This window comes from Vigna umbellata, chromosome 4, assembly GCF_029865625.1.
Source record: "Vigna umbellata cultivar VRB3 chromosome 4, Vumbellata_1.0, whole genome shotgun sequence".
NCBI lineage: Eukaryota > Viridiplantae > Streptophyta > Magnoliopsida > Fabales > Fabaceae > Vigna > Vigna umbellata.
Genome location: NC_142168.1, coordinates 5,707,389 through 5,759,078, shown reverse-complemented (window position 1 = coordinate 5,759,078; position 51,690 = coordinate 5,707,389). Strand labels below are relative to the sequence as shown.

Below are 51,690 nucleotides of genomic sequence, written 5' to 3'. Positions count from 1 at the left end.
TGTATCCACACCTAGAAGATTATATCAAGCCTACATTGTTGTTCATCTTGTTTCCCTAAGTTCTTGGAAAATTGTTCCAAAAGTCTATAAGCAATATCTTCTCTAAGATGACTACAATTCGTGAGATGTCTACAAACTTTCACAAATGGGACAAGTTTGAAGGCATTGGTTTTTTACGATGGCAAAAGAAGATGCATTTAATATTGCAATGGATGAGACATTCATTGTTTCTTCTATAATTGACAAACTACCACCAAATTGGAAAGATGTTAGAAATTCTCCAAAACATAATAAAGATTATATGAATGTTGAACAAATGGTTGCTCATCTTCGGATAGAAGAAGGGATCCGTCTACAAGATGGTCAAAAGGATTCCAATCATCCTAATTCTTCTAGTGTTAATATGGTGGAAGATGAAAAAACAAAAACAATACCAAATAACAAGAAAATGCCTCGTAATTTCTATAAAGGAAATATGAACAATAGGCCAAAATTTGGTGAAGAAAGTCAACAAGCCAATTAATGGGAATGTGGCAAGCCTGGTCATTTAAAAAGGGATTGCACAATCTGGAAAAAGGAAGAATGACAGTAAACAAGGTCAAGGTGAGTCTAGCAAAGGCCAACCAAAAAAAGGTATTTGTACACAAATTGCACATAATCCTATTTTGAATTTTGTGGAGATGGTTTCTGAAATCTTCTATGTACAGACTGATGATTCATGATGGACCGATTTAAGGGGATGAAGACATGTTTGTAAAGATCGTTGTCTATTCAAAACTTTTAAAGAAGATGACAATGGAGAAGTTCTTTACATGGAAAAGGATTATATGGCTAAAGTCCTCTGTGACAAGTAGAATTATTACTTAGTTCTGGAAAATCACTTGTTTTAAGAGATGTATTGTATGCTCCAGAATTAAGAAGAAATTTAGTGTCTAGAGTAATCTTGAATCAATTGGGATTTAAATTGGTATTTTTTTCATATTATCTAAGGGTGGTGTATTTATTGGACTAGGATATCTTTGTAATAATATGTTCAAACTAAGTGTAATAAATGATGTGAAAGACTCTGTTTATGTTGTCAATCATGATTCTTCTTTATGGCATTTTTGTCTTGGGCATGTTAATTATAGAAACTTATATTCAATGTCTAAATTTGATTTAATTCCTCCTTTTGATTTGAACATAGAAAAATGCAGAACATGTATGTTGACAAAGATAACAACAAATCATTTTCCTAATATTGAACGAAATTCAACAATTATGAATCACTAGTGTAGTCAGGGGAAACGACAGCGGTTATTTTCGCCCATAGGCAACAATTCCTGAATTGAGGCATGTATAGGCGAGGCAAAAAGTCTACCCTTTTATGCCTCGGTTCTGAATCGAGGCATAAAAGGGTAAGATTTTGCCTCTATTCAAAGTTAACTGGAGTAGTAGGGCTTTTTTTTCGTAGGACTTTATGCCTCGGTTCCCTCTTAACCGAGGCATTATGGTCTTCCTTGTGGTTTCGCCATCAGGACGTCGCCGACCACCACGAGATCGCCATATTTGCACCTTCGTTCAGTTTGAATTATCTTCCATTCCACACGCCGCCAACACGACCATGCACTACCATGATCTACCATTGCAAGTTCGTCTTTCTTGCATCGGACCACCCAAAACATCACCGTAGACCACCTTCGTCCTTCCCTGCCACCCAATTTGTGAACCACCATATTCTTCATCCGTCATCAGAAATATCATATTTAACTGAAGGTTGACCGAGGTTAGAACGAGGTGGAAGAATATATGGAACAGTAGTAGACTCAGTGTTTGGTGTGTTGGTGGTCTCACGCATACAAGAATCAATTCCATGATCAATTTCATCTAAATTAGTATTATCAGAGATAGGATCAGAAGGTACCTCTGAAGAGTCAAGCTGAACCCATGGAGAAGATTGAGCCAATTGGTTATGATCAGAAGATACTGTATTATCCAGAAAAGAATGGTCCATATTTAGGATTGGCTCACTTCTTGCAGAATGATCCTCACACAATAATTTATCTTCACAATCAAACATACCAACATCATGATTATGCACTTCACTTTCATTGCCTTCCTGAAGTGGAGAATCAATATAAAAAAATTCATGCTCATTAAATGCCACATCCATAGAAATATAAAATTTCTTTGATGGTGGATGGTAAGCACGATAACCTTTTTGAGTTGATCCATACCCAACAAAAACACATTTGATCGCTCGTTCTTCAAGCTTTGTACGTTGATGTGGGTGTAAGTGAACATATATAACACATCCAAAAATATGAGGTGGTAAATAAACTATGGGAGGAAGGATACAATGATCAAACAACACATCAAAAGGTCTTCGAAAGTTAAGCACACTAGAAGGGGTTCGATTAATTAAATAAACGACAGAGCTCACAGCTTCACCCCATAAATGAGATGGGACATTACCATCTATCAAAAGTGATCTTGTCACCTCTAATATATGTCTATTTTTCCTCTCAGCCACTCCATTTTGTTGTGGTGAATAAGGACATGTAGTTTGATGCAAGATGCCTTTAGAGTTCATGAACTCTATTAATTCAGTCTTAAAATATTCCTCTCCATTGTCTGATCGAATGGCCTTAATAGATGTGTTAAATTGTGTAACAATCAGATGATAAAAGGAACAAACCACATCACACACATCACTTTTATATTTAAGCAAATATACCCAGGTTACTCGAGTACAATCATCAACAAAATTGATAAACCATTTTTCCATTATGTGTAGATTGCGGGCAGGGCTCCAAACATCTATGTGAATTAATGAAAAAGGAAAATCAGTTTTGTTATTGCTTAAAGGAAACACAACACGGTGATTTTTTGCCAAAACACAAGTTTCACAAAAAAAATCAGAAATATTGCATTTATGAAATAGTGATGGAAATAATATTTTTAAATAACCAAAAGAGGGATGTCCCAACCATCTATGCCACAACCAAATTTCCTTTTTGTTTTTATCTTGTATGTGATCGTTCGCAAGACAAGCCAATCCTTTTTTATGGTTTGATTGTGAGACATTTTCAAGATAATACAGTCTTTCACTCTCTCTACCACTAGCAATCTTCTCCTTCGAATGGATGTTCTGAAAAAGACAATGGGTTGGGTAAAACAAGGCAACACAAGAATGTGATTTGGTTAACTTGCTGACGGAGATAAGATTACAGTTTAATGTAGAAACAAATAAAACATCAGGAATCGATAAGGAAGGTGAGAGAGATATAGTACCTATACCTTCAATAGGAGATGAGACCCCATTGGCATTAATAATAACAGTTTTAGAACAATTAGAGGAAAAATTAGTAAATATATGAGGATCACAAGTCATATGATCAGTAGTACCCGAATCAATTATCCAATCAGTACCTTTAGTAACAACAGAAAGATTAAGGGCAGAGTTAGATATACCTGACTTGGTCACGAATCCGGCAACACTAGAAATATAACTCTTGGAAGCAGCGGAAGTTCCAGAATCATGTTTCTCCGATTGATTGTCATCGGAAGAAGCCATCAGAAATATTCAATGAAAAAAAGCAGTGATTCCTATATTGTAGAGGATATCAGTGTTTGGCTCTTGATACCATAATAAAATGTTTAAAGAATAATTCTGATGTATTATTTCAAAGAGTAGAGTACCATATATATACATTCAAGGATCTTATAATTCTTCATCAATTAAAGGAATGACATGTGCACAAATTATAATAATATTTAAATTATAACTAACAGAATATTGTCTAATATCCTTTAATAGAATATTTGACATATCTTAACAACTGTTAGCACCCACATAAAGTTTGGCAAACTTTTACCTTCAACATATTTTTAACCACTTTTAAAATGCTTCTATTTTTCCTCTATCCAGTTCCGTTGTGCTTCTCTTCAAATTCTTTTAACATTATTCTTGGGAGAAGGTATCCTCAGGAGGAGTTACTAACAAAATCCTTGTATTTTAAAACATAACAAATTTATAGATTCTCTCTTTAAAGGGAAAATCAAACCTTTTGGGATCATTAAAGTCGAAGGTGTACTCAAAGAATGACGTGGAACTTTTTGTGGTGTAATTCCTTCCTTCAAATCATAATAAAACTGGAAATTATAATGACATGATTTAGCTTCCCTCCATATCAAGAGTATACTTTCCTTCAAAACTATCTTTAACTATATGAGGCTGTATTTGAATTGTTTAAAGCATCTTACCTATTAGAGATTGTTCTATCACAAGAGGATTATCTTCCACAATATTTTGTTAATGTTTTCCTTCTCTTGAAATTCCTTCCTTCTGGTGCTTGGTGAAATGTACCTTGAGTTCACTTTTGTTGCTTTTATATATATATATATATATATATATATATATAATATATATATATATGTTTACGTGTATATGTGATTGTGTTTCTTTTCCTGAAATTGATTATTATATTTGTTAACGTCCAATTTTGAATAATGTACTACTTCGATTGCGCTATTTCTTATAATTATATTTTTTTGTCAATAGCAGGGTGTAACTTAAAAAGTTGGACGAGGTTACCTAGCACACTGAGTACATTCCTACATCTATCTTCTTTTGTCCCAATTATTTCAATGATTCGACACCATTTTGTTATTATTATTAATTATAGAAATAATAAACTTTTATATGATGCTTCAAATGATGGTTATAACTCCATAGAAATCTACTGTTAGATCCTCACTGAGTTCAAACTTTCTACCATGTTTCATATCCTTTGAATTAAATAACTTTGAGCTTATAATTTATGTTGTTTTATTGGTAGAGAAAGTTTGAGCTGAATACATGTTAGCTTATTTATATTATGTATTCATATATTCACCGAGAAATGTATTATATTAAGTAATGACATGATTATTTATTCTTGATGATTGTCATTATAAGTTTGATCTTATATATCTTACTAAATAACTAAAAGTTTCCTAAGTGCTCAGTGAAAGCTATTGTTCGTTCATGCATGATGTTTTCCGCTCATGCACGCTTTTTCTTTCATTTGACATCATTCTAAAGAGTCTAGCATAATTTCCAGAACGTATTTTATATTGTAATTGTTGTTTTATATTTTTTCTTTCATTCCTGTCTTCCCCTCTAAAGGTAGGTGCGAGTGTATCGATACAGAGGCAAAAAAAGAATTTGTGAAGTAGGAAAAATTGAGTGACATTGTATATTTGTTTGTTGACATTAAAATGTGAATTCGAACAAACAAAATGAAAGCAGAAGGTGTGTTGATGAAGGAGTTGACGACATCAAGGAGAAAATTTCATGAAAGAGGAAGAGATGAATCGTTTGATGGGAAGTTGGAGAAGCTCACTAATATGCAAATACTCAAGGGATTTTTAATAACTACTCCTGAAAAGACTCCTTGCACAATATCAGATCTTATTAATAATTTGAGAAAGCTAAGGCGACTCAGTATATGTATAGGAAGTGAGGCCGTGATCTGGAATTGAGAGTTTGAAGTTTTGGGAAGATTTTCAGAACTGAAGCATCTGAAAATATCTTGGAGTGTGTCTGACCCAAGGTATGCTAAATTTCCTATCTATTTTGAAGCATTTGAAAAAATTCCATTGGCTGAAATATGTAGAAATTAAACAAATCAAATAAGGAATCTATCTATCACTCTATATTGAAAATGAAATGAAATAACATAATAGAATTAAATTAGTTAAAAAAACAGGTTAAATAATTAAAATAAAATAAAATTGACAGTTAATAGTAATCAGTAAAGTTTGGTATACAGTATCAAAATTCAAATAATTAAATAAAATAAATCATTTTACGTTATTATTAAAAAGAAAAAATATAAAAATTATAAGATACATAAGAAAATTAAATGATTGAATAAAAAATAGGTGGTTTTATTTTTCATGACAGTTTTAATGTTGAAAATTACTGCTTTTGATTTAATTCATATTAGAGGTAATCATTTTAAATTATTCAATAAAAAAAATTAGAATATACATCACTTAAATGCTTATAACACATGCAACAACTAATACAATAAAATTATATCATAATACTCATTTTTCAAACATCTTACAAAATGGAAGTATATAATCAAATACATCACATATTACATTTAAAATAGATACAAACATAAATATAAAAAAATAACACCACGTTAATTTGCAAATTTCATTGCTCATTTCTCAATTTTCTTTCAATGTCTTTAACTGAAAATTTATATTTGTTGGCGGAGAATGTAACACTCATCTTTTCACATTTCTATATTTAAAAAAATATCACTACTTTATTAAAACAAATAAATAATATAAGCAACGTCTTACCTTAAAAATTTATTGATAAATTGATAAAATTAACAATGAAATTAAATTATAAAAGTTTCTTATTACTTTTTTATTTTATCCAATTTTGATTCTTCAGTATTATGCATCTTCATCTGAATCATCTCATGTTTTCCCATGTAATATAAAAATAAACCACATGGTCATAATAGTACAAATAGAAAAATAGAAAAATATTTAATAATTTTAAACCAATTTAAGAAGTAAAGTACTAACAAATAGGTATTAGTTTTGATGTTTTAAAATACATTAAGAACTTTTAATACACCAAAATTACCTGTATACGTGTCTATTTGCCGAGTTTAGCTTTGTCAATTCACACCCCAATAAGAACGCGTGTAACACACTTTACAATCACAAGATTTTGTATAATATTAATTTTTATTACTATTTTAACTATTTTTTATTAAGAAAATCAATTCTTTTCTAATTTTTAACCGTTTTAATTCTCAATTTTATTTGGTTTTTGTAAATAATAACATTTTGAGTTACACTGGTATAATTTTACCACCAATTTTCATTCTTGTGCATAAATTTTTGTGTTAGCTAAGAAGCTTTTTGTCTTATGTCAAACAAGTTTACAATCCCGAGAAGCATCAAGAAGCAATCAAGAATCTTAATTCAGAGAAATGCAATTTTAATTACATGCAAGGATTCTTGTTTCTTTACTCAATAGTTGCTTTGGTTTGTATACTTTCTTTCAAAACTATCTTTGATTGTTATAGGTTATATTTCATTGTTTAAAGCATGTAAACAATATGATTGTTCTAATAACAACAGGATTATCTCTTCAACAATATTTGGTAGATGTTTTCCCAAATTTCTATGCCAAATTTCTCCCGGTGTTTGTGAAAGGTACCTCAACTTGTTTTATGTAGCTTTATTATTGGTTATTATAATTTGTTAATCTCCATTTTTCAATCATATGACTAGCTTTCGATTGCACTATTTCTAAAGCTAGATTTTGTTGTTGTCATGATAAGTAGCAGGGTGTAACAGAAAAGTGTTGGACGAAGACGAGGTTATTTGGACTGAATAGATTCCTCTATTGAGTTTTTCTCTGGTCCCAAATCTTTCAAAGGTTCAACAATTCCATTTTGTTATTGAAATTAATTAGAAATAATAGTTTTGTGTGATGATGTTTCTAAAAATTGTTATATCATTTGTTAATGAAAGTCCATATATGTCAGAACCTTGAGTTCGAACTTTATCCTCTGAATTAAATAATCACGTGCTTACAATTTATGTTGTTTTATTTGTAGTGAAAGTTTGATATGAGTTTTTGTTACCTTATTTTTTACATTATGTTTCACAATGTTAACCAAGCATGATAATTCTTGACGATAGTCCTTATCCGCTTGATCTTAAATAGCTTACCAAATAACTAAATTTTTCCTAATTACTCAATGAAAAAGTGTATAATGTATCATCTACCATCAAGGTTTTTACTTATGCACACTTTTATTTTGTTGACATCATTATAAAGAATCTACCCTCCTTTCCAATAACATAGTTGCTAATGTAAGGAAAATGTTCTTTTAACAACTTTTTTGACAACTTTTTTGCAATAGTCTATGTGATAACTTGTGATTGATTCATTTCAAATATACAAACCAATAAAATAGCGACACGTAGTCTATTGTCAAAAGGTTGTTAACATATCATGGTCCCTATTGTAATTGTATTCATAACTAATCTCAACAATTTAGTATTATGTAGTGTTGTCAAAATGGGTTGTAACCCGTGAACCAACTCGACCCACCACAGGTTTGAGCCGGTTTGGGTTTGAAAAAAAATATAAATTTTATATGCGGGTTACTTTTCAACTCGACTCACTTAGAACCCTGCTCATTCGGGTTGAACCTGTGGTGAGCTAGGTTGGCTCACCAACCCACCTAATTTAATTTAATTATTTATTATTTTTGTTTCAATATTATTAGTTAGCATTTTTTTTATTATATTGTAGATAGAGATAAAAAATGATGTTTCAAGAGAGAAAGATATTATAGATTTATCTATTCAAGACTCTAATATTATAAATAGACGAATGATACAAAAATTATCAATATTCAAAACTTATTTATTCACCTTTTGTGCTCGTTTTTTTAATTATACTTGGGTTATATGATATTTTTTTATTTATTTTGAATTATCTTTGGAGTTTATCATTATTTTAGAATGAAATTTATTTAGATTTGAATTAAAAAAAATTATAATTTTTTTTATTTAAAAAAAACTTATAAATGAGTGAGGTAGTGAGCCAACTCGTTTAACTCACCAACCCGTGGTGGACCGAACTAGGTCGAGTCGTGTTACCCGTTTTGACAGCTCTAGTATTATGGTTATTATTTATGTTGAGGTATTATTTTGTTAATATTAACTATTATATTATTATATACTAATGTAGTATTATTCCAATGATAACATACATCCACGTGCTCTTCTTATAAATACAACTAGTATTCTCCAATAAATACTTATTTAATAATAACTCAGCTCATAAATATTTCACTATATTCTTAAAAATAAAAACGCTCTTATTAATTTGAATGTCGAAAATCTTTTATAAATGGATACTCCCCTGTAAGGAACATGAAACTCAATTATAACTGATAAGAGCTTTCAAGTCCTGTTAGGATTTTGTCTTGCAAATCCACACTCAAGATCCTAGTAAGATCAACTTTTTTTTTTCAATTTTTTAAGATTATCCATTAAAAACTTACCCCAAATTAAGTTATTCAATACGTTAATTAAATTATTCAAGAGTTTTGGTTTATTGCTTCAGTAATTTTTTAAAATTTAAATAAATGTTAATAGTTGACCAGATTTAGGAGTTTCACAACGTATTATTCTTTTTTGTCCGTTCATTCTTTTTTATTTTTTGAAAATATATAATTATTATTATGCGTCTAGATATAGATTCCTCTAATATTTTGTAAGATCTTATTGTTCATAGCAAAATATATTAGTATTATTATCAAATTTATGTTAAAATGTTTTTTATTCCAATTCTGTGGGATATTTGGTTTTGTGGGCTATTTTATTATGATCGAAGTTGTAACATCCCAATATCTCACAGTGGATAATTCATAATTTATATATTGTAACATTACATTTACGGTAACATTTCGTAATCTCACACTTAAAGATTTACAGCTAATATATATTTATACATATTTTAAACTCAGATTTCAACTATAAACTTCTAAATATACTCGAATTCTTCTAACTTATTCTTCAATCTCTTTTTTCATTGGTACTGGATCATACGATATTCCTTCATCTACTCCCGTATAACGAATTATACGATCATCGTACATACCCAAACACAAACAACACAAACAAGTAGGGTGAGCTAACATGCAACAACTCATTTATAAAACATGCATAATTGCTTTGATACTAACATCATATAATAATTATGTCATACACCCTCAAACCATCATACCATAATTCCTATCAGACACTCGTTCCACAATACCCAAAAGACACTCATTCCACAATACCCAAAAAGACACTCATCCGGATGATACGTTGATGAGCGGTCACGGGAGGTTATGCACTTGTGATGAATTCTACTTCTTCTTACAAATACACTTCCAACATACTTCATACCATTCACAAGGTTAGTCCCCTCACTATGCCCAAAACCGGCACATAGACCAGGACCTCCTGCTCCTCTCACCACATAATTCATCCTTCTCTACTTGAGACTGGATGATTATTAGAGTATCAGGATAACCTCCAACTACAGGACCCTCAACATCAACATATACACAATTACCACATCATTACAGAATCTCTCCACGAGATTCATACAATACTCACATTCCTCAACTCATTACGAAATCTCTCCATAATACTCATATCATGTTCAGACGCATAAATTCAAATCCAATATAAGAGATTACAATCATCACAATTAAAATTCATAAATTTCGTATCTACCACAATAACATGAATTCATTCCAACGAGATATATTGCACAATAGTTTAACAGTACATAATCTGTTCAACAAGAATTAAGTTAAAAGTTTGTCGAGTAGACTTCCAGGAAAGAGAGGTGCGTCACAATGGACAACTTAAGTACCAAGTCTTTCCTTAGCCAAAGTGTTCCTCAACTAGTTTTAACAAATTTCTTATTTACAGATTCAAAATAACAGCATATAATATTGACACAGAAATTCAATATAAATAGTAAGCATTAACAGTATTCACACATAATTTCAAGACATGAATAGAAATAAAACAGTACTATATCATAACATAAAAGCTTAGAAAGGTTAGCTCCCCTACCTCTATTCCAGACTTCTCTTGGTCTGAATTTGTTTCCCGAAAACTCTTCAGAACCTCTACTCTAAAATTTCTTCCTACTCCAAAAACTTCCTAATTTCTTCTCTTCTCCTAATTTCTCTCTACTTCTTGGTGCAAAAACTCCATTCCTCTGATCTCTATTTATAGGTAAAATTTTTTACTATTCATTAATTTTTTAATATTATTTATTATTTTAATATTATTTTAAAAATAGTATTTTAATGAACAACTTGATAAATCTTATCCCATCTCCTTCCATGCTACGTAGGAATTCTTATCCTTCCAAATTTTTATATATAATATATATATATATATATTTTATTTTTTTTTTTTTTACTATTCACTTTTTACTATTCACTATTCACTATTCACTTTTCTTAAAAATTCTGAATAAGTAAAAATTTTGAACCTCTAAAATTATAATAATTTTATATCCAAAAATTTAATTTTTTTCTATCCATAAAATTATTATTACAAATAAAATGCTAAAATTTACTATTATAAATATTTTTCACGAGTCTTACATTCTCCCCAACAACAAAAATTTTCGACCTCGAAAATTCTATACATCAAGAAAATAGTTGAGGATATAATTGTTTCATTTCTTCTTCTAACTCCCATGTAGAGTCACCTGTTCTCCTATCCCAAACTACCCTGACTAAATTGATAGTTTTTCCTCTAAGTTCCTTTGCTTTAGTATCTTCTATAGAAACAGGTTGTACTTCTACTGAGAGGTCCTCTCGGATTTGAATCTCCTCTATTTCTATAATGTGAGATGGATCAGGTACATACTTTCTTAGTTGGGAGACATGAAAAACTGAATGAAGGTTGGCCAACTGAGGGGGTAGCGCAATCTCGTAAGCAACTGGCCCAATTCGTCTCAAAATTTGGTATGGACCAATGAACTTAGGAGAAAGTTTTCTGGAGCGAAGGGCTCTTCCAACACCCGTGGTTGAAGTTACTCGCAGAAAAACATGGTCTCCAGCCACAAACTCTAACGGTCTCCTCCTTTGATCTGCATACGATTTTGGTCTACTCTGAGAAGCCTTCATTCTTTCTCGTATCAACTTTACTTTGTTGGTGGTTTGTTGTAGTAGCTCAGGTCCTATTAAAACTGATTCACCATCTTGATACCAGCACAACGGAGTTTGACATCGTCTACCATACAGAGCCTCATAAGGTGCCATACCTATGCTTGCTTGGAAACTGTTGTTATAGGTAAATTCCACAAGAGGAAGTATTTCATCCCAACTACCAAGATGATCTAATACACAAGTTCTCAACAGATCTTCTAATGACTGGATAGTCCTTTCAGATTGTCCATCAGTTTGGGGATGATATGCGGAACTCATTCGTAATTTGCTGCCCATAGCTTCCTGTAGGGTTTGCCAGAATCTAGAAGTAAATCTTGGGTCTCTGTTTGACACAATGCTAGAAGGTATACCGTGCAATCTCACTATTTCTTTTATGTACAATTGTGCCAGTTTAGTCATTGACATTCTCAGATTTATTGCCAAGAAGTGAGCACTTTTTGTCAATCGATCAATGATGACCCAGATGGCATCATTACCCCTCGTTGTTCGTGGTAAATGGGTAACAAAATCCATATCAATGCTATCCCATTTCCACTCTGGTATGTCTAATTGTTGTAGCATTCCTCCAGGCCTTTGGTGTTCCACCTTTGCCTTTTGGCAAGTCAAACAAGCTGCTACAAATTGCGCTACTTCCTTCTTCATTCCTGGCCACCAAAAGGACTCCTTAAGATCTTGATACATTTTAGTCATGCCGGGATACATGCTAAAACGACTCTTGTGTCCTTCTTCAAGGATTAATCTTTTTATCTCAGCATTGTCTGGTACACACACTCTACTTCTAAATTTTAATACTCCATCAGGTCCTAACCTAAACTCTTTAATTGATTCTGTTTTTATCAGTTCTGCTATCTCTTTCAGGTTAGGGTCCACCAATTGTTTCTCCTTGATTAAACTTAAAAAGTCGCTAGATATAGTCAAACTACTACATCTAATTAAATCTACTTCATACTCCATCTGTAGCTTCAGATCTCTGAATTTCTCCACCAATTCCAATTCTTTGATCATCATATGCGAAACATGTACCATCTTCCTACTCAAAGCATCAGCTACTACATTCGCCTTTTCCGGATGGTACAAAAGTTCGAAGTCATAATCCTTTAAAAACTCCATCCACCGCCTTTGCCTCATATTTAGCTCTTTTTGGTCAAATAAGTACTTCAAACTTTTGTGATCGCTGAATACTTGGAATTGAACACCATAAAGATAGTGTCTCCAAATCTTCAGAGAGAATACCACTGCTGCCAATTCTAGATCATGAGTAGGATAGTTCTTCTCATGAACCTTTAATTGTCTTGAAGCATAAGCCACTACCTTCCTTTCTTGCATGAGCACACATCCTAACCCCTGGTGTGAAGCATCACAGTAAATCTCAAAAGACTTACTTGGATTTGGGATAATCAATATTGGTGCACTTGTCAACCTGTGCTTCAATTCCAGGAAGCTTTTCTCACACTTGTCCGTCCAAACAAACGGTTGATCTTTGCGAGTTAGCTGTGTTAAAGGCGCTACTATTTTAGAAAAACCATCTATAAATTTTCTATAGTATCCAGCTAAACCCACAAAGCTTCGTATTTCCGTCGTAGTCTTTGGTCTCTCCCACCGTAGCACTGCTTCCACCTTGGTTGGATCCACTGCTATACCTTGAGCTGATATAACATGTCCCAAGAATTGCACCTTCTGTATCTAGAATTCACACTTTGACAACTTTGCATATAGTTTCTTTTCTCTCAAGATCTCAAGCACAATTCTTAGATGCCCCTCATGTTCTTCTCAACTTTTGGAATAAATAAGTATGTCATCTATAAAGACTACGACAAACTTATCTAAGAAGGGTTGAAAGATTCTGTTCATGTAATCCATGAACAAAGTTGGAGCATTAGTTACCCCGAATGGCATAACTACATACTCGTAATGCCCGTATCTTGATCTAAAAGCAGTCTTCTGTACATCTTCAGCTTTAACCAAAATTTGATGATATCCAGACCTGAGATCTATCTTTGAAAACACTTGAGCTCCATGCAACTGGTCCAGCAGATCATCAATCCTAGGTAGAGGATATTTGTTCTTGATGGTTAGCTTGTTCAACTGCCTGTAGTCGACACACAATCTAGAGCTACCATCTTTCTTCTTCACCAGCAGTACCGGGGCCCCCCATGGTGATACGCTTGGTCGGATGAATTGTTTTTGCAATTGCTCTTCAATTTGCTTCTTTAGCTCTGCCAACTCTGCTGGGGCCATTCGATATGGAGATATCGATACGGGTCCAGCTCCAGGTATTAAATCGATGGAAAATTCTACTTCTCGTTGAGGTGGTAATCCTGGTATTTCTTCTGGGAATACATCCCTAAACTCATTAACTATGAGAATATCAAGATTTTGTTCATCTTTCTCGACTTCCACATGAGTCAAGATAACGAAACACAGAGATCCTTCTTTGACTTCCTTTAACACTTGCTGTACTGACAACAACTCCACTTCTTCAGGATTAGGGAAAATCAACTCCTTTTTGCTACAATCTATAAGGATACGATTGGCAGATAACCAATCCATTCCTAAGATTACATCTAAACCTTGTAGAGGTAAAGATATAAGATGTACTTTGAACCTACGTCCTTCTACAATGATTGGACATTGAGGACACATCCTCGATGTTTTTATCAATTTAGAGGCCGGTGTAGATACTATAAGATCACATTGCAGCTCTTTTACGGGTAGGTTCAACTCTTGAATAAGAGTTTCAGACAAAAAGGAGTGTGTCGCTCCAGAATCAAACAACACATTCAAGTCTCTACCAGCTATATTACAACATCCAATGATGAGAGTACCTGATTTGGCAGCTTCTGCTCCCGTTAAGGCATAGACTCTTCCAGTCGCTTGTGGTCTATTGTCAGTCCTTCCCTGTTGAGGCGGTTGTTGAGGTTGAGTTGTTCCTCTTCTGTTAGAGGGACAATCTTTAGCAAAATGTCCTTCAGCTCCGCAAAGAAAACATTTATTGTGCAGATTAACTTGTGGACAAACGCTCTTCAGATGAGGTCCTCCGCAGACGAAACATCGGATTATTCTCTGTTGGTGTTGTTGCTGATGAGGATTCCTCTGAGGCTGCGGTCTGTCATAAGGTCGATTCCTTACATGTTGTCCAACTCGTGACCCAGATGGTCCTCCTACCCTTGGTAACTTCTGAACTTCAATCTCACTTATTAACCTTTCCACAGCTTTGGCATGTTTCACTAAAGCAGCAAACTCCTTAATAGCTAAAGGATTCACAGCTAGTTGAATGTTTGCTCTCAATCCATTTTTGAATTTCCTACACCTCCATTCTTCATTTGACGGTTGGGTGTAGAAACGAACCAAGTGTTTGAACCTGTCTGCATATTCAGCTACAGATTTGTTGCCTTGCACCAGCTGCAAGAACTCCACCTCTTTCAAATGTCTCACACTATCTGGAAAGTACTCAGCATAAAATTTACTCTTAAAAATTTCCCAAGTCATAATCTCACCACTTTCCTCTAATACTAGCTTTGTGTTGTTCCACCAGTGTACTGCTTCCCCAGATAGTTGATACTCAGAGTATGCCAACCTAGTTTCGGGTGGACACCTCTTTGCTTCAAAAATCTTTTCCATGTTCCTTATCCAGAGATCAGCCTCATCTGGACTTGTTTTCCCATTAAAAATAGCTGGACGATGTTGCAGAAAATTTTCTAAGGTCCATTCCTGAACTCTCTGAGGTTGAGTTTCCCCATGGTTGCCATTCTCGGCTAGTTGTCTTAAGGTTTCCACATGTTGTCTTTGGCTTGCTTCATAATTTAGTCTGGCCGCTTCAAACTGTTGTAGGGCCGTTGCGTGCTGTTGCATTAAAGCAGCTCCCTGTTGTTGAAGAGCAGATGCGATAGATTCTAAAGCCCTTGCAAGGCTGGGTACCTCAGGGGTTTCACGGTTGGGTTGTCTACGAGCCATTTTTCTCTGTTCACACAGAGAATTATTGTTATTATGATTTATAATATGAGTTTGTAGGACTAATCCACAACTCTTAGGTCGTCATAAGGACGAACCGCTCTGATACCATTAATGTAACATCTCAATATCTCACACTGGATAATTCATAATTTATATATTGTAACATTACATTTACGGTAACATTCCGTAATCTCACACTTAAAGATTTACAGCTGATATATATTTATACATATTTTAAACTCAGATTTCAACTATAAACTTCTAAATATACTCGAATTCTTCTAACTTATTCTTCAATCTCTTTCTTCATTGGTACTGGATCATACGATATTCCTTCATCTACTCCCGTATAACGAATTATACGATCATCGTACATACCCAAACACAAACAACACAAACAAGTAGGGTGAGCTAACATGCAACAACTCATTTATAAAACATGCATAATTGCTTTGATACTAACATCATATAATAATTATGTCATACACCCTCAAACCATCATACCATAATTCCTATCAGACACTCGTTCCACAATACCCAAAAGACACTCATTCCACAATACCCAAAAAGACACTCATTCGGATGATACGTTGATGAGCGGTCACGGGAGGTTATGCACTTGTGATGAATTCTACTTCTTCTTACAAATACACTTCCAACATACTTCATACCATTCACAAGGTTAGTCCCCTCACTATGCCCAAAACTGGCACATAGACCAGGACCTCCTGCTCCTCTCACCACATAATTCATCCTTCTCTACTTGAGACTGGATGATTATTAGAGTATCAGGATAACCTCCAACTACAGGACCCTCAACATCAACATATACACAATTACCACATCATTACAGAATCTCTCCACGAGATTCATACAATACTCACATTCCTCAACTCATTACGAAATCTCTCCATAATACTCATATCATGTTCAGACGCATAAATTCAAATCCAATATAAGAGATTACAATCATCACAATTAAAATTCATAAATTTCGTATCTACCACAATAACATGAATTCATTCCAACGAGATATATTGCACAATAGTTTAACAGTACATAATCTGTTCAACAAGAATTAAGTTAAAAGTTTGTCGAGTAGACTTCCAGGAAAGAGAGGTGCGTCACAATGGACAACTTAAGTACCAAGTCTTTCCTTAGCCAAAGTGTTCCTCAACTAGTTTTAACAAATTTCTTATTTACAGATTCAAAATAACAGCATATAATATTGACACAGAAATTCAATATAAATAGTAAGCATTAACAGTATTCACACATAATTTCAAGACATGAATAGAAATAAAACAGTACTATATCATAACATAAAAGCTTAGAAAGGTTAGCTCCCCTACCTCTATTCCAGACTTCTCTTGGTCTGAATTTGTTTCCCGAAAACTCTTCAGAACCTCTACTCTAAAATTTCTTCCTACTCCAAAAACTTCCTAATTTCTTCTCTTCTCCTAATTTCTCTCTACTTCTTGGTGCAAAAACTCCATTCCTCTGATCTCTATTTATAGGTAAAATTTTTTACTATTCATTAATTTTTTAATATTATTTATTATTTTAATATTATTTTAAAAATAGTATTTTAATGAACAACTTGATAAATCTTATCCCATCTCCTTCCATGCTACGTAGGAATTCTTATCCTTCCAAATTTATATATATATATAATATATATATATATATATATATATATTTTATTTTTTATTTTTTTTACTATTCACTTTTTACTATTCACTATTCACTATTCACTTTTCTTAAAAATTCTGAATAAGTAAAAATTTTGAACCTCTAAAATTATAATAATTTTATATCCAAAAATTTAATGTATTTCTATCCATAAAATTATTATTACAAATAAAATGTTAAAATTTATTATTATAGATATTTTTCACGAGTCTTAGAAAGTGATCTAGAGTCATTAGGATGCATCCCTGAAATCATATAAAGGGCTTTTGCATGCATAATTTTAATTCACTGTGGAGAGACTCACTTAATATAAGCGTGGTCTTAAGAAATTCAAATTGAAAATTGTAAATAGACATAAAAACTTGGGTTTGCTCGCGTCTTTTACAAGCATGTTTCCAAATATAAAAGTAAAATTGAGAGGCATGTTGGATAATTATGACTTCAGTAAAATAATATATTATCTCTTTAAAGGAAATAAACCCAAGCATGAAGAATCCAACTTTGGTTTTGGGATCATTAAATACTCAAAGAATGAAGTGAAACTTTTGTAAAACTGGAAACTGATGCCATGATTTAACTTGTTCAATTTTAGTATCAATTCTTTAAAATGTATCAAATATATTTTCAATTAGACTAGGTGGAGGCAATTGGTATTTTGGTAACCCTACTTTATGTAATATTTCCATACTTGTTATATACATAATGTTTTTCTCAAATATGTTAGGAAAATATTTCAATTTCGTTTTATAATGTTTAAGTTTGACAGGGGATTACAATTCTACTGCAATCATTTGCCATCTATAGAAATTTAAGCTGCTGATACTGCTAACATGTTCATTCATAATAATAATATGCCATTAACCTCCTTCAATTAACTTAACATATTATAATGCAATTAAAGCCACTAAAGATAACCCTCTCTCTCTAATGGTGTTTTAGCTTTTAATTGAAAGTTCTCAAATCATAATATGGATAAAAATAATGGACATGCTTTTTGTCAAAATCATTATGTGAAGTTGTTCAAACAAAATGCCAAATATGTGGTGTTCTTTCAAAACCAATCTTATCAACAATCACTATTCAAAAGCACCCTTCATTTCTCTCAAATATCTATTACTTTTCTTTACAATAACTTAATAGCTACCCAATAATACAAAGACTTTTACTACTAAAATCATTAATACCCAAAACTATTACTCCTTTTTTTATTTAACTGTCTTATGAAATTAAAAGGAATGAAAATAATTTTACTTATTTGGCCCAATAAAAATAAAACAAGACTAATGATTATTTTCTACTTTTATTTACTTTTTAACTTACTTCGTCTAAATATTTTTAATTATTTTTAGTCACTTTTTTAATTTTTACTTATTTTATTATACCAATGAATCCGAATTGTGTCTTTGGTAAGTAGTTTTATTAATATACTAAAGGAAGAATTCTTGAGAAAAAGAAAAAAAAAAGAAAAATCATTACCAAACACACGTCATCAGATTTGAAAACATCACTTGGGATTGCAACATGGTAAGTGTTTTCGTTTACTTTTGGGATTGGGCCCCACCCTTCACATAAAGAAAGTGCAAAATAAGAAGATTAAATATTATAAAGAACTTTAACTAGAAATTTAAATTTATTTTATCTTAAGATTTTACATTAAACATGTTATTTGGATATGCTATTATTTAATCTTACAAATAAAAATTGAATAAAGAATTTTGGGTCAAAAGTTTCGCTTTTTAAATAAGTTCTACATAATCCAATTAGAAAAAGAAAAAAAAACAAAAAGAAAAATAAACAGTGCATTTATAATGATTTTGTCGAATAAATTATTGAATTATGGACTTATCAAAATTCAAATTATAAGAGTAGCGGACAAAGTACAAATATAAATCTTCATATTCCAATCATATGCCAACGAAGTTCACATAGATGACCGATTCAAGCATATTAATTAAACGATTTAGTTATTGATATATATATATATATATATATATATATATATATATATACTATGGACAAAATTAGAATAATTGAATTAAAAAAATTAATCTTGAATTATCTTTTAAATTTTAAACACGAGAGAGAATATTCGGACAATATATATCAATAACAAAACGTTGCATAAAAGTAAGCAATGAACTAAAAATAGGGATATCATATATATTTTTTCAACATACATTTTTTGTTATTAAATTTAAGATTTATTCGGAGAGCTTTACAAGTTCTCCCAAATTATTATTTAGAATTAGTGTAACTTTGTAAATTGATACGTTATGCCTCTTACAAAATTAATCTTAGAGACAGACAGGGTAAGATGATTTAGATTGTATGTTTGTTTTTGTTAAATACAAGTGCGTTAATCAACCTTATTATAGTGTATCCACATGTTTAATATTTAAAATGTTTATTTATTGCAAAATATCCAAACCATAGTATTTTTTTTAATATGATCAAATAAATCATCTTATTTTTTGATCAGATACTTTTTATACCAAGAAAATATATCAAAGTGTCTAAATTTTTAATTTTGAAATTATTTATAAAGATGTTGTCTTCTCTTGACAATATATAAATGTCTATGATAACAGCAAAAAATATATATAAAAAAAAAGTCTTTTTAGAAGGATAAACTAATGTCCTTAACCCTTTATGATGTATCCCTCTCAACCCATTATTTGAAATGAGAGAGAGAAGATTGGAGAAGATGGGTTGGAGTGGTCTATTTTGTCATCCATGAAAAAACCAATGATGTTCTTCTTTCTATTTTAGAGAAATAAACAACATACTCATGCACATTTTTTACGCATATTTCCCATTTTGAAGACCACAAAAACATGTAACCACACTTCTAATAACTATCATGTCATCGAAGAAATAGGTTAAAGACTAAAATATGTAAAAAAAGAAATATGAGTATGAGATCCAAACTTTTATTTACTAATATTATTCAATGGTTAATTTCTTTAGACATTTAGTTTTTATTAGATTTGAATACAATATATTTTATTGATATTTTCTGTGTTTGTGGCCATTTTCTCATTTTCGGGGCTGAAGAGGTGAGAAAATTTTCTCTTACAAAAATCTCCATATTGCTAGTTATTTGATTAAACGTATTTGGATTAACTTTTTTTCTTGTATCTTGTGCTCAAAATGAATTTTCCAGTCAACTTAAAATATTTTTCATCATTATATTATTTAATATTAGGGTTTAGGGTTTAAGATTAACTTTTTTTTTCTTGTATCATTGAATAAATTTAAAGTTTAACATAATTATTGATAATCAATTAAATAGCATTTATAATTATTGAGTAATTTTTACAGTCAAACTTTAATAATTAATAAAAAATATTATAGACAGCAACAACAATTTCATTCTAAAATTACACAAATATTACCTTAATGATGAGAAAAACACCTAAAAACAATAGTGTGAAACCATGTATTTTTATGTTATTTTTTTAAAAGGTATATCTCTTACAAGAGAAGAATGATCCATGATTCCATAATCCTTAATTTATTGAAGAAAGAAGATGAAGAAAATCCAAAGTGAGAAAGTGAAATGCTTACACTTAATAAATGGAGACGAAGAGGGGCCATGAAGTAATTACCTGCAATCCCATTTTGACGCCCTAATTTCACCAATCAAATTTCATTGAATTCACAAGGCAAAAGAAATTCAAAGAAAGCCACACTGCTTCTTCCTCCATTTCCTCTCCACCTTCATCAAATCTCTGCCTCCAATCCAATCAACCCCTCTAACTGCTGTAGATCTGTACAAATTCTTGCTCCAAATTTCAACCCGACCCTACCCAATTTTTTTTTGGGTCTTTGTATGATACCCTGAGAAATTCCCGATTTTCCCCCTCGGATTTTGTTAGTCTAGGCCCCAATCGCAACCCCATTTCGAGAATTCGCCAACGGGTTCCGAATCCAGCGACCCTCAGGAAACCCTAGCTTCGTGCCGTGTAGAGTTTAGCAGCGTCTTGTACATTGTTTTTGCATAGAAATTTTTTGTTTTTAGATCGGAGGGATGAACAATAGAGATAGAGAGAGGTACCCACCTGGGATGGGGTTAGGAAGAGGGTTGAACTCGAACCCTGGGTTTCAACCGAGGCCACATCAGCAACATCAATATGTGCAGAGGCACATGGTGCAGCACCATCATCCGCAGCAGTATCAACAGAACCACCACCACCATCAGCAGCAGCAACAACAGCATCATCAACACCATCAACATCAGCAGCAACAACAACAACAGCAACAGTGGTTGAGAAGGAACCAGTTAGGTGGTGGGACCGACACCAACGTTGTCGAGGAGGTTGAGAAGACTGTACAGTCTGAAGCCGTTGACTCAAGGTCTTTTTTGACCTTATTGTTTTTGTTCTTTGTGTCTCGGTGTCTGTTTATTTAAATTGGGACTTGATCGATTTCTTGAAATTACGAAGGTTTTTAAAAATGGTTCGTCGCTTCCATTTAGGCTGCAATGTCAAGGTTTTTGATCTCTCTTGTGGCCGAACTGTGACTGCAATTGCGACTGCATTTGTCTGCAATTTCTCGGTGTTGCTACTGTAATCGCTTTAAAAAAATTGGAAATTACGTTGCGAGTTGGACAGACGTGTGTTGTGATGGGATTAACGAAGGATGTTGGATTTGTTGAGTTTTTTGGAGTTGGAATGGATAAAGTTTTTTGTCTTGAGACATTTTCAATGGTTAGTTAGTTGTGTGGGTGAGAGGTTGCCTGTCTATTGTGGTGTCTAAGAAGATGTGTAACTATTGGAGGAAAGCGTATCTTCTCACGTGGGAGATATGTAGTTATTGTGGTCTCTCTGTAGTTCAGAGAGTTTTAGAGATTTCGGTTTTCTTTTTTGTTTTTTTTTATTGTAATGGTGAAAATTGTCTGTCAACCAACAACTTGGTTTTGATAATATGGGTTGCTAAAGGGTAGCATTTGTTGGAATTCTTCTTTTGTTTTCTTTTATGAATGGAGATCCTGTTGTTTTATGCTAGGGGATGGGGATTTTTTGTGTAATCATGGATTTTGGAAGATAATGTAATTTATATTGTAAATGTTGTTGACACTCAAATTTGAGCTGTAAAACTAAATCTCTGTTTGTGGTTTTCTGAGGTTCTAGGTTCTGATTCTTTTCTTAATAAAGTCTGTCTAGCATGATCATTAATATTTACATTAATTTCTGTTGTGTATTTATGTGTAAATTCAAAGTGAGTTGATAATGTATAATTGTTCACCATTGAGGTTTAGTTCCTTGGTGTTGCAAATGTATTATGGAACTACAAATGTTTGCTGAATTTTGAGTATGTGAAAGTGAAAAGTTCGAAAATTACGTGTTAAGTTCAAATATATTTACCTGTAGGCAAAGCTATTTGCCTAAGGAAATAATTGTTCTAATTTTATCCTCAATTCTTTTTGTTTGTTAGTTTACAAGATTGGAAGGCGAGACTAAATATCCCTGCACCTGATACACGCTACAAGACAGAGGTATGGTTTTGAAAATTGAGAACTGTGGAACTTGTGTTTGAAGTTTATGATTATATGAGATATGCATCATGCTTTAGTCTTGTGTTTTGTTTGAGGGATCCTTGGGGGATGTACACATTATTTCTGATGTTTCTAATTCCATACTATTTTATTTTCATTTATTTTTGAGCTATAATTTTAGTTAATATAATAGAATGTTTTTGTTGAGCTGATTCTCTACATGGGTGATAGCTGGCATTTTGTTGATCAATGCCTTGCCTTACTTAGTACAATATGTATATACCTGTTATTTAGGCATTTGCGATTGACATTTTTCAGTAATTTGGACAATTAAATTTAAGAATCTCTCGTAATCACACTTTGTTGCAATTCTAGAGATATAGGAAATGTACTTAGATTCTACTGATTGTAAGTCGTAACCAGTTCAGTATCATTTCTTTTGTTTGATGAAATTGAATTTTATGCTAAATTGAAGGCTAGATGAACCTTTATCTTATAACTTTATATCGATTTGAAGGTCTAATTAGATGCTTTCGTCCATGAGTTATTTGTTTTAAACCTTTTATTTTATGTGATTCAATACTGTTAACTATATATTATATATTATTTTGTCAGTCTTGAGCGTTATTCATTGTCTTTCTCAGGATGTGACAGCAACTAAAGGCAATGAATTTGAGGATTACTTTTTGAAGCGTGAGCTGCTTATGGGAATATATGAGAAGGGTTTTGAGAGGCCATCTCCTATCCAAGAAGAAAGCATTCCCATTGCTCTTACTGGTAGTGACATTCTTGCTAGGGCTAAAAATGGAACAGGCAAAACAGCTGCATTTTGTATTCCTGCATTGGAAAAAATTGATCAGGATAATAATGTTATTCAAGGTTCGTCCTCTACTTGTGCATTTTAAGAATTCTCATAAATATAGTTGAAATGATTATGTTTATTATTTTTAGTTTTTTCACCTTTCTTGTAGCTGGCTGCTTGTTGGCTCACTAAGCAGTGTTTTCTTATTAAAACTTATGCAGAGAGGGAATTAGCTAATATTTATGATTGTTGATAGGGAAGGTCCAACTAGTTTAGTAACATTATTTCTCGAGTATTCACTTAAACAAGCTTGATTTAATGTTGTTGTTTTAATTTCCTTACCTTATTTCAGCATTTTGTCCATGGTCCAGAAAGATAATAATTGCTCATTTCTTTGACCTTTTTAAGTGTTTTTTTATGAAGCCACGTTTTATAAAAAAATTATAATCATTTTGTAAAAATCTAAAACTAAGTGTTTTAGTGCTATTCTTCAGAGTCAGAGATAGTATTTTTCAGTCAGCCCCCAATTCTTTGAGAATATATTTTTGGAGTAATTTCTCTTAATTTTAACTATAGGTTTTGAACATTTCTTTAAACAAACTTTTTTTTATTGGATAAGAAATATTTGATGAATGTATAAATTATGTATACTAGTCTTTTGCATATCCTATAATTTCTCCTTGTATGTATATATTGATTGTTGAACATGTGGCTGCCAATTTTTTTGTTGTCTTGTCCATGCGCAAATAGATTATGGTGTCAAAGTTTGAAAATAGTATTTCTTTGGCTGCGTTGTTGATGCATGATTAATTTATTTGTTATTTGTAGTTATTTAATGTCTATTATATTTTTGAATGAGCATTGATTTTAGGCTTCACTCATGTCTTGATCAATGCCTTTGTTATATACTGTAATGCAGTTGTAATATTGGTCCCAACTCGAGAGCTGGCTTTGCAAACATCCCAAGTGTGTAAAGAACTTGGAAAACATTTGAAAATTCAAGTTATGGTCACAACAGGTGGTACCAGCCTGAAAGATGATATTATGCGTTTATATCAACCGGTTCATCTGCTAGTTGGAACTCCAGGAAGAATATTAGATCTTGCAAAGAAGGGTGTTTGCATTATGAAAGATTGCTCTATGCTTGTTATGGATGAGGTAATTACATTTATCTTGAAATTTACTAAATGATAGAGATACATTAGCTAATTTATACTGTTTATAGCATTACAAAAGGGATTGAAGATGAGGTTAAGAAATGATTGGATGGTGTTAGCAGAAGCAATGGCTTTGTTTATTGTGACTCTGATTCTTGTTATAAATATTGAGCCAATGATCTTTACCTTTACATATTCATTCTCTGGAACTTTCAATATTAATTCTTCTGATATTCTCTTACTTATGAATTTAGTTGGAATAAAATGTTAGAATGTTTACTGGATGGTGATGTACGAAGTGATTGACATGGTTTATGTCATGTTTCTTGTTCCTAGGTTTCTTTATTTCCTCTTTGTACCTGTAACTTCTGCACCAATAATGTATTTGTTTATCAAACTAAAAAAGAAAAAGGACAATAACGAGGTTTTATATAATTTTCTCTCAGGCTGATAAGCTTCTCTCCCCAGAGTTCCAACCTTCAATAGAACAACTGATTCAATTTCTTCCTGGAACCCGTCAAATTCTGATGTTTTCTGCTACATATCCTGTTACTGTAAAGGACTTCAAAGATAGATATCTACGTAAGCCATACGTTATTAACCTTATGGATGAGCTAACTCTGAAAGGTATTACACAATATTATGCATTTGTTGAAGAGAGGCAGAAAGTCCACTGCCTAAATACTCTTTTCTCTAAGGTAATCTATGTCAAGATACTCTGGATTTTCCGTATGCCATCTTTGAATGTAGTAATAACAACAGTATCAATTTCAGCTGCAAATAAACCAGTCAATCATTTTCTGCAATTCTGTGAATCGGGTTGAACTTCTTGCCAAGAAAATCACTGAACTTGGGTATTCGTGTTTCTATATCCATGCAAAGATGTTGCAAGACCACCGTAATAGAGTATTTCATGACTTCCGCAATGGTGCCTGCAGAAATCTTGTTTGTACTGGTATGTTGCAGGCATTTTAGCATCCTGCTATAAATGAGCAGAGTCTTTCTTTTTATTCCGTTGATATCCGGGCAATTCCTATTTCCAACTGTTATATTGTTTCAGAAATCAGTTGAGTGGATGGTGAATAGTAGCATATTGTATATTTGTTTGGTTAGTGTAATTGATTAATGCGGTGGTGGTATTCAGTAATATTTCATGCCACATGTCCTTAGTTAAATATATCTGCTTGATGGAATTTGCTAAATTTTTTATCTTATTTGTCCCTAATAATTATAACTATAACTTTTCATCTCTCTCCCTTCTGAAACATTTACAGATCTCTTCACTAGGGGAATAGACATCCAAGCAGTCAATGTTGTTATTAATTTTGATTTTCCCAAGAACTCAGAAACCTACCTACACAGGGTATGCTCTATGCTCAATTTCTGCTTTCTCTCCACCCTATAATGGTTCTGTGTTCTTATGGATGTTCTGTTATGCAGGTTGGTCGTTCAGGGAGGTTTGGGCACCTAGGTTTAGCAGTGAATTTGATCACCTATGAGGATCGCTTCAATTTGTAAGTATTTATCATGTGACTTTGATTCAAAATTCCTATAGATTTCTCATGGGTTTCCATTTATTTTTTCCAGATATAGAATTGAACAAGAACTTGGCACTGAAATAAAACAAATTCCGCCACACATTGATCAAGCAATATATTGCCGGTGATTGGTGATAAATACCTTGATTCTATTCACAACTGTGGTGAGTAATAGGAAATTTTTTTAGTTTCATACTTATAATGGCCATTGTTGTTCTTGAAAAGGGGTTTTGATTTCAAAAGTAAAAATCAACGTATATATTTTTACATGCAAATATCTGTAAATAGATTTTCTTTCCCACTAATGAAAGTTGATGTGAAAATTTTGTTTGGAACACATGTACTCTCTTTTTTTAATGTATTTTAATTTCCATAATTAGTAAATCAAAGTTTAACCTTTCAAAACAGCTTTATCTATTGTCTCTTGGGGGTGGGGGTTCATTTGATATGGTTTATGTTTTCTAATTTTTATTGACAGTTATACAATTCAATTATGCAGTTGCTATTACTGATTTGTGATCATGTATATCTTTTTCACAGGTTGATGTGATTGTTGGTCAAGCAGGTGTGAATACTTTGTATAAGGATGCACTATGAAAATAGGGGAATTGTCAGACCCTTTGTTTAATGCTTTTTCTTAATTTCTGGGTTTTGAGAGCTTTTGAACACTATAATTAGGACTTTCAGAAAGTTTAATATGGGCTTTCAAATGTTACATAAATGGGGGTTCCAGTTTGGGTTTCCATGGTTTACATTTGCAGCTGTGTTTGTTAGCAGGTGTTATTCCAGATTTTCATTTCTCCAGTAATCCTTTTAACTGTTTACTTAGATGTACCTTACTTACTATGAAGACGTCCCTTTTGATTCTAGAATAATATGCTGTTTCTTCTGCCAATGTATTTGCAGTAGTCACTCTTCGCAGTTAATGTCTTCAATTGGTAGAATAAACGATTTGTACAAACCACTTACTCACATATTGGATTAACATATTTGAAATATGAATCATGAACAAGTGGGATACGGAGAAAGTGCATCTCAAGTTACAAAACGATCGAACAATATATAATAACAATCATAACCATAAACATAACGATGACACAATCATGTAACAGTTATTTCTAAAATCTTTAAAGTTTATATTAAAATTGTAATTGATGACTATAATAATTTGTCTTGATGAACAAAAATGGGAAGTCATTATGCTAATCCGGAGTGTGTGATATGGTTTTAACTGTTCTTCTCTTCAAATTCTTTTAACATTATTCTTGGGAGAAGGTACTTCAGGAGTCACTAACAAAATCCATGTATTTTAAAGCATAACAATTTTACAGATTTTATCTTTGAAGGAAAGTATAAATCAGGGATCGCCAAAGTCGAAGGTACTCAAAGAATGACGTGAAACTTTTGTAGTGTAATTCCTTCCTTCAAATCATAATAAAACTGGAAATTATGATGACATGATTTAGCTTCCCTCCATATAAAGTATACTTTCCTTCAAAACTATCTTTAACTATATGAGGCTGTATTTGAATTGTTTAAAGCATCTTACCTAAGGCTGTATTTGAATTGTTTAAAGCATCTTACCTATTAGAGATTGTTCTATCACATGAGGATTATCTTCCACAATATTTTGTTAACGTTTTCCTTCTCTTGAAATTCCTCCTGGTTTTTGGTGAGATGTATCCTGAGTTCTCTTTTGTTGCTTTTCATAATATATATATATATATATATATATATATATATTTCATTTCTGAAATTGATTAAAATAATTTGTTAACGTCCAGTTTTGGATCATATACTAACTGGGATTGTGCTATTTCCTAAAATCATATTGTTTTGTCAATAGCAGGGTGTAACAGAAAGAATTGGACGAAGTTACCAAGTGGACTGAATACATTCCTACATCTAGCTTTTTCTTGTCCCAACTATTTCAAAGGTTCAACTCCATTTTGTTATTGATATATTAATTACAAATAATAAACTTTTATACGATGCTTCAAATGATGGTTATAACTCCATATAAATCACCTATTCTTATATCCTAAAAGAGTTTAAACTTTCTACTATATTGCATATCCTTTGAATTAAATAATTTTGAGCGTATAATTTATGTTGTTTTATTTGTAGAGAAAGTTTTATTTGAATACATGTTAGCTTATTTATGTTATGTTTTACAGTATTCACCAAACAATGTATTGTATTTGTAATGACTGATTATTCATTCTTGAGGATACTCCTTATAAGCCTGATCTTATGCAGAATACTAAATACTTAAATTTTTCCTAATTGATCAGTGAAAACTATAGTTGGTAAATGCGTGATGTATCATGTTCATCAAGTTTTCTACTGATACACGCTTTTTCTTTTATTGACATCATTTTAAACATCCTAGCATAATTTCCCGAACGTATTTTGCTATTGTAATTATTATTTTCCATTTCTTCTTTTCTTTCCTGTTTTGCCTCTAAAGGTAAGTGTGAGTGTACACATACAGATACAAAAAAAATAAAAGAATTTCTATAGTAAAAGAAATTAGGTGACGTAGTATTTGTGTGTTTGTTTGTAGTAAAATGTCGATTCGAACAAACAAGATGAAAGCAGTAGCCGTGTTGATGAAGCAGTTGACGAGAGCAAGGAACAAATTCCATGAAAAGGGAAGAGATGAATCATTTGATAAGAAATTGGAGAAGTTGAGGTTGGATCTGAACAGAATAAAGGATGTGTTTGTGGAAGTGAAGAAGAATGAAGAAAAACTGCTGGACAAATTAGCAGAGGTGTATGGCCATCTTCAGAGGTTAGACCGTAAGAAGCTGGATGAAGACATGGAGGGCATTTGCAAGAGGATTAGAGATTCCGCTCACAATTTGCTCCCAACGCTTGTTTTTGACGACTCATATAAGGAGGAGGATGACAGGGGTGCCAAAATATCTCACTCGTCGAAACAATTGGTGCAGCCCCATCAGAGGCAGAGTTGGACTGCGGGAGATTTTAACCCGCTAGACAATCCATTCAACGATTTCTTGTTGCGTCTCCTAATTTTTCCTGAGAACGCTATCATAAGGAAAAGAATTGCAATTAATTTGTGGATTGCAGAGGGTTTGATCGAAAATACAGAGAAGAAAACAGCAGAGGAATTGGGTGAGGATGTGGTTCATGATCTTTTGAAATTTAAGGTGATTGTACGCTACGGTAGTACAAAGGATCCCCATGTCAATAAATTTCGAATTTCTCCTGACATCAAGTTTTATGTTGATCGATATATAAATTTTATTAGACCACCCTGTTTATTGCTTGATAGAAAAAAATTTACAATAGGTGGAATTGATACAAAAGGTGTTACTTTAATTAATTTTTTTAATATTGGTTCAAGTTATCTAAATTTTAAACCGCAATGGGTCACCGATCAATTGAAAGATTTAAAGGTGCTTCAACTAGGGCGTTGGCAAGATTCAGCTTTGCATCACATTGAAGTTGGGAGTGAAGAATTCTTGAAAGAGTTGATAAAGTTAAAGCGGTTGAAATATCTGAGTCTACGTGGGATATCAAGAATATTCGAGATTCCATCCTCCGTTGCTAAACTTGAAAGTCTACTAATTCTTGATCTGAAAGCTTGCCATAATTTAGAGACACTACCTGATGATATTTCATCAATGAAAAGTCTGACACATCTGATTATGTCTAAGTGTTGCTTGCTGGAGGGAATGCCAAAGGGGATTGAGAAGCTCACTAATCTCCAAGTACTCAAAGGATTTTTAATAACTACTTCTGAAAAGACTCCTTGCACAATATCAGATCTTGCTAATAATTTGACAAATTTAAGGCGACTCAGCATACTTATTGGAAGTGAGGCCGTGATCAGGGATGGGGAGTTCCGAAGTTTGGAAAATTTTCCAGCACTGAAGCATCTTAAAATATCTTGGAGTGTGTCTGACCCAAGGTATGCTAAAATTGGTATCCGTTTGCCAGTAAGTTTGAAAAAGTTGCATCTTGAATGTTTTCCTGGAAAGAGTGTTGTAGAATTTCTTCCTGAAGAGATTTTTGCAGAAATACTAGAGCTAAATATAACTGGAGGAAAACTGGAAAATATATTTGTAAACATAATAAGGTGGAGGGTGAAAATACTGCGTCTAAAGTACCTTAAGCAATTGAATGTCGATATAGACGATTTGAAAATATTCTATCCTTCCCTACAATATTTAGAGATTAAACAAATTTCAAACCATTCATACATTGAGCATAGATATGAATAGGATGGTGATTGTAAAAGAGAAGCGAAGCTGATGTGTAAAATGTTGTATATACTTATTTTGTTCTCTCAATAGTTGTTATTTACAAAATGTTATTCCCAAATGTCTACACTGCTGTATATAGACTCAACAAAAGTTGAAATAATAAGGAATCAATAAATATCTATTTATCTCTCTATACATACAATTTGCTCACATATTTTATTTCATACATAATCTTATAGGAAAACATAATTTAAACGTTTTAATAAAAAATATGATATATTCTTAATTATATTTTATTGTATATACAGAAAGAGAGTTTATATTTATGCATTATATTATAAAAATAATAAAAAATTAAATTGAAATTATTGTAAGAAAATATTTTGAGCAAAATATTACAAGTCAAATATGGATCTGTATTTAACAATTTTGTATATTATGTAATTTCTTATATGTTTCACTTATACGAAAATGAAATGAAATAACATAATAGAAATAAAATAATTTAAAAAACAAGTTAAATAATTAAAATAAAATAAATTTGGATGACACGTAATAGTAATTAGTAAAGTATAGTACAATATATTATTAAAATTCAAATATAAAGAGAAAATAATTAAGTAAAATAAATCATTTTACGTTATTATTAAAAAGGAAAAAATATAAAAATTAGGATACATACGAAAATTAAATGATTGAGAAAACAAAAGGTGGTTTTATTTTTCATGACAGAGTTTTAATGTTGAAAATTACTATTTTTGTTTAATGTTCATATTAGAGGTCAATCATTTTAAATTATTCACTAAAAAAATAGAATATACTATCACTTATAACACACTAGTGCACTCAAGTAAAATAAACCTTTTATGATAGATGTTCTAACATAGTTTTAACAAAATCCTTGTATTTTCAAACATAATAAATTTATAGATTCTCTGTTTGAGGAGAAGTAAAAATCAAACTTTTTGGTGTCATTAAAGTAAGAGGTACTCAAAATGACGTGAAACTTTTGTGATGTAATTCCTTCCTTCAAATCCTACTAAAACTGGAAATTATGATTCCAAGAATTAGCTTCCCTCCATATCAAGTATACTTTCCTTCAAAACTATCTTTAACTATACAAGATCGTATTTGAATCGTTTAAAGCATCTTAACTATTTGAGAATTTTCTATCCAGAGGAGGAATATCTTCCACAATATTTTGTTAATGTTTTCCTTCTCTTGAAATTCCTTCTGGTGTTTGGTTAAATATACCTTGAGTTTTCTTTTCATAATATAAATATATATATATATATATATATATATATATATATATATATATATATATATCACTATGTCAAAAAAAGGGTTTTTATACCTGTTAAAAAAGTTTTTTATATTAATTTCCTAACAAGCATAAAAGTAAAAGGTATATAAAATTTTCACTTTTTTACACCAGTTCTAGAACAGGTGTAAAATGTATAAAATTTTACACTAATTCTGTCTACAGTAGGTATAAAAGTTTGATATTTATACAAGGAATAAACTTTTTTTTACACTTGTTTATGCTATACCAGGTATAAAAGAGTATCACTTTTATTATTGTGCTATTATAATCAGTGTGACAAAACAAGATTTTTTATACCTCTAATGAGTTTAATCGGTATAAAAAATTAAAGTTTTTTTAAAATATTTGATTTGTATGTGCTATTATCCATATCCAGATCTGTATAAAATTCAATCTTAGAATATTGTCTAAATAATCAATAACAAGCAAAATAATCAATATTGTTTTTATTAACAGATCAAAATGTAATATTTACCTAACAAAGTGCTTAAATATATTTACCTAACATACTTACTTAACATAGTTACACATAAAATAGTTTCTAAACTCATAATGTAATATTAAAATATCTAATCATTTACAAATGGTTATAAGAAATGCAGCCCACTGCTCCCAAACATCCTTTATGACATGTTGTTTCATTAGAGACGTGTCATCAAATATTTATATAATGAATAGTTTGAGTCAAATTATAATATTAATGACTTAAGAGCTAGTTATAAAATGTTCACATCCGCACTCAAAGCTTCCCGGTTGACATAAGCACTACAAGTTAAATTTATAAAGTATCATAAAATTTATAATTGTATTTATAGTTTGAAAGATTAACTAGTTACACTTGGTGCAATGAACTGTAACTTTTTTCTAAAGACGATATGTGTTCCTTATAACTTTGAATATGTCTTAACCACTCTAAAAAGTTAAATGTACGTTGAAACGAATCCTAAGAAATTTAGTAAAATTAGTTACGTGTACATAACAAATAAATTCTTAAAAAACTTATGATATTAATAGACAGGTATTGACCAATAAAAATAGTATCACCTTCTTCACAGCCTGCAAAATTGCAGATACCTAACAACATGAGAAATAATACAAGTGATAAAAAATTATATCAGATAATGATAAACATTGAACTAAGTAAATTTATGTTTGTTATTATATTGATTTCTTTACAATATATTCAGTAACTTTTTACTTTTTATTTTAAGAAACTAAATTAAGAAAAAGAATAATCATACGAATAATTAAGTTGATTATTATCATTTTACAGCTCAAGCATAGGTTTATTATGCATTTAGTATAATTAGGACAGTTTTATTACATCAAATAAAAAGAAAAAGATACTTCTATATGATAAACCTTTCACAAAATTCAATAAATATCGTACACAAGTGATATTGAATTAGAGAATAAAAACTTATGCAAAATCAATAATACTATACTTTCTAAATTTTAATTTTATGTACTACGTAACTTTAATAATGCACTATAATATTAGTTTTTGAGATAATTACTATAAAATTTCGACAAATGGAAAATAAATAATATTATTAAAATGTAAGACCGTTAACAGAAGTATAAATTATTTACTTTATTTTTTATTATCACAAGGAAACTGAAAATGCCCATAGGAGGACATCCCATAGTATAATAAAGGTTTCAAGACAGGCATACTCCATCGTTCGAAACCTATGTAAATGTAAAAAATATAGAAGTCTGGTAAGGATAGATGCCGCACGGTTATAAATATAAATACATACAGACACTTCCATATATAAAAAAGGGTCTCCTATAAATACAGCTCATAAGAAACAATTTTATGAAAAAAAAAATAGTAACAGGACAAACCTTATTTGGGCATCTAACTGCTATTACAAACTCTTCTACTACCACAGAGGCATGGCCAATTAAAAAAACATCAAAATAAACCGAATTATGAAGGAGAAATATAACTGATAGAAATCAAACTGTGATAAAAATGTTTGCCAACAATTCATCCATCAAGAAAATATTTTTTAATTTGACTTGACTTCTGTCTAGGTTAGAAGACATTTATACAATCACTAACAATTTTTTAATGAGCAATTACTCCATTAAGAAATTAAATCTATGATAAGCAAGTATATATTACTAAAACTTAATTGATAATCGGGATATAATTTTTACTATTGAGCATATAAATAACACAATTTGATTATAATTTGATCTCTTGAACATAAGTTTGCAAAATCTAATTAAAGTTTATAATTTTTTCTAATGAACTTGCAAAAATTCAGAAATCAAATAGCTTCAACCTCATACCAAAAGGATGATTGAATCACTTCAATTGAGTATCAGTCATGAAAAAGAGCAACTAAACCAATTATCTGATTGGAGTAGTACTCTGCAAACAAGTAGTGCTTAAAAGGAATCTAAAGTGCTTCATAATGACACACCCAATATAAAAATAAAAAAGAATATAAAGTGCTTCATAAGGACCGCCACCAACTTGCATTTGATTTGATTGACTTTTTCTTTGAGTATAACTTCTAACAAATGGGAATGAACCTTAGAAAGCAAACAAAACTCCGCAATTTCTTTCCAGCAAAAGAACATAAAATAAGTTGGAAGAAAACATCATCAAAATAAAACTACCGGTCATACTTTTGAGAGCTTCTCGTTGAGGAAAAAAAGAAACTCAACAACTAATAGTACCAATAAAACATGAAATCATATTTAGATAATATCATATTTAGGTTACCTTGTGGTTCTTCTTCGAAAGAAGAAGAAGGGAGATCAAGATAGCGTAGATGATCAAGGTCATCAAATCGTACTTTGCCAGAAGTTGGAGCCCTAGAAATCATAACATTGAGCACTTCATTGGTGATGGTTAGAGATGAGAACGGGAATTGGTGGCGGTTGGAGCGGAAGGAGGTCGGAACTGATTACCAATGAGGATCGCTTCAATTTGTAAGTATTTATCATGTGACTTTCATTCAAAATTCCTATAGATTTCTCATGGGTTTCCATTTATTTTTTCCAGATATAGAATTGAACAAGAACTTGACACTGAAATAAAACAAATTCCGCCACACATTGATCAAGCAATATATTGCCGGTGATTGGTGATAAATACCTTGATTCTATTCACAACTGTGGTGAGTAATAGGAAATTTTTTTAGTTTCATACTTATAATGGCCATTGTTGTTCTTGAAAAGGGGTTTTGATTTCAAAAGTAAAAATCAACGTATATATTTTTACATGCAAATATCTGTAAATAGATTTTCTTTCCCACTAATGAAAGTTGATGTGAAAATTTTGTTTGGAACACATGTACTCTCTTTTTTTAATGTATTTTAATTTCCATAATTAGTAAATCAAAGTTTAACCTTTCAAAACAGCTTTATCTATTGTCTCTTGGGGGTGGGGGTTCATTTGATATGGTTTATGTTTTCTAATTTTTATTGACAGTTATACAATTCAATTATGCAGTTGCTATTACTGATTTGTGATCATGTATATCTTTTTCACAGGTTGATGTGATTGTTGGTCAAGCAGGTGTGAATACTTTGTATAAGGATGCACTATGAAAATAGGGGAATTGTCAGACCCTTTGTTTAATGCTTTTTCTTAATTTCTGGGTTTTGAGAGCTTTTGAACACTATAATTAGGACTTTCAGAAAGTTTAATATGGGCTTTCAAATGTTACATAAATGGGGGTTCCAGTTTGGGTTTCCATGGTTTACATTTGCAGCTGTGTTTGTTAGCAGGTGTTATTCCAGATTTTCATTTCTCCAGTAATCCTTTTAACTGTTTACTTAGATGTACCTTACTTACTATGAAGACGTCCCTTTTGATTCTAGAATAATATGCTGTTTCTTCTGCCAATGTATTTGCAGTAGTCACTCTTCGCAGTTAATGTCTTCAATTGGTAGAATAAACGATTTGTACAAACCACTTACTCACATATTGGATTAACATATTTGAAATATGAATCATGAACAAGTGGGATACGGAGAAAGTGCATCTCAAGTTACAAAACGATCGAACAATATATAATAACAATCATAACCATAAACATAACGATGACACAATCATGTAACAGTTATTTCTAAAATCTTTAAAGTTTATATTAAAATTGTAATTGATGACTATAATAATTTGTCTTGATGAACAAAAATGGGAAGTCATTATGCTAATCCGGAGTGTGTGATATGGTTTTAACTGTTCTTCTCTTCAAATTCTTTTAACATTATTCTTGGGAGAAGGTACAGGAGTCACTAACAAAATCCATGTATTTTAAAGCATAACAATTTTACAGATTTTATCTTTGAAGGAAAGTATAAATCAGGGATCGCCAAAGTCGAAGGTACTCAAAGAATGACGTGAAACTTTTGTAGTGTAATTCCTTCCTTCAAATCATATTAAAACTGGAAATTATGATGACATGATTAAGCTTCCCTCCATATCAACTATACTTTCCTTCAAAACTATCTTTAACTGTATGACATTGGATTGGAGTCGTTTATCCACAAGAGGATTATCTTCCACAATATTTTGTTAACGTTTTCCTTCTCTTGAAATTCCTCCTGGTTTTTGGTGAGATGTATCTTGAGTTCTCTTTTGTTGCTTTTCATAATAGGATTGCGCTATTTCCTAAAATCATATTGTTTTGTCAATAGCAGGGTGTAACAGAAAGAATTGGACGAAGTTACCAAGTGGACTGAATACATTCCTACATCTAGCTTTTTTTTGTCCCAACTATTTCAAAGGTTCAACTCCATTTGGTTATAACTCCATATAAATCACCTATTCTTATATCCTAAAAGAGTTTAAACTTTCTACTATATTGCATATCCTTTGAATTAAATAATTTTGAGCGTATAATTTATGTTGTTTTATTTGTAGAGAAAGTTTTATTTGAATACATGTTAGCTTATTTATGTTATGTTTTACAGTATTCACCAAACAATGTATTGTATTTGTAATGACTGATTATTCATTCTTGAGGATACTCCTTATAAGCCTGATCTTATGCAGAATACTAAATACTTAAATTTTTCCTAATTGATCAGTGAAAACTATAGTTGGTAAATGCCTGAGGTATCATGTTCCATCAAGTTTTCTACTGATGCACGCTTTTTCTTTTATTGACATCATTTTAATCATCCTAGCATAATTTCCCGAACGTATTTTGCTATTGTAATTATTATTTTCTATTTCTTCTTTTCTTTCCTGTTTTGCCTCTAAAGGTAAGTGTGAGTGTACACATACACATACAAAAAAAATAAAAGAATTTCTATAGTAAAAGAAATTAGGTGACGTAGTATCTGTGTGTTTGTTTGTAGTAAAATGTCGATTCGAACAAACAAGATGAAAGCAGTAGCCGTGTTGATGAAGCAGTTGACGACAGCAAGGAACAAATTCCATGAAAAGGGAAGAGATGAATCATTTAATAAGAAATTGGAGAAGTTGCGGTTGGTTCTGAACAATATAAAGGATGTGTTTGTGGAAGTGAAGAAGAATGAAGAAAAACTGCTGGACACATTAGCAGAGGTGTATGGCCATCTTCAGAGGTTAGACCGTAAGAAGCTGGATGAAGACATGGAGGGCATTTGCAAGAGGATTAGAGATTCCTCTCACAATTTGCTCCCAACGCTTGTTTTTGACGACTCATATAAGGAGGAGTCATATAAGGAAGAGTCATATAAGGAAGAGTCATATAAGGAAGAGTCATATAAGGAAGAGTCATATAAGGAAGAGTCATATAAGGAAGAGTCATATAAGGAGGAGGATGACAGGGGTGGCGAAATATCTCACTCATCACAACAATTGGTGCGCCCCCATCAAAGGCAGAGTTGGACTGCGGGAGATTTTAACTTGCTAGACTATTTATTAAAAGCTTGCTTCGAGCGTCTCCTAATTTTTCCTGAGAACGCTATCATAAGGAAAAGAATTGCAATTGATTTGTGGATTGCAGAGGGTTTGATCGAAAATACAGACAATAACACAGCAGAGGAATGGGGTGAGGATGTGGTTCATGATCTTTTGAAATTTAAGGTGATTGTACGCTATGGTAGTACAAACGATCCCCTTGTCAATAAATTTCAAATTCCTCCTGACATCCGTAGTCGTCAGTTGAAGTTATATTTAGATGGAGATCTAAAGTCTATTAGACCACGGCCGTTACTGCTTTATAGAAAAAAAGTAACAGTAGATGAAGTTGATACAAAAAATGTTACTTCATTTAATATTTTTAATATTGGCACAAGTTATCTGAATTTTGGACCGCAATGGGTCACCGATTCATTCAAGAATATAGAAGTGCTTCAACTTGGGCGTTGGCAAGATTCACCTATACATCACATTGAAGTTGGGAGTGAAGAATTCTTGAAAGAGTTGATAAAGTTAAAGCGGTTGAAATATCTGAGTCTACGTGGGATATCAAGAATATTCGAGATTCCATCCTCCGTTGCTAAACTTGAAAGTCTACTAATTCTTGATCTGAAAGCTTGCCATAATTTAGAGACACTACCTGATGATATTTCATCAATGAAAAGTCTGACACATCTGATTATGTCCGATTGTTGCTTACTGGAGGGCATGCCAAAGGGGATTGAGAAGCTCACTGATCTCCAAGTCCTCAAGGGATTTTTAATAACTACTTCTGAAAAGACTCCTTGCACAATATCAGATCTTGCTAATAATTTGACAAATTTAAGGCGACTCAGCATACGTATTGGAAGTGAGGCCGTGATCAGGGATGGGGAATTTAAAAGTTTGGAAAAGTTTAGAAAACTGAAGCATCTGAAAATATCTTGGAGTGTGTCTGACCCAAGATATGCTAAAATTCCCATCAAGTTGCCATTAGGTTTGAGAAAGTTGCATTTTGAATGTTTTCCTGGAAAGACTTTAATAGAATGTATTCCACTTTTCCATCTGTCGTTCCGTTATACGTTTCCACCTGAGCTAAATATAACTGGAGGAAGACTGGAAAGTATGACGACAAATTTCTTACTAGGATTGCCCGTGTACATACTGCGTCTGAAGTACCTTAAACAATTAAATATCAACATAGATGATTTGAAAACATTATTTCCTTTGCTGAATTACGTAGAGATTAAACAAATCTCAAACCATTCATACATTGAGCGTGAATATTGAGCGTGAATATGAATAGAATGTTGATTTGAAAGAGCGGTAAAATGTTGTGTATTCTTATTATATTCTCTCAATATACATATACATATTTTATTTCATATATAATTTTATAAAAAAACTTAATTTTAAATACACAGTTAGTTTTAATAAAAAAGCATGGTATCTATATGGATACATTATTAGATACATTCTTAATTATATTTTATTACATAATTAAAAAAGAGAGTTTATATTTATGCATTATATTATAAAAATCTAAATTAAACTTTCTGTAAGAAAATATTTTTAACGTAACATGATAAGTCAAATATGATCTTTATATAACAATTTTGTATATTGTATAATTTTTAATATCACTTTATAGCAAAATGAAATGAAATAACATAATGGCAAAGTGAAAAAAATAAAGTTTTCTCAATAATCTTTTCCTTTAACAAATTAGTAAAACAAATAAAAAAAACAGAAAAAAAATTTCACACTAATGTATATCTTTTTTACAGTTGATGTGACTGTTGGTCACGTGTGAATACTTTCGTATAAGGATGCACAATGAAATAAGGGGAATTTCAGGATTTTGAGAGCTTTTGATCACTATAATTAGGACTTTAAGAAAGTTTAATATGGGCTTTCAAATGCGGAGTTCAGTTTGGGTTTCCATGGTTTACATTTGCAGATGTGTTTGTTACTCCAGATTTTCATTTCCTCAGTAATCCTTTTAACTGTTTAAAAGGATGTACCTTAGTGTGAAGACGTCTCTTTTTATTCTAGAATAATATGCTGTTTCTTCTTCCAATGAATTAATTTGCAGTAGTCACTATTCGCAATTTTCAATTGGTAGCATAAACGATTTGGACAAACCACTTATTTACATATTGGATTAAAGTTACAAAAGTATGAATCGTGAACAAGTGGAATATGGAGAAAGTGCATCTCAAGTTACAAAAGGATCTAACAATATATAATAACAATCATAACGATAAGAATGAGACAATCATGGAACAGTTATTTCTAAAATATTTAAAGTTTATATTAAATTTGCAATTGATGATTGTAATAATTTATCTTGATGAACAAAAGTGGAAAGTCATTATGTAAATTCAGAGTGTGTAATATGGTTTTAACTGTTTCCCTTCAAATTCTTTTGACATTATTCTTGGGAGAAGGTATCTTTAGGAATCACTAACAAAATCCTTGCATTTTAAAGCATAACAAGTTTATAGATTCTCTCTTTGAAGGGAAAATCAAACTTTTTGGGATCATTAAAATGGAAAATACTCGAAGAATGACGTGAAACTTTTGTGGTGTAATTCCTTCCTTCAAATCATACTAAAACTGGAAATTTTGATGCCATTAATTAGCTTCCCTCCATATCAACTATACTTTCCTTCAAAACTATCCTTAACTGTATGAGATTGGATTTGAATCGTTTAAAGCGTTTAAGTATTTGAGATTATTCTATCCACAAGAGGATTATCTTCCACAAAAGTTTTCCTTCTCTTAGAAATTCCTCTTGGCTTTTGGTGAGATGTGCCTTGAGTTCTCTTTTGTTGCTTTTCATAATATATATATATATATATATATATATATATATATATATATATATATATATGTATATTAAGTCATCGTTAAAGTACTAAATTAAATTGTTCAAGTAATAAAATATAAAAAGATCAAGTATCATTTTTTCAAGAAACTTGTGTAATAATAGATAATTATACAACTAATAACTCATGAAGACTAAAGAATAAAACATAAATCTAGGATAAATTTACAAACACATATTCACAAATAACAAAAACATGTTCACCTTCATAAAACCCATCTTTTAAACTCATTTATCCATATCCCCATGCAATTTCACAAAACCTCAACTTCTCCATGTGTCATGTTCTTTCTCACCAAGTGTAACACACACTTACTAGTTTAACAAGTATATATATTTATAGGTTTCACTCACCCTTAAAATCCAATATACACTTAAGAGTTTTGATGTGATCTTTTTAATACCCACAAAATATCATATATATTTTTTCTATCTTTTTTGTTTTTATGTCTTATAAATTTTTTAAAATTAAAAATAATAAACCATTATATTTTATAACAACTTTTTAGGTAAATTCTTTTAAAATAACTAATTAAGACCTCATTTATTTATTTTTGTTAATTATTATAGTTTTACAGGTCTTACACATAAAATGGTTGCACTATCTCTTATAAGTAGGGGTAGACAAAGTATACTGCACTGCACTATACTATAAAAATTTGCAGTTAATTATAAAACAGTTCTCTTAAACTAAACTGAACTAAAAGTAGTTTGGGTGAACTGAACTGCACTGGTTTTTAGTTCACTCATAATACAGTGCAGTTCAGTAAACTAATTTTTAGTTTCATTCATTCTACCATTCCTGCTTCGTCCATTCTAGTTCTTTCTTACCTACCAAATCGACTTTTAGTGTATATCTTTGTTTCCCAGAACAAAATTGTGTTAGTGTGCATAAAAATCTAATCCTTGGATGCTGAGCTTTTCAAGTAAAAGTTGAGCAGGATGATTAGGACGAGATGGATTTACAGGAAATGGAAGAAGCAAGAAAAGCTTATATGGCTGTTGTTGCTATTACCAAGGAAAGACAAGACGAGGAATCTATTGGCAAGAAAAGCATATTATTAATGTTCAATATCTATTATCACTTGCTACCACCGCCTCCAATAACCTATCACTTTCAACGTAAAGGTATTAAGATTGATATGGACAAACAGAAAACTCAGATAGTTAAAAAGACACATATTTTACCTTTATGTTATAAACTTGGACAAGAAACATAGAAATAAAAGAATGGAAGAATACAAAGACGAAAGAAGAGAGTATTATAAAAGTTGTAATAAAAAAAATATTATAAAGCAATGAAATTATGCAACAGAAGATATGATAAATGATTAGATCCAAGAAAGCAAGAACTTTAGCAATGATTAAGGGAAGAGTGCCTTGTATTTGATCAAGTTGAATGGTGTGTGAGATCTGCTAGAACACCTGTGGTTTCAAGGGTTTTCAATTTGGAGTGAAATTCTCAGTTAGGAAAAAACTGTGGTTCACAATTAACTTCACTTAAATTGTATAAAGTTCAGTTTGTTTTAATTGAACGGTAGAATAACTTAATTAGTTTTAGTTAAAATAAATTTAGTTTTTTTAAGTATAATATAATTCAGTTAATTGTAATTTCAATACAGTTTGGTGAATTGTGCCCCAGCCCTACTTATAAGTGAAGTAAAAGAACTTTGTTATGATACCTCTGGAATGTCAATAAAGAAAGAAACTAATATGATTGCCCGGAATTTTTCCAATAGAAAAATAACCATTTTCATCTTAAACAATATTGTATCTAAAATAACCTATTGTGTAAAATACTTTTATAGCTAATATCGTTGCCTAACAGTAAAGAACTGACCATTTTCAAAATAGATATCTTGCTTATCTTAATATCATTAATAAATAGAATTTTGAAACAAGAAATAATTTTGAATATAAAAAGTATATCTCTTCAATGCAAACATAGAAACCATCATTGACCTGTTTTAGTCTGGAAAATTATTTGCTTTGAAAATATACATCTTTAAAAGAAGTAGTATTCATATAAAAAAAACGGAATGTCAACAATAATGATATAAAACTATATACAAAAGATAATGATGTAATTGTTGGGAATCCAAGTGTGAGTCCAAGTCCCACATTGGATAGAAATGAGAAATTAGAGTACTATATAAAGGTGAAAGACCCATTAATCCATCGCCTTAAGATTTTGGGTAAAAAGTGGTGTCCATCCTTTATACCAAAAGACAAAATAACACACCTTAGAAATATAAATTAAAAATCATAAACATTATTTAAGTTATTCAATTTGAAATATCTTTCAAAGAAAATTAGTATATGCAAACTTTTTCTACACTTAACCTTGTCATTCGATTAAAAGATCTATTGTTACCTCTTTATTTAAACTATAAGAGTGTTATACAATCTGATGTTTGAGAAGAATCATAGGATTATTTTGAAAACTTGGTTAACAAACACTGTAAAAAAATTAAATAAAATTAGAGCAATCAAACTTCAATTGATTTAGACAAGAAATGTTTATGCCTGGCGAGTTGGATTTTGAGTTCACATTGTCGGAGCTATATATTAGTGAAAAATATGAATGTAGACATGATAGAGTGGAACGTGGAAATACTGCGTCTGAAGTACCTTAAACAATTAAAGGTCGTCGATATAGCCATTTGAAAGCATTATTTCCTGAGCGGAAACTTTAGAAATTAATAAAATCTCAAACCATTTCATTCAGTAAACATGAATGAGACTTCTAATATGAATAGGATACTGATTGAAGAAGAGAGGTAAAACACTAAGTTCATTTCCTAAAATATGGTGTATATTTATTTTGTTATCTGAATAGTTGTGTTATTTATACCATGTTATTCACAAATATCTATGTATATAGAGTGTGCCTGTAAGAGCGAGCAGAAGTTGAAAAATAAGGAAATAATAAATATAATATTGTCTTCAGTTTTCATTAAGGCAGTATTGCAGTGAGACCATTCAAGGAGAAGTCAAGAATTTATAGTTTTGATGCATTTACCAATGATGCAGAATAGAATCTGTGATATTCATATAATCACGATCAAGATCAATTCACAGCCAAATTTAAAGTTTCATAAAGCATATACAACCTCAAATCAATAAATAAAGAATATTCAACACTTATAATCAATGTTCAAAATCCAATCGATTAAAAAAATAATCATTTTGTTTAAAAAATAAATAAAAATCAATCAAAACTGAAATCTTAAGTTATCACATATAAAACTATTATTATCTTTTTACTTTTAGTTTTATTGTTTTCTAAATTTTTTCGAATTTGGAATTAAAATTGAATCAAATTACTACATTTAAATACAATAATATATCGTTAAAATAATTCCATGAGTATGTTTTTCCAAAGTTATTTTATGGATTATTAATTTTATTTATAATATATTTATATTCTTTTAGAATAAGATAGTAAATTTTTATTATACTTTTTAATTTTATATAATTTATTTATAAATATAAAAAATATATGTTTTGGTTTGATATCTTCTTGAGTGATGATATAGCATATCCTTTCCCAATATAATAAAAATACGTTCGTTATTTTACTTGTTATGTAAAACACATATGGATAATATCTTTTGGTTTCGTATTTATAGTGGTTATTTGTTTTCTTTTAATTTTTTTTTTTTGCTTATTTGTAGTTCTAATATTTCTTAGAAAAAACTAATGTAATTATTCCTCTTAAAAAGTTAAGGTTGTTAGAAGAAGATGATCACTTTACAATTATATGAACAGTTTTTATTTTATAGAAACACAAATATATCATTATATTAAATCATTATCCTCTAACAATGGTAGTGTTAAAGTAATAATTTCTTTAATAAATATTGAGACCATATTAAATAAAAATTTTTAAATAATTATTATAAATTATGGATAAAAACATGTATTAGGCCTAAACATATTAAGGTATAGTCCTTTATTTTTGTTTATTTCCAAACTTATCTATTTTTTAACATATGATTATAAACATTTATTAATATATAAAAACAAAGTAAACTACTTAAATCGAATTAAATAATAACTGTAAAAAAATCATAAAAGAAAAACCAATTTTAAAGACAAAAAATAATTAGTCATTATACTAATTAAGTTACACATAATTTTATCAATTAAAAATAATTAATATCTAAAATAGTATTTATTATGAATAAAAATATATATAATTGGTTTCGGAGTGTACGTAATATTAGTTACTTAAATAATCTTTAATTCAAAATAACTAAAACATTAGTCATAATGTCGGAGATCAATTTAAACAAAAATTAAAAAATTAATTACAATTTTTTTATTCGTGACAGTACGTGAGATACCAATAATTACAATTATCAATAATTTTTACTTCCCTAATTTGATGTTTAAAAATCATATTTATAGCACAAAGAGTTTAGGAATATTTGAAAACTATAGTGAATTATTAACTTTTGTTGGTTGAGGGAGAAAAAAATTGAGGTGAATAAAGCACCTGAAGAGAAAAGAAAAAAAATGATAAATAAAGTTAAAATAATAGATGATAAAAAAAACTTTATTCATAAATTTGTTTTCCGGATAAAGCTATTTAAAAAAAAATTACATAAATAAATGTCTTCAAATTTTCCTTGATAATTCATAATTGATATATTGTAGTATTACTACAAACTTCGTATGCTTCCGTATAACGAATTATACGATCATTGCACATACACAAACACAAACAAGTAGGGTGAACTAACATGCAACAAATCATCTATAAAACATGCATAATTACTTTGATACACTGAACAAACCTCATATAATAATTATGTCAAACACCCTCATACCATCATACAACAATCGCATCATAGATACTCATCCTATCATACCACAATCCCTAATAGACACTCATCCCACAATACTCAATAGACACTCATCTCACAATACCCAATAGACACTCATCCTACAATACTCAATAAACACTCATTCCACAATACTCAATAGACACTCATTCGGATGATACGTTGATAAGCGGTCACGGGAGATTATGCACTTGTGATGGCTTCTACTTCTCCTTAAAAATACACTTCCAAAATACTTCATACCATCCACAAGGTTAGTCCTCAACATTATCTGCAAAACTGACACATAGACCAAAACCTCCTGCCCCTCTCACCACGTAATTCATCCTTCTCTACTTGAGACTGGATGATTATTAGAGTATCAGGATAACCTCCAACAACAGGACCCTCAATATCAACCTATACACAAATACCATATCATTACAAAATATCTCAACGAGACTCATATTCCTCAAGTTATATTATACCATTACAAAATCTCTCCATAATACTCATATCATGTTCAGATGCATAAATTCAAATCCAATATAATAAAATACAATCATCACAGAAATCATACAAAATGAATATATCACAAAATAAATTAACAATACTAAAATATTACCATAAATGGTCACCGGAGAAGAATCAAATGTTTGACGAATCAAACACACCATAAACGCCAATACATATGACTAGTCACAACTTACTGGATTTAACCAGGGCTGCTTTATGATCAGGGATGTACCAACTCCGGTTTTTAAGATTCCTCTATCCTACCATCACAATTATAACCTTAATATAAATGTTCTGGGAAACTAAGAAGTTGAATCTGACATAGCTGGTTAGACATCTTCTTATCCTTCCAGAAAGATGAATCCATCACATATTTTATATCTATTGAGTATATTGCATAATAGTTTAACAATACTTAATCTGTTCAATAGGATTTAAGTTAAAAACCTATCGATTCCAGGAAAGAGAGGTGTGTCACAATGAACAACTTAAGTACCAAGTATTTCCTTAGCCAAAGTGTTCCTCAACTAGTTTTTAACAAATTTCTTATTTAGAGTAAGCACATATGTTTTTCATTAACAGTATTCACACAAAATTTCAACACATGAATAGTAATAAAACAATACTAAATCATAATATAAAAGCTTAGAAAGGTTAGCTCCCCTACCTCTATTCCAGACTTAATCTCTTGCTCAGAATTTGTTTTCCCAAAAACCCTCCAGAACCTCTACTCTTCTTGCAACTAAAAATTTCTTCCTAACTCTTTCTTCTCTATTTCTCAAGATTTTTCACTTGATTTTTCCTTTCTTTGTGCAGAATAACCTCCTCCCTCATGGCTATTTATAGTCCAAAAATTTTACTATTTAACAATTTTTTAATATTATTTATTATTTTAATATTATTTTATTATATTAAAATTTTAATCACCACTTGATATATCTGATCCTTCAATAATGACTTCAAACGTGGAGTGCTTATCCACTATCATTATTTTAATTTTTTTTAAAACAAAAAGGTAGAAAAGAGTTTGAACCCATGCTCTTAAAATCACCATCTTATTTAGTTTTCCACATTTTTTATTTTTACATAATCTTATTAATTATATTTTTTATTCACAAAGAAATTTATTACTACTAGTAATAAAATTATTACTATTAAGATAAATATTTTTATGGGTCTTACAGTATGAGAAAACCAGTCAATTATTCGGTTGTTGAGGACTATTATTGTTCACATCTCAAAATTTGGCTTTCCCGATTCTATAAATAGATAAAGAATATATTTGGTAATTTAAATTTGGAAGTTTTCATTTGTTTAATTTCTTATAAAAATAAATTTATATGTGAAAAGAAAAAAACTCTATTTCTAATATATATATATATATATATATATATATATATATATATATATATATATATATATATATATAATATGATTACGTATGAACATTAGATTTATTATGTTAAATTATGGTTATCATGTACACACAAGTGCTAAAAAAAATTGATGAAGATTACAACTATTAAAATAAATCACGACATGTATTTTCAAAAATATAGGTAGTATAATTCTTGATTTTAGTGCTTCAAGGTTGAAACATTATAAAATCCAATAATAGTAAGTAATAGAAAGAACAAAAGGTTAATAAATAATCTTTATTCTCAAATTAACATAAGAAAAAAATTTAATAAATTCATTTATTACAAACTACTATTATTTAATGGAAACAACAAATTAAAAATAAAATAAATGAATGGTACGCTAATATTTTATATAGAAACAAATAACAATGTTTATACAATAAAAACTCTAAAATAATTTTTTTTAAATAAAAAAACACTATTATATATATATATATATATATATATATATATATATATATTAAACTAAAAAAATTTATATGCAAATAACAATCATAACGATGACACAATCTAAAATCTATGAAGTTTATAATTTGTCTTGATGAAAAAAATGGGAAGTCATTATGTAAATACAGAATGTGTAATATGGTTTTAACTGTTCTTCTCTTTAAGTTCATTTTTCTTGGGAGTCACTAACAAAATATTTGTATTTTAAAGCATAAAAAGTTTATAGATTCTCTCTTTGAAGGGAAAATCAATCGTGGGATCATTAAAGTAGGAGGTACTCAAAGAATAACGTGAAACTTTTGTGGTGTAATTCCTTCCTTCAAATCATACTAAAACTTGAAATTATGATGCCATGAATTAGCTTCCCTCCATATAAAGTATACTTTCCTTCAAAACTATCTTTAACTATATGACATTGTATTTGTATCGTTTAAAGCATCTTAAGTACTTGAGATTGTTCTATTCACAAGAGGATTATCTTCCACAATATTTTGTTAACGTTTTCTTTCTCTTGAAATTCTTGGTGTTTGGTGAAATGTACGTTGAGTTCTCTTTTGTTGTTTTTCATAATATATATGTTTATGTGTATATGTGAGTGTGTTTATTTTCTGAAATTGATTATTATAATATATTAACGTTCAGTTTTCAATCATGTACTAATTTTGATATTTTCTAAAATCATATTTCTTTTGTGAGTAGCAAAATTTAATTGAAAGAGTTGGACGAATTATCTAGTGGACTCAATACATTCTTACATCTAATTTCTTTTGTCCCAATTATTTCAAAGGTTCGACTCCATTTTGTTATTGATATTAATTATAAATAATAAACATTTATATGATGCTTTAAATTATGGTTATAACTCCATATAAATCACCTATTGTTACATCTCATAATTTATGTTGTTTTATTTGTAGAGAAAGTTTGATTTGAATACATGTTAGGTTATTTATATTATGTTTGTATAAATTCACGAGAAATGTATTATATTTAGTAATGATTGATTATTCATTCTTGATGATTGTCATTACAAGTTTGATGTTATGTAGCATACTAAATAACTAAACTTTTTTTCTAATTGTTCAGTGAAAACTGTTGTTTGTTCATGCATGATGTTTTATACTCATGCACGCTTTTTCTCTTATTGACATCATTCTAAAGAGCCTAGCATAATTTTCAGTATTTGATATTGTAATTATTGTTTTCTATTTCTTGTTTTCTTTCTTGTCTTTGCCTCTAAAGGTAGGTGTGAATGCATAAATAGAACGGCAAAAAAGAATTTTTGAAGTAAAAAAATAGGGTGATACTGTGTGTATGTGTTTGTTTGCAGTAAAATGTCAATTCGAACAAACAAGATGAAAGCAGTAGCTGTGTTGCTGAAGCAGTTGATGACAGCAAGGAGCAAATTTGATGAAAGAGGAAGAGATGAATCATTTGATAGGAAGTTGGAGAAGTTGAGGTTAGATCTGAACAAGATAAAGGATGTGTTTGTGAGGGTGAAGAAGAACGAAGAAGACCTCCTCGACATATTAGCAGAGGTGTATGGCCATCTTCGCAAGTTAGACCGTGGGAAGCTGAATCAAGACATGGATGACATTTGCCAGAGAATAAGAGATTCTGCTCACAATTTGCTTCCAAAGCATGCTTTTGATGAGTCATCTGAGAAGGAGGATCACAAGGGTGGAGAAATATTTCCCTTACCAGAAGAATCGGTGCAACTCCAACAGAAGAAGCGCTGGACTCTGGAAGATTTTAACTTGCTAGACGATTCATTAAAAGCTTGCTTGTTGTCTCTCTCAGTTTTCCCTGAGAACGCTGTCATAAGGAAAAGAAATGCAATTAATTTGTGGATTGGAAAGGGTTTGATTAAAAATACGATGGAGAAAACAGCGGAGAATATTGGTGAGGATGTGATTGATGATCTTTTGGAATTTCAGGTGATTGTACCCTATGGTAGTAGAAAGGATGCCCTTGTCAAAAAATTTCAAATTCTTCCTGACATCCGTCATGGAGCTTTTTATCCGCAAATTAAAGTAGATAGGTTAGAGCTTGAGCAAAAAAGAGTTAAAGTAGGTGATCGGTATTTTGGTCACACTATACGTACTGTTTTTAATATTGGTTCAAGTTACCTAAATTTTAAACCGCAATGGGTCACCGATGAATTGAAAGATTTAGAGGTGCTTCAACTAGGACGTTGGCAAGATTCAGCTTTGCATCACATTGAAGTTGGGAGTGAAGAATTCTTGAAAGAGTTGAGATATTTAAAGAAGTTGAAATATCTGAGTCTTCGTGGGATTTCGAACATATTCGAGCTGCCATCCTCCATCGGTGAACTTGAGAGTCTAATAATTCTTGATCTGAAGGCATGTCATAATTTGGAAAGACTACCAAATGATATTTCATCAATGAAAAGTCTGACACATCTGATTATGTCTGACTGTTGCTTGCTGGAGGGAATGCCAAAGGGGATTGAGAAGCTCACTAATCTCCAAGTACTCAAAGGATTTTTAACAACTACTTCTGAAAAGACTCCTTGCACATTATCAGATCTTGCTAATAATTTGACAAATTTAAGGCGACTCAGCATACGTATTGGAAGTGAGGCCATGATAAGGGATGGGGAGTTCCAAAGTTTGAAAAATTTTAGAAAACTGAAGCATCTGAAAATATCTTGGAGTGTGTCTGACCCAAGGTATGCTGAAATTCCTATCCTTTGGCCAGTAAGTTTGAGAAAGTTGCATCTTGAATGTTTTCCTGGAAAGAGTCTTCTAGAATTTCTTCCTGGTGAAGAGATTTTTCCAGAATATTTACATATACAGAGTGAATATGAAATACTAGAGCTAAATATAACTGGAGGAAAACTGGAAAATATATTTTTCCACCGGATAGGGAGGAATGTGAACATACTGCGTCTAAAGTACCTTAAGCAATTGAATGTCGATATAGACGATTTGAAAATATTCTTTCCTTTCCTACAATATCTAGAAATTAAACAAATCTCAAACCATTCATATATTGAGTGTAGATATGAAAATTTTGCAAATTTTGCAAATTTTGCAAATTCAGCATACGTATTGGAAGTGAGGCCGTGATAAGGAATTGGGAAATCCCAATTTTGCAAATTTTTCCATCACTAAAGCATCTGAAAATATCTTGGAGTGTGTCTGACCCAAGGTATCCTAAAATTGGTATCCATTTGCCAGTGAGTTTGAAAAAGTTGCATCTTGAATGTTTTCCTGGAAAGAGTCTTCTAGAATTTCTTCCTGAAGAGTTTTTTGCAGAATTACTAGAGCTAAATATAACTGGAGGAAAACTGGAAAATATATTTGTAAACAGGATAAGGGGGCGGGCGAAAATACTGCGTCTAAAGTACCTTAAGCAATTGAATGTCGATATAGACGATTTGAAAATATTATTTCCTTTCCTACAATATTTAGAGATTAAACAAATTTCAAACCATTCATACATTGAGCGTACATATGAATAGGATGGTGATTGGAAAAGAGAAGTGAAGCTGATGTTGTAAAATGTTGTATATACTTATTTTGTTCTCTCAATAGTTGTTATTTACAAAATGTTATTCCCAAATGTCTACACTGCTGTATATAGACTCAACAAAAGTTGAAATAATAAGGAATCAATAAATATCTATTTATCTCTCTATACATATAATTTGCTCACATATTTTATTTCATACATAATCTTATAGAAAAACATAATTTAAAAGTTTTAATAAAAAATATTATATATTCTTAATTATATT

General features: G+C 30.8%; 4 protein-coding genes and 1 long non-coding RNA gene across 6 annotated transcripts; all 5 read left to right on the top strand.

Moving 5' to 3' along the window:
• The first annotated feature begins 20,958 nt into the window (after nucleotides 1-20,958).
• Nucleotides 20,959-27,303, top strand: LOC124831724 (DEAD-box ATP-dependent RNA helicase 8-like). Its single transcript, XM_047305801.2, has 10 exons — nucleotides 20,959-21,770; nucleotides 22,851-22,911; nucleotides 23,556-23,790; nucleotides 24,633-24,871; nucleotides 25,317-25,568; nucleotides 25,645-25,825; nucleotides 26,145-26,233; nucleotides 26,311-26,384; nucleotides 26,458-26,572; nucleotides 26,949-27,303. The coding sequence occupies exons 1-9, from the start codon at nucleotides 21,445-21,447 to the stop codon at nucleotides 26,534-26,536; spliced, it is 1,536 nt and encodes a 511-aa protein (XP_047161757.2). The 5' UTR covers nucleotides 20,959-21,444; the 3' UTR covers nucleotides 26,537-26,572; nucleotides 26,949-27,303.
• A 638-nt stretch (nucleotides 27,304-27,941) lies between these two features.
• Nucleotides 27,942-30,798, top strand: LOC124831723 (disease resistance RPP13-like protein 4). Of its 2 annotated transcripts, XM_047305800.2 has the most exons (3): nucleotides 27,942-28,080; nucleotides 28,255-28,344; nucleotides 28,975-30,798. In XM_047305800.2, exon 3 carries the CDS (start codon nucleotides 28,979-28,981, stop codon nucleotides 30,656-30,658), a length of 1,680 nt encoding a protein of 559 aa, XP_047161756.2. In that variant the 5' UTR covers nucleotides 27,942-28,080; nucleotides 28,255-28,344; nucleotides 28,975-28,978; the 3' UTR covers nucleotides 30,659-30,798. The 2 variants fall into 2 exon arrangements, with proteins under 2 accessions (XP_047161756.2, XP_087970302.1); XM_088114176.1 differs by having other exon boundaries at nucleotides 27,948-28,344.
• A 3,934-nt stretch (nucleotides 30,799-34,732) lies between these two features.
• On the top strand, nucleotides 34,733-35,838 carry LOC148199123 (uncharacterized). The gene is made up of 3 exons (XR_015786293.1): nucleotides 34,733-34,919; nucleotides 34,993-35,107; nucleotides 35,484-35,838. It is a non-coding gene; the product is annotated as an uncharacterized LOC148199123 (long non-coding RNA).
• A 429-nt stretch (nucleotides 35,839-36,267) lies between these two features.
• On the top strand, nucleotides 36,268-39,145 carry LOC148199122 (disease resistance RPP13-like protein 4). The gene has a single exon (XM_088114282.1). The coding sequence runs from the start codon at nucleotides 37,303-37,305 to the stop codon at nucleotides 39,112-39,114; it is 1,812 nt and encodes a 603-aa protein (XP_087970408.1). The 5' UTR covers nucleotides 36,268-37,302; the 3' UTR covers nucleotides 39,115-39,145.
• Nucleotides 39,146-49,206: 10,061 nt separating this feature from the next.
• Nucleotides 49,207-51,488, top strand: LOC124837601 (disease resistance RPP13-like protein 4). Its single transcript, XM_047313017.2, has 2 exons — nucleotides 49,207-50,711; nucleotides 51,197-51,488. The coding sequence occupies exons 1-2, from the start codon at nucleotides 49,262-49,264 to the stop codon at nucleotides 51,412-51,414; spliced, it is 1,668 nt and encodes a 555-aa protein (XP_047168973.2). The 5' UTR covers nucleotides 49,207-49,261; the 3' UTR covers nucleotides 51,415-51,488.
• The last annotated feature ends 202 nt before the right edge of the window (nucleotides 51,489-51,690 follow it).

Bases quoted from the DNA above. Each gene is read 5' to 3' on its own strand.
- LOC124831724 (XM_047305801.2), top strand. From the start codon at position 21,445: ATGAACAATAGAGATAGAGAGAGGTACCCACCTGGGATGGGGTTAGGA. The intron at 21,771-22,850 runs GTCTTTTTTGAC...TTTGTTTGTTAG, and splicing joins TCTGAAGCCGTTGACTCAAG to TTTACAAGATTGGAAGGCGA. The intron at 26,385-26,457 runs GTAAGTATTTAT...TATTTTTTCCAG, and splicing joins TATGAGGATCGCTTCAATTT to ATATAGAATTGAACAAGAAC.
- LOC124831723 (XM_047305800.2), top strand. From the start codon at position 28,979: ATGTCGATTCGAACAAACAAGATGAAAGCAGTAGCCGTGTTGATGAAG.
- LOC148199122 (XM_088114282.1), top strand. From the start codon at position 37,303: ATGTCGATTCGAACAAACAAGATGAAAGCAGTAGCCGTGTTGATGAAG.
- LOC124837601 (XM_047313017.2), top strand. From the start codon at position 49,262: ATGTCAATTCGAACAAACAAGATGAAAGCAGTAGCTGTGTTGCTGAAG. The intron at 50,712-51,196 runs GTGAAGAGATTT...TTCTTCCTGAAG, and splicing joins TCTTCTAGAATTTCTTCCTG to AGTTTTTTGCAGAATTACTA.